The sequence below is a fragment of the Cavia porcellus genome, unplaced genomic scaffold (genome assembly GCF_034190915.1).
Source record: "Cavia porcellus strain 051 isolate PalLab524CR breed Dunkin Hartley unplaced genomic scaffold, mCavPor4.1 scaffold_17, whole genome shotgun sequence".
Taxonomy (NCBI): Eukaryota; Metazoa; Chordata; class Mammalia; order Rodentia; family Caviidae; genus Cavia; species Cavia porcellus.
Window position 1 is genome coordinate 16,282,458 of NW_026947500.1, and position 72,089 is coordinate 16,354,546.

Below are 72,089 nucleotides of genomic sequence, written 5' to 3' on the forward strand. Positions count from 1 at the left end.
AGAAAAACACGGCTTGAGTGAACAGACACTGTTAGTGAGAATGACAAAGCTCTAAAGGGAGTTGGGGAAATTTGATACACTTGAGTTGGTGGCTCGCTGATGACACAGAGCAGCTTTCAAAAGGGCAAAGAGGCCCTGCGAGAAATGTTGCTGGACGTCAAATAAAATCAGGGTGGGAAGCAATCCTTGGGGCCAGGCGTCTTGGGTATGGGCTGAGGCTTAGGCAGAAGTAATTTATTGTCAGCTGAGTGATAAAAATAGTGACTTTTTGGAGTTCCTTGAGTAATAAATGAAAAGTAAGTAACTAAAGGCACTTTGGGTGAGTACATACTGCAAGACAGTGGTATAGTGTGAGCAGAGAAATGAGGTATTGAGAAGCTGAGGGACTCAGAAAATTATTTTAGGGAAAATCAAAAACATGGCTACACTTACAACTGCATGTGGCCCTTTAGACAAATGAAAATTTACTTTGCTTTTTTTACCTTGAAGAATGAGGCTCCGGTATGAATATCACCAAATAAAATTTGGAGATAGTAGCTGGATTTTTAATTTTCCTCTTTCTTTATCTATTAGTCAAGCATTAGTCAGTTAGCTTGTCTGGGGAGAGACTGAAGAAGAAAGTCAGTGAGCCAAGCCAGCACACCCCTGGCGTTTGTTCACACTGTGTGCATTACCAACAAGTACTACACGCGTTTATGGCTTTCACCATAACACTCAGCAGTCTTATTTATTGCATTCAAATTCATTCACTGTCTTTGTTTCCTCCTACTAGAATATAAACCCCATGAGAAGGCAGAAGCTGGGACACATTGTTACAGGCAGCTGAGTGAATTAGAAATATTATAGGCAGTGAGACACGGCTGGGTCCTCAAAGGAGCCACTGCAGATACCTTACTACTCTGGGGAAGACAGACACCTCCTGCCGTGGGCCTCAAGACAAAAGATCAAACAAATGCATCCACGTCCTAAGGACTGATATTCTAAATAGGTCTCATCACCCTGAGGAAGTCAGGAGTCACCATCCCAACCCACTATGGGAAGAGTCTCTGCTCCCTAAGAATGCCCGCTTTCTACATGGCTCTCTTCCCTATTTGTCCCCAATTTAATCAGTCTTACCTGACCAGTTACTCTATTGGCTAACCATAGTTCTGTCTTACGTCATGCCCACCTTGGAATTCCCAGTTTTCCCCACCTTAAACCCATCTTACCCCATGATTTTACTCTATAAAAGTCCCTGTAAAGAAAGAGTCCTTGGCAACCTGCTCGGGACCCCTTCTGTCTCTCTCAGACAGAAATTTTCTTTCTCCCAATAAATGTATTCCACTCTTAACCCCCGTTGCTCCTAAAATTCATTCTTCTCTCTTAGAGAACATGGACTCCTACCGGATATATAGTAGGTGGGGAGTTTCATCCTCCATCTCCATGGTAGGCACACAGTAATAGTTGTCTGTTGAATGAGTGGATGGGCTGTGAGTGTCAGTGAACAAAAAAAAAGGATACCCAATCTTGGTGAGGTAGAGATGGAGTGGAGATGGAGAAGCCTGAGGAGACCTAGCCTGGCCCATCCAGGGGACAGGGAGGAGGCTTGGGCAACACCGCTCACAGCTCAGGTACTGCACTGAGAGCTGTTTATCAGGCAACCTTGTCTCCCAGAAGAGCAAGCCAGTGCTCCACACACTGGAGGAGTCCAGCATGGACACAGGGACCGATGGACCCACTGGTCCTGAGCGAGTGAAGGTGAAGGAGGGCATGGGGACCCTGACACGGGCCAAGATTGAGTTTCCAGGCCTCATGAGATGAGACGCTGAAATATAAATCCAACTGAGTAATTTATTAAGAATAAATTGTTTCACTTATTGCAGATCTGAGCGTGTAAGCTGAGATTTATGCTCACCACAAAAGCTAATTGCTGCTTATAATTGGCATGGAGGAGGCCAGCCACTGGCAATGGGAAAGAAAGGCTGATGGTCTTCAGTACTTTCCCAAGTGTGGCCTAGGAGGTGAGATCAGCCATGACAACCTGTCCCCATGGGTTAGGGTCACACAGCGGCTGGGGAAGAAAGGACAGAGCTGAAATAAGGGTCAAAGGAGCTCTCCTGAATTTTGAATATGTAAAAGCCACTCACATGGGTAACACTTATAATCTGAACAAGTACACAGGACATACCATACTTGGTCATTCTCCTCCCACCCATGTCCACCCTCTGGACACTCAGATCACACGTCCTTCATTGGAGATAGCTACCAAGTTTCTTGAACCTCAGGCGTCCTGTGCGAACACACACGCATGTGAATACATACATGGGGAAGCAAATATTTCTTTTATCTTTCTTTTATTATAAAGCTGCTAGTCAATATTTATATGCTCATTTTTAAAATAACTTTAAAATGTGGTACTAGTCCGTCCTTTGTAATTTTAATATTTTGTGATTACAAAGCACCACTGTAGTTATGTTTTGTAATTGTTTAATTGTGGGTTAGTTTTTTGTAATAAAAATTGCTTACATGTGTGCTTCTACTGTCTGTATAGAGCTTACACCATCTTCCACTTTTGCCAGCGATATGGCTGCCAACAGAGCAGGTTATTGACTCATTTAGTAAATATCGGTGGGAATAAACCCTGTTCTTGGCTCTTACGATATGGTTGCATCTGGGAATAAAATAGACAAAAGTCCCTGCTTCAGTGACTTTTCCACTGAACAGAACATACAGGAGACAGCTTCAACCTATCATGTCAATGACTTTCATAGCATCCTGGGAAGTGACACGGTTTAATATGAAAGAAAGAAGGTAGAGAAGGATAAAGCAACTGTGCTTTAGGAACAGTGTGAGAGCATTGGCCAGGACTTTAAATAGTTTGGTCCTGGTGGGGACAGGAGTGTGCACTGACCACTGAAGGCATTCTGGGCCTGGGGCCTGCATATCTGGGAAGGTCACCCAGACCACTGGGAAACCTAGATGGAATGCATATTCAAGGGAAAGCCAGTGGAATTTCCTGATGTGTTTGGTATATGACAGAAAGAGAAGGATCAATGATAACTCAGGGGGTCACAGGCAGAAGGGTTTCAAGATGTGGACTCACTCAGTGCACACTCTGGAAAGCTGGATGTCAACCAAAAGCTCTGTGTGGACAGGAAAGCAATAGAGGAAATGGAATCCTCCAGATCGGACAGCCGTGGCCCATATTTCTAACATCTGCTCGTAGTGGTGACATAAAACATCACAATAGAGACAAGTGATGAGCTCTGGAAAGGATCCTTCATCCCCGTTACACTGCTTTCCATTTCCCACAATTCCTTCGATTCTTTTTTCAGGGCTTCCTCTGTCTGCTTACATTATCCATCTTGTCTTGTTTGGTATCTACTTTTTCATTTGAACCTTATGATTTTAAACATAGTAAATTGAAAGACTGTCTCACATTTGAGTCTGGGTCTGACGATCAGTTCATCTCTTCATGTTATTGCCTTTTGTTTCGCTTTGTAATTTTTGTTGACAACTGAACATGTTGTACCATGAAACAGTGCTTGAATTAATACCACCAAAAACAGGCTCAAAAACTTAAAAATAGATCCACAGAAACTTTCCAGACTAAAATACAAAGGCAGAAAGAGGATTAAAAAACCAATAATTATGAAAGTTAAACAAGACATCTAAACCTTTTGAAGAAATTTCTACAGGTGTCTATACTCCGCAAAATTCTTCTTCAAAGTGACGGAGACGATAAGAACTTTCCCAGAACAATAGAACAGGGATCTCCCTGTGCACATCTTCCCTTCAGGAAATGTTAAAAACAACTTAGTACAGAGAAAAGGAAAAGTATACAGCTAAAATACTCAAATTGATCAAACGGAAAAAAGAGTTTCAGGCAATGAATAAATACAGGTGAAATCATGGCTTTTTATTTTTCTCATTGATCAAGTTACCTAAAATATGAAAACTCAGTTGAGTTACTGATAGTAAGGGTGAGATGGAGGAATCATAATACTGTGTCATAAGACATCACACCACGTATGCAGTACTGTAGTGCTGTTTGAGGGGGAATTTCAAATATAAAAAGCATACATTGTACATGTTAGGTAATACCACTCACTTTTTTAAAAAAAAGTATAATTGATACATAAAAGAGATGAAATTGAATTATATAAAATGTTCAATTAAAGTTGGAGAGGTAACGAGCAAATACAGCAAGCAGAGAGCAGTTACACCAGAGAGTGCATAGTAGACATTAATTCCACTATAACAGTAATCATTTAAATTGTCTCATTACACAACTGGAACATGCAGATGTTGTGAGAGGATAAAAATAACAAGCCCACCTCTATGTTGACTGCACGAAACCAACTGTAAGCATCCAGATTCAGATAGGTTAAAAAGTACGGAAAGATACTGCACTAAAATTGATCAGTGAAAATCGTGGTAATTACATTAAGTTAGATAAAGCAAACTTCAGGACAAAAAGACTGTCAGACACAAGGGCAGTTCCTGAAGGTAACAGAACCTTGGGGTTCCTGACAAAAGAACGTCAAAGCCATAGCGCACAACCGGACAGAACTCAGAGGAGCAGTAGACGAGGTCACTGTTCCTGTTGAGGGCATGAGTGTCCTCCTGTGGACGGAGCTGGCAGAAGTTCCATGAGCTGTGGATGAAAGCTAAAGTGCTATCATCTAATCTATTTATTCTAACTGACCAAGCACTCCCTCTGCCAAAAGCAGAGTATACATTCTCTTTGAGGCCATGTGAGACATTCACCCGAACTGACGATAGTCTGGACACGAGACTCAGATCCACAGTAAGTGAGTAAAAATCACACCTTAGCAATCGGTGTCTCTACAGAAGAGTCACTATGTTGAATCTAAAAGAGCAACAGAAGTGGCCCAGTGTGGTGGGAAGAGATCAGAAAACTCTGGCTTTATCACCATTGGTGAGATCACGCTTGGTGAGATCAGAAAACTGGCTTTATCACCATTCCCGCAGGGACCTTGCTGGAGGATGACTGTGAGAAGTGAGCACTTACACTGCACAGGGGCTCATGGGTCTTGGGGCTCCATCGGGAGCAGGGGGAGCTGAGCCTCACCCTCCTGCCCTGCCGAAGCTCACCATGTGGGTCTATGTGCTGCTAGTGAGCACAAAGCACATGCACCCACGAACCTTATGACTTCTACCTGTCCTCAGGGTGCCTAACTTGAGGCATCTTGACTTTTCACGGCAGAGGGTTGAGAGGATTAAGCAGGAAGATCTTCTCGCACTTCACACTAGGAAGCATCCATAAGCATTAGACCCAAACCAACGTCTCAAGCGCTGTTGTGTAAATAACATTATGGACAGAGCAGGCTGGAGCACAGAGGCGGCAAGACAGACAGATGGGTCATCCAGGGTCAGAGCCGCACACGGAGTCCGTGTCAAACCCTTGTCACTTACAGGTGTCTGGACCTTTATAACTTGCTTTATGGCTGTGCATTTTAATTTGATGACTGTCACCCGTGAGATAATAATAAGCTTGCTCGCTGGCAGAATCACATGAAAAGACAGAACTCTGTCTGGAATCTAAAGTAACCACACATAGCTGTGGAACACCGAGGAGAAGTCTGGTTTCTGTGTTTACTTTAGCTGTTCTCCTCCAAGTGCGACGTAGAGAAGAGCATTTCAGACCACGCCAGTGTGAGTCTCATGACGTCAGACTCTCATTTTAAGTACGGACTTCTGTCGCTGTCACAGATGCCATGGGTTTTAAGTCTAAAAGAAGATGACAGCGAACTTTCCTGATATTTTAAGATTTCCTGGGGGTGGATTTATGCAATGTAAAGGGAGAGCTGCTAAGGGTTGGCGGAATTACAGAGTCTCACTGGATTTCCTGTGCACTAAGACGGTAGCTCGGAGTACAGCTGCGTGGTGGGTGGTGCAGAGGAGGGGAAGAGTCTGCCCTGGGGGAACCCAGTTAGCATGTGGGTCTGAGATCAGCAGAAGGAGGACGCTCTCATACAAACCTGCACTTTAGTCACCTGATAAATGTTATTAACTCCTGACTGTGCCAGGCTCCCTGCAATGGGTTGCTAACACGACAAAACAGGTGTGATCTGGCCACCAGGAACAGAGCATGCTGGTTGGTTAGGAGGCCCATAGACAAGCTGTCACACACGTGCTAAGTGCTGATAAAAAGAGAAACCAAGCCAGATCCACAGTAAACACAGGACCATCTCACCTGCTTTGGAAACTGAGGAAGAGACTTCTAGGTGAGATGGACCTTGAGGACAGAAAATGAGATTGGGAGGTAAGCAGAGGCAAAGACAACCAGAAAGAATGTTTTAGGAAAAGAAAAGAATATGGGAAAAGGTCCTACGGTAGCAAACGGCTTGACTTATGTCTTAGTTGCTTTTTCTTGTTTCTGAGACAAAATCCCCACCACCCATATGTTCAGGGAGGAAAGGGTTATTTTGGCTCACAGTTTGTAGATTTCAGTCTATACCATGGCATGGCAGAGGGGCCACACAGAGGAGAAATAGTCCATGGCAAGCAAAAGGCAGGAAGGCAGCATACAGCGAGCACAAAGGACCAGCAGTAGCCCTCTTCCTGTCCCCTATATCATCTCCAGGCTGGGTGGGCCCTTAGGGTGTAGCGCTCACACCCAGAATGGGGCAGTGTTAATCTTAGCATGCACTGTGTTTTAATCCCAGCATCGGTTCTTGACCCCAGCAGCACACACCCTAGATCCAGCCACCTCCTAAAAGCCCCACCTACAAGCACCTGGGCTTTGAGGGGGAGGCAGATCCATAACAACCTGTTCTAGGAAACTGAAGGATACAACTTGGAAATGCAGAGGAACAAGGTCATTCAGGGCACTTGGTTTGTCCTCCATGGATTAAGGGGTGAAGGCATAGGAGAGGAAGTAGGAGCGGCCCTTCTACACCAGCTCAAAGATCAGCAGCTAAAAGACCAAGAAACCTCTCTTACCAACATGGCTTTTTCTCAGTGCACTGAAATCTGTTCCTGTGTTAACCTCTCCCCTCTTTACCACCTTGATGGTCTCCAGCTCCCAGGGCCAGAATTCCAGAAAAGGGAGCACACACACTACTCTCCAGGACTGGAGTGAAAGCGTGAGGAGCCATCCCACTCTATAGGGATCTGGAGGCTCCTGGGTAGGGTGCAAATCTGGGCTTTGTTACCGAACGCACGAGCCCTGCCAGCATCCCACTTGGGACATGTCAGCAAAGCGAGGGAATGCAGGGACCTAGGCGTACCTGGAAGCCACAGGCAGGAAGGTCAAAGGACCAAAGCCTGGGACAGGAAGCCCATGGGTGCTCGCCCATCTTTCCAGCTCTTTTTCCTGGAGCCTTAGCTCTGTGCTCCCTCCGTTCTTCTCTTCTGAAGCCCAAGGAAGCGTCTCCAGTGCTCCTTCCTGGAACCCTTCTGTGTCCCCTTCTCTCGGCCATTGCTCATTGGTCTCTAAACCCTAGTGTGAAAGTCTGATTTTGACCTGGGCATCTCTCACTGAACTGGAAGAAACACGTGATTTTTGTGTGAATATGTGCTCTTGTTCAAAGACCTTCAGAGCAAAGATTCCGTTCCACCACTGATTCCTTTTGTCTTCTAAGCCTTACAGATAAAGGGCGCTCCAAAGCAAATTTTTACATAAAAAGGTGCAAGAAAAAAAAGGGAGCACTTAGTGAAGATCCTTGAACAGAAGTGTTTGCAGTCTCACTGTCTGAATGTCCACTTTGTATGCTTCACTTTTGTAACTTGAACAACTATTTCTAAAAGGACAATGCAATTATCAACTAGCAATTTCTTACTGTTTATTTTTTAAATTATGTATTATTTCTACCCTTTTTGTTTTGATTTTTCTCTATAAATACAAATTTTTTAAAAAGAAAACTAAAGAAACTGAATCATGTGCTAATCCTGACTCTTTGCATGTGTTCACTGCAATGCTGCAGTTCAACATACGTAGGAAGGGATTTCTGCCTGAATTCAGTCTGATGCAACTCGTCTGGCCAGAGAAGTAAGGTCTTCCCTTTAATTCTTAAAAGAAAGGTTGTTTTTTTCTTGTTCTTGAGGTCCAGTGTAGCTCTCTGTAGACTGCAGGGCCAGGGGCGGCCGTAAGCCAAACCTACCTGCCTGCCTTCTCACACATCTCCCTAGTTCTTACAACCCCTAGACAGGGAACTTAAACCGCAACTTTATTGGGCTGCTGTTTGGAACCAAAGAATCACTAGGCTTTGCAGGACTGTGACACACTTTGTCCTGTGGTCACACAGCCAGACCTGGAAGCCTTTGTCTTTTCCTGCCATCAGAGCTCCACTGATTCTTGCTGGTCCTCAACCTATGGTCCACTTATTTCCATCTTAGTGATGCTCGGACATTTGTCTTCCTTGGAGATTCTCCTCTCTGTGTGCTCACACTGGCTATGGTGGTCACAGGAGGCATAATGATGCTAATAACATGGCTTTGTTACAATATTGATGAGGAATAGATGTGTTTATACCCTTCTAAATCTGGTAAGAAAAACTCTTTTGTAGGCCATTGTATTACAATAATAGTATTGTAATAGGATCTCTTGATAAAAATCATCCTTAGTACCTTAGTACCTTCAAAATCCAACAGATAATTCAGCAAACACCACAATATCTTTATGTATAATAACCTTTCACACTACACCACCTTAACCATCTACTCCCTCCAAAATGGTACAAAAACTTGTCATCATAGTGGTCACCTAATTGCCCTAAGAACCTCATTTTGCACAGTTCACTATCTGAACTCCACTCCCCACTCTCCAGGTCACACCAGTGCTCCTCCTCCACCAATGCTCAGAGCCACTCGGCTTTCAATTCATGTGAGTTCGAGCATTGTCATTGTAGGAGATCGGAGCTTTGTCACTGAGAGTGGCTGTGGTCCACTTTGGACGAGCTCTGGCCCTTACCTCAAGCATTGCTTCCTGGCTCTGGAGAGGAAGATGTGTGCTGTTTAATCTCCAGGAGAAGCTTGCCACATTGGCTTTCTGACATGCACTCCACTCCTCAGAAGAGCTTGGGACCTCATTGTCACTGAGGATGGCTGTGGTACTTTTGGGGGGAGCCCTGGCTCCAGTGCAGAGCCCTCAGTCTACTAGCACAGCTCCTTCACTCTACTGGCACAGACTTTCTACCTTCCACTGCTGACCTTTGGTCCTTGCCAGTGCAGATCCATAAAACAGACTTGCTGGAGTATTGTCATGGGCTCTAGACCTCCAGCTGGACTCGTGAGAGGCAATGGCATAGGTTCTGGGTCATTAGCTAGACTTGTGCAGGACATTGTTGAGGGATCCAGGTCCTTGGCTGGGTTTTCTAGGTCTTTTGTGTTGTGGACAGATTTCCTGCACTTTCTTGTGTTTAACTCTGGGTGACCATTGAAAATAATATTGTAAATTCTAAGTCCTGTACATAGCTGTTCTCCTTGCAAACCCTGACCACAATACAAGTAAATTTCTCAAATATAATAAAGACAACACTCTCAAAACATGCATGCAGTGTGATTCCATTTGTTTAAAGTCAAAAAGCAAGTAAGACATTCTAAAAGGTTTATTTGAAGTTACATGTCATATAAAACAACACAGCTGTGACAGAGTTAGGCTGTAAGATCGTGGTATACAGCACATGTGGAGGAAGTTGATGGATGTGAGCAGATCCTTCCAAGGACTGCAAAACCATTGGTCAACAGTTTGTTCCTTAGGCTGAAAGCTGAATACAGTGGTGTTTTTAATCACTTACTGAATTTTACAGAGTATTCCTGTGATAGCTGATTAACTGTGTCAACTTGAGTAAGAGAAGCCCAGCTAAATGGGCTCAGCAGTCCCACACCTGGGGTGTGGAGGGCCCACCCTAGGACAGTATGCTGTCTGGATGGTGTGAAGGGGAAATGAAGGACAGAGCTGCCGCTGTCTCTCCAGAGGAGTGCAGGAGCTTCAGGCTCCACCTTCACCTTGCACATCACCTCCTGGCTTCCAGTGCAGACCCATCCGCCTTCTGATCTGGACCTGCATGGGGCAGCGCAGAGAGCTCCAGACCTCTACTGAGTCCTTTGGTGTCCGGTGTGCAGACGGAGCCTCTGGGCCCCTCCACATCCGACTCTGTGAGAAGCCACTTTGAGTCCATCTTGGCAATCCTTAAAAATAACACATTATGGAGCACATGATCAATAAAGTCAATTGGAAAACGAAAGCATCTATAAGTACGGCATATATTTGAAAAGAACCAGAATTAAGGTGTGTGTACTTTTCAGTATGAATTCCATGCTGCTTTTGGAAGTGGTCCAGAGTAAACTGGACTCTCATGGACAAACAGAAGGCAGGAGGGCAAGGTGGGCACACATAGCTCTCTTTGTCCCAGTCAGAGGAGGACACCCTGCAGAAGGAGCGGTGGCTTTGGACATGGACCTGCACATCACAGAGCCAAGTGCTGCAAGAGCAGAGGATACAGATGTGTCCTGTGCCCATATGGGAGCTCAGCCTCCTCTCAGGCCACCAAATGCTGTCTCATCTCCACTCCCACAAGCACACAGTCCTTGTGTACCTGGCCTCTACCAGAACAGCATGAGGAAGGGAATTTTGGGACACAGCTTCTCATCTTCAGAGGTGACACAATACAAAGTCATCATTGTTGAGCCCCAGACTAAACTTGTCAGTGTAGATCATAAAGCACTTACACATCAAGAAATCTTGGCAAGGCCTTTTCCTTCCATGGGAAGGTAGATGCCTGAAGTCACAGAAACACAGAACAAAGGTGGTTAGCCCCTCTCATCTGGGATACAGGAGGAGCAGCTGAGCTCTCAGTTCACTGGCTGAATTCAAAGCTTTAGATCCACGTGGCTAACTGACTCAAGTGGCCTTGGGGGTCTGGTGTGTTGCTGTTAGAGGGGTGTGTGAGGTTAGGAACAAAGTCCTCGTTTCTTATCATGGGGTGTGTAGTTAGAAAGAGAGGACATGCGGTCTGGAGTGGACAGCTTTTAGTTCTTTTTCTGGAAAGCCAGCTGTGAGGTGGGGGAAGGCACACAGTCACCCTTTCCGGGAGCTCAGGATATTTATGGGGTAAGAGTGGGCAGTGAGTTGATAGCCAGGGCATTTAGACCTCAGTGGAGCCACTTCGGCCTTGTGCTGTGACAGCAAAGGCAAAGCTTGTTCATCACACCACAAAAGTGTCTTTCTTCTTAGAGGTCACAAATCGCAGGTCAGTTATGGTGGCAAATGAGATGGATTTTCCCAGGAGGAAAGAGCAGGTGGCCAAACCATGAGAAGTCTATCAGAGGAAAAACACTAATTTGCAAAGTAATAATCAGTTCATGCTGATTCTCACACTGAACATAAATTACTATCAGACTTCTGTGTACATGGTACTCTTGTGAGAACTTGTGTGAAAGCAATAATTACCTGAGAAAGAGCCACACTGAGTGGAGTACTTGAGATTGCCTTTAAATTAGCCACTCAGAGCACCCAGAACTGTAGAGAAATGTACATTATACAGAAAACGTAGCAATAATCATATTCTTCTCAATATAAGCTGGGATAAATCCCTATGTTTTTAGATCCTTGAAGGACTGAGCCCCAGGTATGCCAGGCTCCTCTGAGCACAGTAAAAATGCTCTTAATGGAGAAAGTAACCGAGCAAGCAGGGCAGCCCACTGTCACTGAGGCCAAATAATGGAAACATCTACCATGTGGACAGGCGATCCCACGAGATGAACAGCAAGCGCCCAGGGAAGAAAGTGCAGACACAGGCCACACACAGGGTCACCTCCTAAGCAGGCAGAGGGAGGAAGGAAGAGACTCCGCCCACCAAACAGCTCTGCACAGGGTGGAACAAGAGTTGCGAGTTTAGGATGTCACATTGCATGTGGACATCAAGTCCCCGATGATTCCTGCACAGGCCATCAGTTAGGTCAGAAGTGACAATGGGAAGAGATACGAGAAGCACAGGTGTCCATGCTCATGGGTGACTCAGCGCTCTAACAATTTGATCCTCAACGGGAAAAATGATAGCAGGCAAACTGACAAACTAATATGGGAAACTTAACTGGACAAATACATCACGCATGTGCTAGAATAAAGTCACGTACCACTCCGACATGCAAACACCGTGAAGGCGAAAATGCAAAAGTCAAAACGAAGTGAGGAACTAAACTCAAGGTATAGCATGGTAGCTTAAGCACCTGGTGGAAATACTAACGGGAGAGGTCCACCACGGAACGGGTGTTTGGAAAAGTGTCTCAGTGGCATGGTCACAAGAGAGAGGTAGTCCTAAGGGTAACGCCGGCTACAGCAACGACGGGAGCTGTGCCCACTCGGGAAGAGGTCCACAGAAGAATCGCCAGGAAGACAGACACATGCCCCTGCGATCAAATCACAAAGAAAAGTGGGTGTGTTGGCCATGACTTGTAACCAGCATTTTCATACTCTAAGGTGCCCCAAACACCGTACTCATCACCTAGAACATCCATGAATCAGACTGGGTGGCAGCTTTAAAGCTAAAAGGGCAGATATGAGCCGGTTAGGAGCTGCATGGGGGAATTTCCACGTAGTTTAAACCCATCTATAGAAAAAGGCATAGCTGAAGGTTTTGACGGCTACAAACAGGTACAAGAAACAGTGGCTCAAAGAACAAGGAGTTGAAATAAACAGATGGAAAATAGAACTGTGGAAGACTCCCTCCTTGCAATCAAAGAACTCCTATCACAGCTGAAATGCTTTCCCACAAGTGTCAGATAATACCAAAATGAAAGCTAGTGGGAGTGGGAGGGTACGGCTTCATAAATCCCAGGTGAGTCCAAAGACGGAGCAGATAGCAGCCCCCAACACAGCTGCAAAATAACAAGCGATAATTTCTTAGTACTTCACAAATATCTGAAAATAAAGACATTGAGGGCAGAGAGAACTTTCTGAAGTGACAAAGCACTACCTTGATCTGGATCACTCACCTTATTGTAAGTTGAGCAAAAAAGAATCCAAAATACACCCAGGCTGGTTAGTGGCATGACCCACCATCTTGACAATGGAGGACAGAATGTGGACCTTGGGACCACCTGCACAGATACGGTGGGGACCACACCAACAGTGGGCCCACACAGAGGACCGGACTATGAAACTTTTCAAGGATGTGAAGTGCTGACAGATTTATCTACAAAGAACAATGAGCAGCATCTACACCTTCAAGATGCTGACGGTGGACTTACTGAGCCAGGACCTTTGGAATAGGTGAAACAGAGCTGGAAAGTTATTGTCCTTTTCCGGATTGAGTACTGTGGCAGGTGTGGCAGGACTACAGAAACTGAAAAGATTCTTGGGGAAGTTAGAAAATTAGGATTTTTTAAAAGTATGTGGATAAGGCTAAATGAATTCAAATCTAGAATAAAGTATGGGAAATGGAGCGATTTCAGTGCAGGTTGAATGGCAGAGTCTCCAAGTACTTTACTATGGGGTCTAAAGTCCCTGTAAGTGACAGCCACCGCAGTTTCTCAGCACTGACAGCTTAGAGTAACCTAGCATCTGTCTCTGTAACACCTGCTGCGTGCGGGAGGCTGAGTCAGTGTCTTCACAGGAAACGAATCTACAGTGAACGTCCTAGGCTGACTCAATTGCATAACACCAGTCAGTGCCAGAGAGAGCGGCTCCAGGCCTAGAGCCACCCCCAGCTAGAGCGCTCATCACCCCACACAGGGGAGCCCAAGCATTGATAATGCTACATCGCATGGTCAACTGCAAGATTGGAAGCAGAGCTCACGCCTGGAGGCCATGGAGAGCCAGCCGCAGTGTGATGTGGCTCAGATGGTTCCCTGGGACAGAACTGAAGCCAGGTGACACGGGGCAGACTGGGACACAGCACAGCCCGGGCCTTCACAGACTCTCCCTCCAAATTGAGGTGCTGTGCTTTAAAAAAGATGTGTGTGCCTGTGAACATCCCTTCAGACTATGTGTGTGAGTTTTTATAAAACAAAGATGAATTTCGTGTTTAGACTTGGATTCTACCCTAGAGAAATCTCATTACATCCCCAAACCCAACAAAATTCAAAACCTAAAACAACTCTATTTTCAAGAATTTTGGATAAAAAATATGCAACTTGTTTTGTGATTATTTTTGTTATGCAATTTTTATCATATTTTGTATATTTTTTATCAGTACGTGCATATATACATATAAGTGCATGCTATATATTCAAAATATATGTTCATGTATGTAATGTTATACACAGATGTATGCATCTTTATACATGTCGATACATGATATATGTGCCAATGTAAATGCACAGCAAAGGATATTTTAACCTTTTCTTAAAAAAACCAACCTGTGTGTGTTAGCAGTCCCCATGCAAACCACTCTGATATCTCCTCAGCCTTGCCGCTTTGCCTGAGGTTTAGTTTTCAGACAGCCAAAGATATGTCCTATAGAGACACGGCCCACATGCTCTCACCTGAGATGTCAGCAGAACGGCCATGGTGGCAGGCTCTGCCACAGAAACGAGGGCAGAAAGGGACCCAGGGCATCGTAGGAGGGGTCCTGTCTCAGCTATGTCACTGTGAACCTTGTCTGACTTTCCTAGTTGAGGGTGATATGGATGGACACCTTTTAGAAGCTCTCTACAAAAATATGGACTTGACTGAGCTTTTACTAACATGAAAACTAAACGCAAAGAGAAATTATTGAAAAACATAAAATTAGCCAAACTACACACACATGCATACACACACACATATGCATAAACACATGCATGTACATCATACATATACATATATATATATATCCCTTAGCACATGTTTTTTGGAAGCGGCTCTATTATTCTGCCATCTGTGAAAAATGTAATAAACATGAAAGTTGGGTATCAAGCCATGTGATTGATGCTAATTGTCTTATATTTATAGAAGAGCAAAGATCTCTGAGTGGAGAAAGTGAACCTGTGACTTTTATTCATAGTCATCAAACTCCATAAGGCTGTCTAAAATCCTTTCAGGTTTGTAGCCAGCCAGAAAAACTCATTCTGCTGAAACAGCTTCCTATTGGAAGTTACAGGCTACAGAGAAAGAAAAGTCCAGGGTGTGAATCAAAGTAAGGCCATTAGAAAAGGCACGCTCATCAAAGATGGAACACAGTTTTGAAAGATGAAAGGAACCATCCATATGGCACAGCCAGCAAAGAAAGATAAAGGAGACACATGCAAAGAAACAGCACTGGAAGCTGTGAGCAGAGAGCGGGTGGTGAAGGTGGGACTTCCAGGTTGTGTGAGCCGTGCAAGACAGGCGCTGGGAATCCCTTGCCGGACCACACTGTCTCCATGTTGACCACTCCAGTGGGAGGCAATCTTCCATTGCCATCTACACCTGAATCAAGGCAGTGAGCAACACACAGTCACAATGCACCGTCTCTTGGGGGCTACAGAGACACAGCCCACATGCTGTCACCTGAGATGTCAGCAGAACGGCATGGTGGCAGGGTCTGCCATGGAAATGAAGGCAAAAAGAGACCCAAGGCATCGTAAGGGCTGGCGCAGGGGACGCCAGACATACAGGATGCTTAGCTGTGCAGGACGGAAACGAGATGCAGAGGGAGGACGTCCACCATAGCTGGAGTCCATTCTCACCATGGCCACTCGTGGGTAATGGTCCCGTGCTACGACCGCCCACTTTCTCAACACAAGCACCTGTCCTCAGGCTCTCAATGCCACACATAAAAAGTCCAGGCTGATTCTGCTACTAACTGAAAATTTCAGCCCGGGAGAAGGAAAGCGAAACCTACACTGCAGTCTGGAGGCAAGTGTCTCAGCTCACAGTACGCTGATCACTCAAATTATAAGTTGTTTGATATGAGGTTTGTACAGTATTGGACAAACTCACTTCACAGAGTGATACAGGGTAAGTCCCACAGCCGCCTTCACACAGGTTGTCTGAGTGTCAGTCTCATTGGACTCTTCCTTCCGGTCCAGTGATGACAGTCACAGGCTTGCCCTTCTCCAGTGCCACCCAGCTCAGATACAACCCCTGAGAGAGTTCTTCTCAGACCCTCTGCCCGTGGGCCATGCCAATGGATTGTGAGTAATATCTGAAACCCATTTTTTTAGAATCTACAGCACATGGGAGGATTGCCTAAAGTCTGCCTAGCATTTCCTGCTGTATTGAAACAGCCAAAGAACAAAATCATTTTGAGCTAAAGATGTTAGATTATTGGAGCAAATGGTTAGTCCACTTATTTCTCTTCAAAGTCTGCTCCTTCATTGCTTAACCTTGTCTCTGGGTCAGGTTTAGAACCAATAGCAAAGCAACATTCATGACCTTCTCTCTGCAAGAAGCCGGTTTCTTATTCACCCCTCTATAATTTTGCTTTCCCTCCTAATAGTGGGTTTGGGTAGATGCTACTGTACCACCAACACACAACACTGTTTCCTCCCCTTCTGTTAGAGACACATTTTCCCTCGTTTTACACCTCTGGTGCAATATTAAGCATTAACTCAATTCTATTAGATACCAGCGATCACCTTAGATTTTATTTACTTCTCTTAGTTACTGCATTGATTTGACTTTATTACTGGATACTCTGTAAATGGCAACTTGAGACCCAAAACCCAAATTAACTTGTTTGGCCCACATTCCTGTATTTACCTCCTGGTGTTTGCTGACAAGTTAAATGAAAAACTGAAAGAGAAAAGACTAATTGATAGCTTTGAGCAAGAGTTGCCTTGTGTTAACTTTCCCAAATGTCCCAGTGAGGGCCCCAGAGTGAGACCATAAATCTGGTGATGCCCAGGTTCTTCCCACTTCCGGGATGCACCGCACTCCCGCCGAGAGGCTGGGGTTCTAGGGTGGTGAACTGAGATCTGGAGCTGAAACCCCTTTGACAATCTGGTAGTTATGCTATCACTATCTACATCCTCCACTCCACTAATCTAGATACAAGGCTTCTAATTGTAAAAAAACAACAAAGCAATTGTTCATTTCTTAAAGAGATTTGAAAATTCCTAGAAATCATCCTTATCTTGTTATTATTGTGCTTATTCCCCCAAAACCCAGCAGGATGAGTGGCGATGAGTTTACATTATTTATCTGTGAGAATTTGGGGATTATTTTAAAGGAGACATTAAAAAGTATCATGTTGTTAGTGAAGAAATATGTCAGGCTTGTGAAGGAAAGGGGAATTGAAATTTACTCTCACTGAAGCATTCAAGAACCAAAGCTGGTACAGACGCCCTTGTTACACATGATTCTCCAATTATGGACAGAAACTTCAGACACTGTAGTTTAAAAACACGTTTTGTGTGGTAAAATAGAATGTGTTGGAATACACTCACTGTGGGGTGATTGTCTGTTACAGAGGCTCAGGATATGGGGTAAAGGCTTTGGAGAGTTTCTGTATAAGGACAAAACAAAACTAAACATGCAGTGAAAATGAAATCAGAAATGTGAACTCATATCCTCATAAAATCTCTCATTTCCAGTGTGGCTCTTAAATGAGTAGGAAGGGAAGTCAGAGTCAGGTACGAGCTTAATGGGAGTGGGCGGCACTTGGTTCCACAACTCTCTGGGAAGGGGTGGAGGCGTGTCAAACAGTCACCTTGAGAGGCACGTTCTATAAGAGGAGAATCAGGGTGATTGGGGAGATCCTAGAGAAGTGCTGGGACACAGAGTCATTTCAGCAGTGCATATTAATAATGCTAATGACAATAACAATTCCATGAAGCCCGTAATGAGAGCTGTGATACTAACTCCTGAGAGGTAACTTGCAGGACAGGTTTAGAAGGGTTTTCATTTGCAGAGATAGTGCTATTGATTGACCCAGACTGTGTATATATTGTATTAAGTTTTTAATGAATGGCTGGATCTACTGAGGTAAATCAACCTTTAAAGATTTGAATCCTGGCTTGGCATATGTGTGCCAGTTAGCACAGGTAACAAATAGTTCCCAAGAATCAGTACAAAAAGCATGTTTATTTTTGTTTGTTTGTTTTTTGTTTTGGGTAGCAGGGTTCAAACTCACAACTTCATGCTTTCCGGGCAGGCATTCATGCCACTGAGCTGTGACCTGCCTCAAAAGCGTGTTTCTTTCCTTGAGTTAGAGCCAGATGGAGTCCGGGACAGCGCTCTTCTACCTGGTCGTATGCGGAGCCAGGGCCTTTAGTAGAGCTCCCATCTCCGGATTCTCCTCCGGTCAGCCGCCAGGGAAACAGACTAAAGATGGATCGGAAATTCTGATCTGCTTGCTTTCCACTGGTTAGAATTTAGTCCCATGGTCACCACCACTGCCTTCCAGAGAAATTCGGAGTACCTGTATCCAGAGCAAAACAGAGATGAGCTTCGGAAGCCAGCGCCCCAGACAGGCCCCAATAAGAGTGGTGTCCTTGCAGCAGGGAAGCAGGCATGAGGTGGAGTGTGATAAAGCTTGCGCAAATGGTTTCCAAAGGGAAGATGGGAAAAACAAAAACAAAAAATGTGTGATGCGTTTTCTTGAGAGAAATGTTATTGTTAGACGTCTATCAACATAATTAAGGGTTCAATCTAATAAATGCCAGTGTAACTCAAAAGACTCTTGGATATTTTTATAACTCTGATGTTTGATTCCCAATTTTCAATTGATGACCACAGTATTTTCTCTTATCAGCTCCAGCAGCCTAGGAGCCAGGTCCGTCAATGCTGCGTCTGAACGGAGAGGCTGCTGGCTTGGCAGGAGCTTTCTGAACCATGGTCCGGCTTTCCTCAGGCTTCCTTTTAAGGTGTTGCCACAGTTTATTATATTTAAAAATACATTTTCTTAGAGTTACAAAAGCTACCTAAGTGATCAGGAAAAGCTTTAATGGTGATATTTTAAGTCCAGTGGGCATTTGATGTAGGTTTGCTTTGTAGTTTACGTTTCTAATTTCACAGTGAAAGTGAGATTTTAAGAGCATTTTTTTACCAGATTATAAAATCAACATTTATTTAAAATGGGAACATTCTATAATTTTAAAAAACTTTTTACCCAAAATTTAATGAATTGAGTATTAATTAAAAGATAAGTAAAATAATTATAATTTTCTCCTTATACATATTTCCATCAGACACAAAGGTTCCAGGTGGAACTTGTCACAAACCATCAACAGAACTCCCCACTACACACAGTGAGAATTCACTACTACACACAGGCACTGTAAAATTCTTAAGTTACAGAGGGAGATTCCAGCATCATCTCACTGCGTTGTAGCAGGTCTCGTGGCCCTGACAAGAGGGACTCAGTGTGCATGAACCCTCAGTCAGGTGGGAAAATCTGACACAGGACATCGCCAGCCTTGTCACGTCTGCCCTGGGCAACCCTGAGATAGAAGCACAACATGTCCGTCTTTGGCCTGCCTGGAGGCAATTGGGGAGCAAAGGACTTTTTCCCTTCTTGGAATACTTGGAGATCCAACCTTGAAACATCAGTCTTTCTTTTGATCTCTGAATACTGCTTAAGATTTTGGATTGTGCCCTCACTGAGCAGTGTGGCCTCTGGGCTGGGAGACCTCTTGCACCTGGAGTCCTCTGTTGCTGCAGCGGGAAGAGACTGCCTGCCGAATAGCTCCTAGGGACCTGGCTCTGCCATCAGCGCACAATGCCAGGCACCACGATTCGTGCTTTTCAGAAAGCCTGCACCAGTCTTCTCTACGAACTCCAGCACGGTGGACAGCTCAGCACTGGCCTGGCCTGTGCTTGAGAGGGGTGCAGGGCCTGCTCACCCTTGTCCTTCTGGCTCCCAAGAACCAGGAAGCAATCAAGGAGCTGTGCACAGGGCAAAGGAGCACTGGCTGGATTCTGGCCCCGGACTCTTCCCCAACATCCATCCCAGGGCTGCTCTAACCCTTTCCCCATGGTCAGCCTCTGGTCCTCCTTGCATTCTGTGAGCACCATCAGAAGACCAGCCATGCGAATGTGTAGCACTCATTGCTAGAAGACACTTGGAAACCAGCTAAGGAGAAGGTTGGCTCTGCTCTCAGTGGAGCTCTGGCAGCAGGCCTGTGCTGGCTGTCCAACTTCCCTCTAAAATATTTATGAAGGTGTAAGAGTTCAGATTTACAACACTGCAAACTAAGCCTGGCAGGAAGCATTTTGCCAGACTCTCCAGGTATTTCCTCTAAGACACCAGTATTTCTCGACTGTGACAGGTGGGAGCCTTTGGAGCTTTACTCAGCGTCCTCCCTGGCTGGCTCTGATCTGCTGCGGCTGGCAGTGGGCTGAGAAAGATAAGCACCACGCTGCTGCAGGTGTGGAAAGTAACACAGCACATCAGAAGCCCTTGGCAAGAAGGGTGGCTTGGTTCCCTTCCAGCAGAGCGGACTGTGGGACAGAAAGCCCGAACCCACACTGCTCACTTACGTGCTGCCCTGGGCAGCTGTCCTGCTCTTCTGATTGCTGCTACTAAATGCTCTCAGTGGTCATATGCCAACCGCACACAGCAGGACACGACAGGCATGGCAGGGAGGAACCCACGGTCTACACTGTGTCTCTCCCCAGGAGCAGGGCCAGCAGGGAAGCCTGCACTTGGTGGAGGAAGGACCGCCGCAGCTTCCATGCAGACCGTGGCCTGCCTTGTGCACAGGGCAGCAAAGGGAAGGGTAATACTCCTGCACGTTTCAGAATAGCTGTCCGCGGAGAAATGCTAGGAACTGGGCTGGACTGGAGCCTGGCTGGAGGCTTAAGGCCCAGAGGAACAGAAACTGGGCTGACTGGCTGTAGGAAGCACTTCGGAGCGCTGGGATCTCAGGCTTGCACTGGCATAACTCACTCAGATCGTTTCCCAGTGCCTAGGACTGAACTAGAGGCCTTCGTACTGAGCAGCATCCCCAGCCCTGTTCTTTTTTCTCTCTCTCTTTTTTTTAAAAAATCAGGATCTCACTGAATTGTCCAGGCTGGGCTTGAACATACAATCCTCCTGCCTCAGTCTCCCAGAGGGCTGGGGTTGCAGGTGTGAGGCACCACACCAGCCCCGGCTCAGATTTTCTGGTCTTGAGCAGTATTTACTATTCAGATCAACGACTGCTGTTCTATGGTCCAGGTCTGCAAGCGTGAAAAGGAAGAAGAAAGGTCACTGGCTCCCTTCAGTTTCTGTAAGTGACAGAAACAGTCTTAAATAACAACATGGTAAGAAAAAAAAAAGTGGCAGGAGGCAGGCAGAAGCAGCAGGGGGGCAGATTAGCACAGTAAGGAGGGTTTGCCCTGGAACCCCAGAGGGCAGGAGCTGGGGCCAGAAGTATCATGCTCCAGTCAGCCTGGGAACTGTGTCTCAAAGTAAGTTGAAAAAGGAATGGGAAGAAAACCGTAAGCTATCTGAGGAATAGTTCTTTAAAACTGGATCTGGACTCATGAAGTTGGGACAGGTTATTACATAGCAGGAGATGACAGGTCGTGGACACTCTAGGAGCATGGACGAGGTGACCTCCCAACTGCAAAGTTGCTGGACAAGGGGCAGAGCCAAGGTGCCGGCTCTGTCCAGGTCTCAGTCAGGGGTCCTGCACCACAGGGTATTTCAGATGCAAATGAAAACCGTTCAAACCAGGGTTCATCCAGCTACTCACCGTAGGCCTCCTCTTGCCTGCTTTCTGTTCTCAGGGACACAAAATGTCTGCAGAATCCCAGACTTTGCTTCAAACTGCAGAGAAGAAAGCCAGCACTGTGAGGAGCAGGGCCCCTCCCACCCCACACGCATGCATGCACGCACGCACACATGCACATAGGAGACCACTGGGAATAAGGGGTCTCTTCATACGTGGAGCACCACTGGATTGCAGAGTCCCGAACACTGGCTCTCCCCCTTCAGTGGGCAGAGAGCTTCGCAGTTTGCAGGGCAATGCCGGAGCTCTCGGGACTAGGAGCTAACCGAGGAAGGGACTCCTGCTGAAACAAAACCTGTGCGGGCAGCAAGACCACTTCCTTCAGCCTCAGAGCTGCACACAGCCCTCTCCCAAGACAGCCCGCCAGGCCTGTGGTGCTGGGTCGGGCCGCTGGACATCACTGATGGCCCTTTGAGTCCTGTCGGGCAGGTGAAAAGACATGAGTCTCGGGTCCTAGATAATGTTTGTTTGTTTTAGCTGTGGTTGCTCCAACTTTCTTTTACTTCTGTCCTCATTTAATGGACCTTAGAAATACAACAAAATAACATCAGCGGCACAAACGACGCCTGCAGTTAGGCTGGAAATCTAGACACCGACCTCCATCACCATCGGGGAAGCCGCTGGACCCCAGATTTCCCAGGGAGGAAAAGAGGAGCCTGGACTATCCATGAAGCTTCCACTTTCCCTCTGAGGGCCTCTCAGAGAGTGGCCCCTGAGCTGTGGCCCCTGAGCTGCAGTGCCACAGACCAGCACAGTTTGGGTGCCAGGTTGGGGGACCTTGACTTAGAACAAGGCCAAGGGGCATCAGTACCAGAGACGCTGCAGTACCACAAAGTGACACGAGGGGGAGGCAGCGATCAGCTGATGCAGGAAACAGCAGGGCCTCTTCCACCAGGAGGAGCAGACAGTGCCCAGAGAACGCGTGCACATGCCCAGAAAAGCTCCGGAGCCTCTCGCTGCGTTTGTGGTAGGTGTTCTTTCTATGAAGGCGGTCTTTACGCATTAAGACAGCTGTCTTTTTCAATACTCAAAACTCAACGAAAAATCACTGAGGGCAGAGGCATAGAAGATGACCAAAGAAACAAAATAAATTTCCAGAAATGGACCCTGAAGACCTGAAATCTATCAGACACCTGGCAAAGAATTAAAAATAGCTATTTTCAAGGTGGTCACTGGGTTGAAAGAGAACCCAGGCAGCTAACTTCAGTCAAGGAGAGGATGCATGAACAAAATGAGACTCACCACAGAGTTAAAAACCAGAGAATGTACAGACAGAAAGTCTGGAGGTGAAAAGTAAATTAACTGAATTGAAAAATGTCAAAGGAGGATGGACAGCTGACTTTGTGAGGCAGGAGCAGGAGAAAGAATCAGCAAACTTGACGCTGGCTTACTTGAAACTCTTCAGTCAGAGGCGCCAAAGGAAAAGACTGAGAAGTGAGATAGTTTAAAGGCACTGTGAGGCACCAGCAGGCAGGGCTGCAGACGGGTTGTGACATCCCCCAAAGGAGTGAGCATGGAAGAAGGAGGAAGCCTGTCTCCGCGACCACTGGCTAAGCCCATCAAGGGACGGTTGCACAGCCACGCTCCCGCAGCAGAGTTCACGGTAGCTGAGACGTGGACTCAGCCTCGGTGACCAGCCTCAGCGAAGTGGACAAAAGGTGGGTACGCAGGCACAGCTGGACGTGATTCAGCCGTGAAATAATGAGGTCCTGCTGTTGGCAGTGGAATGGATGGAACTGGAGATCATTGTGTTAAGTGAAATAATCCAGACAAAGAAAGGAAAACACCACAGGATCTCTGTCATACGAGGAAGCTAAAATATTGATCTGAAAGTGGGAGAGATTTGGATAGTGGCTGCAGAAGACTGGAAAAGGTTGGGTGAGTAAAAGTAGAGGAAACAGGTCCCAAACTACGGCCATGTGTGTGACAAGTTCCAGTATCCTACAGCACGGTGGGAGGACTACAGCTCACAGTAGCCCGTCACACATCTTGTGAATCACTAGGAGAGAAGAGTTCAGAGTTTCCAAGCACAGAGAAATGATGAGGAGATGGAAATATTGACTGCTGTGATTTGATTGCACACAGGTATTGAAATGCGACATTGTGTCATGTAAGTATGCACAATTATCACACACCAAGAAGCACAATAAAGCCTACAAAGGAAATAATGGCTAAATACCAAATTTGGGATAAAAATAGATATACAAATTCAAGTAACTCGATGAAGTATTGTTAAGTTAAACCCAAAGAAACCCAAAGACATAATAAGCTGCCCAAAACAACAACAACAATAATAATTAATCTCTTAAAAGCAACAAGAGAAAATCAGTTCTTTGTACACAAGGGAGCTCCTCAGAGATTATCAGCGAGTCTCTTGGCAGAAACTTCACAGAGCAGAAAAGCACTGGGTAAGACAGTTAATGAGTACAGAAAAAACCCCTGCCAAACAGGAATGTTGTATCCAGTAACAGTGGTGTTCAAAACTACAGGAGAGGGACTGGGGATTAGTTCAGTGACACAGCATCTGCCTGGCCAGCATGGGATCCTGAGATCAAGTCCCAGTACCCTCCCACCCCCAAAAAAGTAAAGGAAAACTTCAGATTTTCCTGAGTCAATACAAGCTGCTGTTTCTGTCCTAAAGGAATGCTAAAGGAGGTTCTTCAAGTTGAAATAGATAAAAACAAGATAGCAAGGTATACCACGTAAAAATGTAAAGTGCTGTGATTTTATAAATATGTAGAAGAGGTTAAAATTCTGTAATGTTGGTCTGTCAATTACCTTTAATTTTTGTAAAAATATTACAAGCCAAAGGCATAACAAGGACCATATTAAGTCTGCCTTAATGGGTGTGGTGGTGCAGTGTTCCAAGCAGTGACGTCAGTAACATAAAGGTGCAGAGTTGCAGAGGAGGAGAGTTTTGCTATGTGAAGGAAGGAAGATTGTTATCAATTTAAAACACTGTGACTTGAGAGTTTTTGTGTCATTCCCAGGATAACCTGGAGAAATGCCCGGAGATTCCCAAGAGAGGAATGTGAGAGGAAATGAAAGGGCAACAAAAAAAGGAGAGAAAGGAAAGCACGGGACTGGAAAAGGCACACAGACAGTCACACTCACACGGTCACGCTCACACACACACACAGAGAGGAACAGAGTCAGTAAAAAGGGAAAAAGCCACAAAATAGCTGCAGGGCAAACAGAAAAAACGATGAACAAAATGGCCACAGGAAGCTTCGGCCTGTGGGTGACCTCTGTAAATAAGATGGGTCAACCCCGAAACAGGGCAGGCGGTGGTGAGTGGGTTTAAGGAAACAACTCTGCGCTGCTTATTAAGACTCATTCTAGATCTAGGGACACACACAGGCGGAAAGCAAAGGAACAGAGAAAAGTATTCCTAGAAAACAAAAACCAAAAGCGAGCAGGGCTGCCCCTACTCAGACACAATAGGTTAAGTCATAAATTTGTAACAAGAGAAAAAAGATACTGTATAATGATCAAAGATTCAGTTCACCAATAATACAGGACAATTATTAACCCACATACGCCTGCCTAGCATTAGGGCCCTCAGATACACAAAGCAGTCATTAACAGATCTGCGAAGCATAACAACAGTAGACATTACTACTGTACTTTCCAGAACAGATATGATACCCAGAAAGATGACCAGTAAGAAAACAGGAACCTCAAACAGAACTGTGGACCAACTGGACCTAAGGAATTCTTACAGGATCCTCCACTCAGGAGCAGCAGAACACAGGTCCTCTCAAGGACCCAGGGACGTCCTCCAGGACTGACCGTAGCTCAGGCCAAGGTGATATTTGATAAACTGAAGAATATCAAAAACATTAAAAAATCTTTTCTAAGCCAGGCGTCATGGCACATGCCTATAACCCTAGAACTCAGGAGGTTGAGGCAGAAGGATCATTGCAAGTTTGAGGCCAGCCTGGGCTACAAAGTCAGTGCAAGTCCAGCCTGAATTGCACAACAAGACCTGTCTCAAAAACACACACACACACACAAATCTTTTCTAAGCATAGTGGTCAAAATTACAATGGCATTTTGAAGAAAAATTTATGAGGAATGTATGGTGATGAAAAATAAGTAAAATAATCTTGAAAGAGAACTAAGTTGGAGGAGCTATACCTCCTAATTTCAAAACTTATTACAAAGGCACAGTAATCAAAACAGTGTGGAACAGCGTTTAAGACAGACATACAGACCAATGGGATGGAGAGCCCAGGGTTCAGAGTCAGAGGATTAGATGATCTTTGGCAGTGACACCAAGCTGTAGAATGGGAGCTGGAGAGCCTGCTCATGAGGAGTGCTGGGAAAACTGGACATCCACATGCAAGAGAATGAATTTGGTGGCTCACCTTGTATGATATACAAAATTCCACTCAGGCAGTATTAAAGGACTGAAAGTGAGATCTAGAACTATTAAGTGCCTGCCGAAGAACAGGCACTAACTTGGATTTGGCAGTAATTTCTTGGATGTGATCCCCAACCAGAAAGAACAAAACCAGAAAATGGACAAATAGGGCCGCATCAAATTTAACTTCTCCTCACCAAAGGACCAAGCAAGAGAGTGAGAATTCAGCCTATAGGATGCGAAAAGGGGTGGAAACAACCTCACAACAACCCCTGACGGAGGAGGGAAGAAAATGTGGTGCATCCGTGGGATGGAATATTGCTGAGTCAAAACAGAAAGGAAATTAGCACAGGCTATGACAGGGATGAATCTTCGCAGGTGTTATGCTAAGAGGAATAAGCCAGTTGCAGACATTTTCTGATTCTACTTAAAGATCCCTAAAGTACTAGAACTTACCGGGGCAGAAAACATAGTAAGACTCCCAGGCCCTGGGAATTCTGTCTGGCAATAAGAAGTTGCAGGTTCAGTTTTGTGGGTTGAAAGCCTTCTAAAGGTCTCTTGCACAGCGAGGTGAGTCCACACAATCAGGCTGAACTTGACTGAGGTGTCCAATGTTAAACTCTCCCACCATAATGAAAAAATAAAATAAAGAAAATTTAGAAGTGTACACATACATGAAAAAATCAATGTAAGGAACCCATCTGGAGCCTCAGTGAAGCCGCCTGCTAGTTCTGGAAGCCTGGGAGTTTTACCCAGTCTCCACAATCACTCCAACCACAAGAGCATTTTAATTCCCTTGCTTCTTTTGCCTTTTCCTTAACGTGCTACTCTCGATGAAACCATTATTTCAAATTCTGTTTGATGCATTGACTTATTGGAGAATGTGTTCATTAGCTTCATAATATGCTCAGATTTTCCAGGGATTTTTCTGTTCTGTGTAGCAAATGTAATTCCACAGTAGCTGAGAGTGTGCGTTAGAGCAGGGGTCCCCAGCCCCCTGCCCACACGGGTACTGGATTGTGGCCTATTAGTTAGGAGGTGAGCAAAGCACCCTCTGTGCCTGCAGCTCCTCCTTGCTCCCCCGCTCTAAGATCCCTGTGGGCGACAGATTCCCACAGGAGCAGGACCGTTAGTGTGAGCTGCACCTGCATGAGGGACCCAGCTCATGCTGTCTTTGTGAGAATTTGATTCCTGATGATCTGAGGTGGGGCTGAATGCAGTTATTATGCATCAACAACCTATACAATAAAAAGGGAATCACACACACACACACACACACACACACACACACACACACACACACAGGGAAAAAATGCCTTTCAGGAAGCAGGTCCCTGGTGCCAAAAAGGCTGAGGACCCCTGCTGCAGGAAACTTGAATCTGTTTACTTATCAAGACCAGTGTAACAGTTCAAATGTGGTCCTTCTCAGTCTATTTCCAGTGTGCAATAGCAGGAGTGGGAGGCTCGCTCTTGCTGGCATCTTCTGCACATGGAAGCTGCAGCAAATCTGGCTGTGCTGCCGTCAGGTTCCCCAGGGTCTAACTGACTCCCTGTCTGCTTGTCTTATGCCGACTCCTTGTTTATCGTATGGTTCCTTTTCTTCTATGTTACTGAAATTCTTTTGCAGTTTTGTGTTTGGCCATTTCTTTTTGCAAAATAAAAAACAATTGATAAATAGGATTTCATTGAAAGTAAAAGCTACTGCTTTTTGAAAAATACCATTAAGGGAATAAAAAGACAAGACACAGACTGAGAAAAAAGTTAACAAAAATTTAACACATACATGTATTAAGATGGGTAGACTCTATGAACAGATGCTTTACCAAAAAAGATGACAAAAGGTGACAAAATAAAAGCATTTTTAACGTCAGTCTTCATTAAGGAATTCTAAGTTAGAAGCCCGGTGAGGGAAGACCCTGCACCTGTTGCAATGGCTGGGTAGAGATTCATCACTGCTTCCCTGAGCTGGGAAGAGAGGCGGGAACTGAATTCTCCCACGCAGCTGGTGGGACTGCAAAACAGTACAGTTGTTCTGGAAAATAGTCTGGCTGGGCCCTACAAGGTAAACCAGCATCTACCATATGCCCCAGCCGACTCGTGTTTACCATAGATGAGAGGAGATGTGCCTCTGCACATTTACCCTAGATGAGGGGAGTTGTATCTCTGCACAAACACACACACTCAGATTCCCACAGCCGCTCAGCTTGTGACTGCCAGGAAGTGAGTAGAAAGCAACAGAAATCATTACAGCACAAAGGGATGGAAAACGATGCCTCTTCAACATGCATGGGTCTCAGAACAGCTACACAGAGAGGAGAAAATGAGGCCAAATCACATGTGATTAAATAAAATTCACACATGAAATTCTAGTAAAGGCAAAATAACACAGTGGCAGTCAGGGGGGCAGCAGTGACAGCAGCGCTGCACCAAGGCGGGAAGACATTGGCTGGAGGGCTGGTGATGGTCTTCGTTATGCTGATTGATTATTGTGATGGTCTCCAGGTCTACACACAGGTCCAAGCTCGTCCAGGTATATTCCTTAAATATTCCTAAATGTGCACGCTTCATTGGACATCAGTTATATGCTGTGGGTAGCTGTTAGGAGCAATAGGGCGGTCTGCAGTGTCCTTCCTCTCCAGAACCCTGGGCAAGCTCCCACCGTGAAATAAAGCCTCTGCTTCGTGAATATGTGGTGTGCTAACCAGGTGGATTTCTACTGTGCAGAAACAAGGAAACCAGATAAACATACCTAGCCTTAGGCTTTTGCACAAAGATTTTTGAAGAGTGTGATGATTTACCTTATAAAAAGGACTTTTGCTCATTTTCATGATGCCTGCAGTGTCTAGGAGAGACAGAGAGATCAATGGCTTGTGAATGTGAGAAGTGAATAAAAACACCAGTAACAACAAATACCCAAAATCGATCTGATTAGACAGCACTGGCTGGATAGAGCAGAAACCAATCATTCCCTGGTGCCAAGTTTGTGCACGGTATGTAAGTTTTTAAAAGAAGTGGCTGGTAATCAATGGTGGCAGTTTAATTTTTGGCCTCCTAAGCCAGTGTATACATCTCCAAAAGTAAAAAGACCTCCTGTCAGATCTCTTCTGTCCAATTCCTTCATCCCTGCAGTGAGTACCTACATTTCTTAGGAACACACTGGCCCAACAGGGACGCATTAACATTCCTTCCCACCATGGGAGGGTGAGTCCAGAGAAGGAAGAGCAAGGGGTCAGGAGCAAGAGGAGCATTTTACCTTATGGCCAGTAAAGACTTATTCAGGAGGGCCGGCAGCTTCTGACACCACAGATGCCATGTGTATACAGAGTCCCTGTGCATGTGTATGTGTGTGGAGTGCACATGTGGGGGGGGGTGCACTGCATGGATCAGCCCTTGCGTGTGAGCACCTGGGACATTCTGACTAGACAAGGGAGTGCCATTTACTGGAAAGCAAGTTCCCTGAGGAAGTGAGGCAGTGCAGGAAGAAAGCCAAGCAAAGAGGAGCCAGCTACTGAAGAGCAGGAAGCAGAATGTGTCACCCGCAGGAGGTGAGATAGCTGTTATATCAGGCCACAAGCCCTGGAGCTCACAGCAACGTATAGGGCTCATGAAAATGTTTATATTTTGATCTCTCTGAAAAGAGAAAAGAATTGAATGCAATAATGAATGTGTAACCATGAATTTAAGCTTATTATCAGAGTCAGTATTTTTAATCTTGCCATGGTGGAAAGAATGCAGGAAGACAGCGGAGCCTCAGGCCCCTGGCAGTCATGCAGCGCTGCCTCAGGAAGAAAGCTGCTCAGGAGGCCCCACGTCTCCCTCAGTGGGAAGCCTGAGGCTTTGCACTTGGTCTGAGGGTTGCGACATGGACGGCCGTGTGCACCATGACGCGGTCATTCCAGGCTACCAAGCATTGGCACAGAAAGAATGCAGAGCTTTGTGTGGAATGGGGACCCGAGGAGAGGCCGTGGCTCCCTCCCCTGGCCAGGTGCACTGCTGCTGGGTTAGGTGAGAAGGGACAGAGGCTGTGCAAAGTGCCTGCACTAGCTTTCTGACTCCCCACTACCACGTGCTAAAAATGTGGAAGTCCCCTGACCATAAACTAAAGTCACAAAAAAGAAGCAGGAGGATGTCACGGTCTATCAGCTTATCTGACCTGCCTCACCCACAGGGGAAAGAATCAGAAGAGGACTTGGCCAGGATGAAATGGTAACCCAGTTTAAAAGCTATTCAAGGATGAAGAAAGGAAAGAAAAATGTCAGATGATTTTTACAAGAAAACTGTGTACATTTATTTCCACGTCAGGCATACTGTTATTCAGCTTGAGAGGATTTCCATGAACAATAGAAATCAGCAGTACAGACAAGTAATATTCTCACAGAAGCTCTAACCCTCTGACTTCATTCAACACTAAAGCACAGTGTGTGCACAGTCCACCCCCTGGATGCTCATAAAGAACCTCACTCCACTTTCCACATGAGTGAAGTGTGGGAGGACCATTCAACCCAGGAGGTCCCAGTGTGTGCAGAGCTGTCACTGGCTTGTTGATGGATTCCTAGTCACAAGTGGAGCCCTCTTCTACAAGCTTCTGCCAGCCAGATTCCATCCCTATGCAACACTGGAAATGGCTGCCTTGGCTTGTATGGAAAATTAATTTTCTTTTAAAAGAAAAGCTGAGCATACACTTCAGGGATGGCATGAAGACCCTGAAGTGATCATTCCACCTACCATGATGTCTGCATGCTGACAGCAAGCAGGGATGGGGACAGAGTGGCAAGGAGCAGAGCAAAGAGCTCTGCCTGCGCATCTCTTCATGCTTTGCTGTGGGCTGCTGGGCGTGCTGAGCACTTGCAGGCTTTGGCAGTCAACACGTGCATCTTACTGAGAGACACTGAAAGCTCAAGGTCCGCACTGCACACTGTGTCTGTGTCTTCTCCACGTGCCTTATTTGTTCTAATAATGTGTAGAATCAGGGTTTTAGTCTTTACTTAACTCCTTATCTTTCCTTAAAAAGATGGAAATGCTCTGCAGGTCCTTGGAAAGAAGAGATCTTTTAAAACACCACCCTGGGCTTTTGATGGTGTTCCTACTTTTCATTTCTGGAGAGGGGCTGAGGGTCCGATCCGTGCATGCAGGGCTTTCCACTGTCCAGCGCAAGGCTTGTGGAGGGCTGTCCAAGGACAGCTGTCCTTTGCTGCCCAGCTGGCTGAGTGGGTAACACGTTACAGATAGAGCTGTGTCTCAAAACATGCATATCGGGGGGTCTCAAAAGTATATTGATTTTAAATGCTTCTGTCTCACACCGGGCCAAGAGGGTTATATTAACTGAAAAACTGTGAATTTTACATTTTTATCTGATTCAGCTAAGACAGCTAAACTAAGGCGCCCCCCCCACACACACACACACCAGGTGCTTGATAGAGGAGGATTTGGGCAGAAGGCACCAAAGGAAAATAAAATTTTAACTTATTATTTGAGCTGATCTACTCTTTCTTATGTGTATAAATGTTTGTTAATTAAAGTGCCTCACTTACAAGTTACTCTGCATAATTTACCATAAAAAGGTTTTCTACTCGTGCATTCTGTTCTATTTGCCAATGGCATAATGACATGTTTTGCTGAAATTCTATGAAAATGAAATGGTAGGCTAATAAATGCTCCCTTAGACCACTGGCATATTATTTCTATATTAAGCCATTTGAAAACTAGTAGGTGATAAACCAAAATCATAGAGAGATTTGTATAAACTACATAAACTTTGAATTAAAAAAAAAAAAAGCAAGGGATGGGTTTGCTCCGGTCATTCTCTCTGTGGTACTTACATCTCTGTGAAGAGGAGAACTTCTGAGAGCTTTAAAGAGTCTGACCATAAAGGATAGTGCTTTGTTTCTATAAATATTTATGACTCCTACCGCCTGTTCCGGTAGTGATACCTCCAGTTCCAGTAATGTTAAAGCACAATCAATGATTCTTTTCTTTTATGATTTCCAGCCATTCTCATTGATGATTAGCCCTTGGAATTTACAAAGCATCCATTTACAAACTGTACCTTGTAATGACTTGGCAGTTGGCAATGAATGCTAATTCATGCGCACGCCAGTTGCCATAAAGGAAAGGGAATAGTAAACAACAGGGGCTGTTCAGTCAGACATGAAAGTATCCTAATGAAAGGACCCTGGCAGGTGCACTGAGCACATGAGGACACGGGGAAACTTGGCAGAAGCTTTCTGTAGGAGGAGGTGAAACTCTGAGCCAAACAGGAAGCTCCAGCTCTTTCCTGTTCCCACTTTTAAGCTGAGAGGGTGAGGGGAGAAGGTTTACTGTGGTGCTAGGGATGGGACCTGAAATGGCCCCTGTAGACACACGTGCTACAGGCTTGGCCCCCAGGTGGTAGAATCCTCAGGACGTGGCACCTAGTAGGAGGTCAGTGGAAGTGTGCAGTCACAGGGGTGCAGCCCCTTCCTGTTCCTCCCCTTGCCCATAGCCTCCTGGCCACCGTGCAGTGGACATCTCTCCTCTGCTACCCATCCCCACCAGGATGTACTGCATTGCCACCAGCCTCAGTCAGCAGCCCCAAGCAACCATAGACTGAAACCTCTGAATCCACGATTCAAAGATGCCCTTTAGATCAGGTCTCATCTCCCAGTAAGGGGAAGCTGGCTGCATTGGCAGATTTGGGTTGCCCAGCAACACTGTCAGGATCTGGTATTTTCATGATGTTACAATGGACAATTGCTTGCACTTTATGGGGTTTGGATTAGTTCTTCGCCAGCCATGCTTTTGGCATCTCTTTCCTCTACTGATTTAAGGGAAAGATCAAAACAAAAGATTAATTTTCCTGGGATTAACTATAAGTAAGGTCAAATATCTTTCCATCTGTTTGTAAATCTGTCTCTGTCTTATTATGTTTTAAATAGGTATTTTTAGGCTTTATTTATTCTGTGGGTTTAAACTTCTCAAGTTGACACAATGTATCAACCATTACACCTCTCTTTTAGCAAGTGTCAGGAAAACAGTCTGCTGCATACAAACAGGGTTCGGGTCAGACAACCAGCTCATCTCCATCCCATCTGCCATTGACCACAAATATCACACTTCCAAGGTGTGCTGAGTTTCACACCCACAAAGGACCTGGAAAGTGGCAAAGCAAACAGTTCCCTTTACATGAGTGGTCAACCTACTGTAAAGGACAATCAGTAACTCTGATGGAATTCACACCCTCCTATTAATCTGCTTTCGATATTTCTCCCTTCAAAATCAGATTTCAGATGCCTCCTTTCTCCATTGAAGCCTTTCTCCCTGGAAGCCCTATATGGGAAATGCACCAAGAGCCAACCTTTCTAATTAAGCAAGGCCTGAGTGATTCTCAAGCCCTGTGGAATGAACGGTGGCGGAGCCTTTCAGCGAATGAGGAGCCAGTCAAGGTTTGTACCTTCTCTCTGCTAAGAGTCACTGTGTTCTGCTGGGCAGGTCAGGCCACACAGAAAGCTTGGGTCACTCTTACAATGTGTTCATCGTCTATGCAGAGATTTTAACCCAGTATGTTGGTGCATAATGTTAATAACTCTAGAATAAATATTTCTTCTTAGTTAAAAAGTGTGTGTGTGTGTGTGTGTGTGTGTGTGTGTGTGTGTGTGTGTGCGTGTGTGTGTGTGCACGTGCACGCACGCGCGCGCACATGCACACACTCTGGGAATGGAACCCAGGGGCCTCCCTGAAGAAAATGCTCTGCCATTGAGCTATCCTCACAACTCCAAGAGAAAAGAATTTAAAACTAATTTAAAAAAGGAAAGTTTGATGATCTGAGAATGCAAGTCTAGGTCAATAAACTACATGTGTTTTAATCATGTTATTATTCAGAACTTTTTAAATAAAAACCTGCACTGCTGTGTAGTTCTGTTTACCATTGTGAGGATATCTAACACCATAACAGATGCAAATGACTGTAAACACCTACATATTTGCTGTGGCCTGATAAAGGAGACCCTGCACACACCAAGCCCTGTCTGTGAGCTTGCTGCCCTGGGTGGGAATCTTCCTCTGTTTGGTCAGGAGTTCTATATTAAAGGCCCCTTTGCATAGCTCCAGCTGATGAAAAAACCCCACCAGCACCAGGGAACCCTTCCTGTCACTGAGTTGTGTGATGGCTTACTGATTATGCAGGTGAATTGGGTCATTTTCCTGATTCATCAAAGGAATCATTTTCTAAATGTATATGGTATTCTTTGCTTTGAGTTTTATTTAGTATCTAAACAGCATTTTTAGTACCAACATTATATTTAAAGGATATCGCTCATTTTTCAAATTGTGCCAGAACAGGACCATTCCTGGTGTTTGCTGAGGTTCATATCCCCCCAACCACATCCAGGGGCCATGGTTTATGCTGTTTCAAAGTACATAAAAGTGCCACAGCATCTGCTTGGACCTTGTTCTGTCTTCTGCTCACAAAAGATTGAAAAAATACATCGTCTTTCCCCAGATACCTTTTGAAAGAGTTGCTGGCCCAGACCGGACACTTTAACCAGGAGAAGCCTCAGCCAAATTAAGGAGCTCCTGCCTCCCCCGCCCCTTAGAGATTTACCTGTAACCCTATACCCCCATCCCTAAGAACCTGCCTCTGGCGCCAAACGTGTGCCAATGGGCATCCCTGATGCCCTTTGGGGTCCACCTCAGACAGAGGCTACTTATGGACCTCACTCCACGTGTTCAAAAAAGAGTGTGTTCCAGAGAGAGACCACCGGCCCCGGGGTGGAGATGCTGCGCCCCGGGGGCCGGGGGGGGGGTCTCTCCCCGCATTCCCGAAATAAAGGTTACTTATATTTTATACTTCTTATCTTTGCAGCCACCGCCGCCCACTCCTTCCACGGCAGTCCACTCCACTCCACTCCACTCCACTCCTTCCTTCTCCATTCCTTCCTTCCTTCCTTCCCATCCTCCCCTTCTCAGACCTAACACCTTTCTGGTTCCCTGAAGGCAATCTTCAAAATGCTGGAAGCTAAAGTTTTTCTTTAGAGACAGGGTTTGCTAAATCCCTAACCTGCCCAGGCTGGGTATGAACTTGAAACCTACCCTGCCTCTGCATGCAGTGTTGGGATCACAAGCCAGCCTGGAAACAAGTCTTACTGAACATTCCCATCCTGAGCCGTAAACGGCTTTTTAAAAATCCTTCAGATGAAAGATTTGGGTTCAAATCATTCCTGCTGCCCACACCTGAAGCTGGTAGGCAGCCCACCCCACACGGACACTCACGCTACCCCTTCCCTCTACGCCCACCCACACCCACAGAAGCAGCAACTGAAGCTCTAGCGTCTCACCCAGACAGAAACCACTAAATAAAATCAGCATGACTTGAAAATAATGTCTAATAAATTAAAATGGAGACAAAGAAGAAAAAAAGAGTCAGGAAAGGATATTGCAAAGAGTGGGGAGCTTCAAATTAACTGTATTTAGTATTCTTAAGGGTGAAACGTGCAAGCAATGAATTAAAAGGTTGAAGACAAGGGTTTGGAAAGCAGGAGGAGAGAGGACTTGGCAGTGTGAGAGTGGCCAATACAGGATTCCTGTGACCTGTGGCCAAGCCAGAGGCCAGCAGAGTAGTCAGGCAAAGGCACAGAAGCCCTTGAAGGAATGTCCCCAAGAAGGAAGAGAAAAAGAAAACGGCAACTTGGTGCATTTACCTCTGTTCGAAGGAGCTTTCCAGTTTGCTCAAAGGGTGTAGGAATAATAGCCCACTGGAACTGGCAGACCCTTAGAGTTTCCTCTCCCCATTAATGTGCGCTGCAGCGCTGAGGGCTCTGAGTAGCAGTTCCTTGCCGTGTATCCAGGCTCTTCCCCTGTGTCCCGGACCTGCAGCACAAAAGCAGAATGTCAGACTCAGCAAGCATCCTGCCAAGCAAGGAGGTGGCATTCTCCACTCCCGACGGACACTCCAGCTGCACAAGTGATCTTGTAGGCACTAATCTGGGTGAGGGGAGAACACACAGCCCTTTCTCCTCTTCCCAAAATATGGGGAGAAAGACAAGTGGCTCCCTACTAGGAACACTGTCCTCCTCTCATCATGCCCCACCTCTCCCTCAGTCACCGATGAAATCAGGACGCAGGGAATCAGTAAGGATGGGGTGACGTGACAGCACTCTCACTCTGAGTGCCTGCCCCCCTGGAGCCCAGAGGTGCTAACTAAGGCTCCTTGCAAGCCGGGACCCTTGGTTCCCTCCCAGATATCCTGAGTCGGACACTTGGGTGCTGGGTGCTGGGCTTAGCAGCCATTTCCAAGAAGTCGTCAGGTTGTTGTGCTGGCACTGACCTGCTAAGGAGAGCTGCTTGGAATACTTGGGACTTCTCATGACACGAGGGCTGTAGGAAAGCATGCTTGGAACTACAGAAAACCATGTCACTGTCACATGGCCCAGTGTTGGTTCAAACAGACATCACTGATCATCAAGCAACTTCATTTCTTCTCATTCACTATTTAGCTACAAGACAAGTGGCAAAAAATTTACTGTTACTTTTGACAGATGGTAAAATTAAAGCCTAAGGAAGGAAATGTAAAAATAGTCTAACTTTTTCAGAAGAAAAATAGAAAGAAAGAAAGAAAGAAAGAAAGAAAGAAAGAAAGAAAGAACAGTCTTCAATCAATTAATCACAGCTCAATCCAAGTTTATCAAGTATTTGTGGAGGAATCACAACCAGCCACAGTGTATTAGCATCCCCTGAATGAAGGAATAGTGTTATTGGACACCATTGCTGACTTCACAGAAGCTAAAACATTCTCAGGATGTGTGTGTGCCCGTGTGTGTGTGTGAAAGGTGGCTCCAGTGACTTCCAAGAGAGGATATTAGCAAGAACTACAAACAGAAAGCTGAAGAGTGCAGGAAATGACACAGGTAGCAGAGATTAAACAGGTCTGCAAACAGGGAAAAGCAATGATAATTTCACACTGTGCTCAGTTAATTAATATGAATTTACTATGCAGGATCGATAGGGAGATGTGGAAGACAGCACAAGATTAAACTCAAAAAGGTATTAAGAAATCGACATTGGTCATCTAAGCCAAAGGAGATAAAAGCTTGCTAAGAATCTATGCTAGATCACAAGAACACTGGATGGTCTAATTAAGTAAATATATAATAACTAGAAAATTAATTTAACAGTGTGGACACTGATGGAGTTCATGTTCAGAGATGTTCCACTGAAAAAGACCTTTTCACTTAACTTCATTTTAAATATGATACTGTTCATGCTGCTGACTTATGCTATGGAGTTATATGCAGTATCCTCCTCTCCTGCTGGAAGTACCCTTGATTATTTTGTCCTCCAAGGCTTACCATGGCTTAATGACCATGGAAACTCATTTCTAGAGTCTGTGAAGATGTGATTATGAAAACAACGAGGGACTGGCTTTTCTTTCACCTAAATATCACAGCAATAAATGATCTTGAATGTGTTCTTTGAACATCCATCAGACAATCATGATCTATTTACACATTCACTGATGGAGATTAGAACAGAATATGACATAATTTTTCAGGCTTCAGTGGAGGTATAACAGATATAAAACGTCCAAATTTTGAGGCTTAAAATGGGATGTTGTGACATTTGGGGAATTTATACATAATGTACAGCAGTTCAGTGATATACTCCAAAAACTATGTGGTACCCTAATCCCTGAAAGTCATCAGTATACTCTTACCTGAAGATGAAATTCGGGTAAGGATCTCAAGATAAAATCATCCTAGATTATCTGAGTGGACCCTAAGTCCCTTATCCTTAAAAGAAACAAGAAGAGAAGACTTAGAAGAGGAAGGGGTTATGGAAGAATGGAACAGAAGTTGGATTCAGATGCTGCAAATCGAGGAACCCCTGGAACCCCCAGAACTTGCACAGGGTGGAGGGAGGCAGTGTCTTAGATACTGTTCTCTCCTTGCTGAGGCAAAACACCGGACACCCACATTAAAGACAGAAAGGCTTATTTAGCTCACAGTTTGTGGAAGTTTCAGTCCATAAGCAGCAGGCTCCAAGGCAGGGTGCGAGGAACAGGGGCGACAGTTCAAGGCGGGAGAAGACAGCAAAAAGCAACAAGAATGAAAGGTTGGGGGGAAGAACAAGCTTCTTTCCCTGCCTTGTACTGGAAGCAGGCTGCGCCCAAGGGGGAGCGCAGCACTCGCCCTGTCTCCCTGCCCTCCTCCTGGCACTGACTTCCTGCGGGAGAAGCTGCGTTAAGTGAGCGCAGCACTTGAGAGGGATCTTACACCTTCTGCTAGTGCTTTCCAGAACGCACAGGAAGCCGGCAATTTTCCACGCTCTATTTTCCCCTCTGTTTCCCAGGCCTGTGCTTGCTATCTGTTCCCTAAAAGCACTCAGGTTTTTTGTCGTATAAATCATAGAAAGGAGAAGATGAAGATCAGGCTTCTGAATTATTCCTTCCCTGAAGCAAATATTTTGTCATTAAATACAGAGGCAGCGGATTTACTGATAATCACCAGTAGGGTTTGAAAGGGTGTCTCTGCCCTTCCCAGTTGTCTTGGCTGCTTTTAAATAAAGTTCCTATACAGTTAAAAGGAGAATGTTTAGGACGAGAAACAAAGAAACAGGGCAAAAGATCCAGCAGGTAATTCTTACACATCGCCGCCCTGAAGAACCAATGTACACACATAATAACGACAGGAGTGAAAGGAAGACCAGGGTCCCCTGCCTGTGGTGCAGGGGCTCATCCTGGGGCACAGGGTTCCAGGGACACCACGGCGCCGCCCGCCAAGCGCGCTGTGCGTAACTCCTGCCTAGGCACTGCGCTCCAGAGACACAGTGACGCCCACTCAAGCGGCTCACAGGGGACAGTCACGCAGGGAGAGGACGGAGCCTCTCAGGTGCCTTCGCCCTGTGACATCTCCCCAGGGCACCCGCACCATTCGGCTTAGTGGCAAAGTTTCCAAAAATTTTAATTTCTAAAGGTCAAAGCAGTGCAACGCCCATGGCTCCTCTGCTGGCCTGACGTGGACTGAGGTGCCTGGATCCCTTGCATTAGATCCTGAGGCACCTTGGGGAGGGACGCTGCGGCTTCCAGGCCTCAGCAGATGAGCTCCGAGGGAAGGGGCCAAACCCAGGTTAAATATCTAACGGTTTCTCCCCCATGAGAACCTAAAGTATCAATAATTTATTTGTACCGGGGATAACTCACGACCTCGCGTATGGCGGGTAGGTGCTTACTTTAGCCGCTGAGCTAAATTGGCCTGCACAGTAGTAATTAAGCACAAAACAGAAGTCAAGGGAAGGGGACAGGCCGCTGTTCTGAGGGATTGGAAGGCATTGGGGCTGGGAGGCGGAGGGCGGGCGGCGGGGAGGGGAATGAATGACGGGTGTCCAGGTGTGCCTGGTGGAAGTACTTAGCACCTGCTGCAAGCATTAACACGAAAATAGGGAGCACCGAGCCCCCCATTGTCTCCGCTTACTGCAATTCCTCGGGCGCCACCTGCTGGCCACCAGTTTTTTTCTTTCGCTTTGTATCAGATGGATCCCTAATGCTTCTCTGGGTAGCCAGGGTGTGTCCGGGGTGTTTCACCGCTGCGCTTTTGGAAGCAAAGCCACTGCTCTAAAACAAGCGAGAACACGCGTGCGACAGGGCGACAGCGCAAGGGGCCTGCGCGGGAACAAGTGTCACCAGCGAGGGGCCCAGGCTGAGCCCATCCCGAAGAAACCGGAGAGTAGATCTAGAATCTTAAAATGCCCTGTAGTTCAGTTCTGGGGATTTAACCCAGAGCCTTCACAAAGAACTGCATTTTCAGTGGGTGCCCGCGCACCCGCATGCTAACACGCACACACAAGCGCATCTTTTAAACATAATTGAGATAAGGTCTCGCTAAATCTCTAATTTGCCCAAACTGGGCTCAAAATGATAATCCTGCCTCTACCACTCAGTCCTGGGATTACAGGCGTATGCTACCATATTTGGCTTAAAAACTTCGCTTCTTTTGACCAAATCAAATTCTGGGAATACATCTTTCAAAGGATTAGAGGTATGGGCAAATTTGTATGTGTCTGTCTGCTTACTTTAGCTGGTTTACAATAGTTTTGTCTATACTGTGTATAGAGATATAGATGAATATACAATGAACAATCATTACAAATTTAATTTAAAGTTTTAAAATGGAGAGAATTACAGACATTTTATCGCATGTTTTATAATGAACTAGAAAAGAGGATCCTGACCATTCCCAACAAAAAATAATAATAAATGCTTCAGGAAGTGGAAATGTTAATTACCCTGGTTTGATAACTTACACACAATATTCGTGTATCAAATTGTCACACTGTAACCCACAAATATGGAAATTAAATATTAAAATAAACAAGTATAAAGAGGGTTATGATACAATGGTGTGTATATCAGTAAGCTAAGCCGGGTTAGCTTGTGGGTGCCATGTAGACATTACCACTGATTCAGTTTCTCTGTCTGACTTTTGATATTTCTAGACTATATGGTAAATGCCTTTCACCTTTGTAACCAGGTAACTCATAATGAATTTAAGCAGACATTTTTATTCAAAATATTTAGCTGCTGTATGGGAAAAAAAAAATCCTATGCTTTACTTCCATCTAGTGGGTACGGGAGAAACTGCAATTCAAATCTAAAAGTTCTTAATAGTTTATTTTAAACTAAACCTAAGGAAAAGAGGAGACGTGAATAGCAGCAGAAGAGGAGAGGAAAAGAGAAGAGAAGAGAAGAGAAATAGGTAAGAGGATTACAGGGAACCCAGCTATGTAACCGCCGTACACAAAGCTCAGAAACATGATACTTTAGACAAAATGTATCACTAGGGTTTGCACAGATTACACAACCTGTTTTGATAATGACCCTTAATTTGGACTCCATAAATGATGCTGAATTCTCTGTCTTCATCCCCAGTTACCAGTACCTACCCCTGGCATCTGCACTCGCGATTCCCACCGGCCATACCTGCCCTGAGGACCTCCAAAGCCCTGCCTGGATGGACCCTTCCTGCTGGGGTACCCTCCTCTCACCTCTTCAGACACATTCTTCTCCTTGCCCCTTCAGCCTCTGGTCTTTAAAGACTGTAACATGCGTTCTTTTAAATTTAGAAATCCCACTTTAAATATCCTCAAGTGGGTTTTGTCATTGAAATCTAAATTCCTTATCGTGCTATGGAGGTCATGTGTGTGCTTCTATCTGCAGAGCCATCATCAGCCTCCCCACATTCTGAGGCTTTGGGCCTTACTGTGTGCCTTCCCAATTGTCTGCCAAGCTCTCAACCCCGAAAGGGGCTATTCACAGCTGCAGCCTTGTGGTGGTTGTATCTAGATATCCACCTAATGTCTCATGTGCCCATAGGTGGGGCTTTTGCTAGGTAACTGGATCGTGGCTATGTGACACTGGATTATTCCACTTATGGGTGTGATGCTGGGAGAGAAAGCCTGGGGAGAAGAGGTAGGTGGGTCCTTGTGGGTGTGACTGGGAGATAGATAGATGGATAGGTAGACAGATTTGTATATGCTTGTGCATAGAGATATAGATGCATATGTAATGCACAATCATTATAACATAAATTAAAATTTTGAAGTGGAGAGAATTGTACACAATTTATTGAGAAACATACCTTCAGAGCTCACTGCTGCCTGTCTGCCATGCCATGGACTGCTCTCCTCTGTGCTGCCCCTCTGGCACACTGCCCTGCCTTGGAGTCAGTCCACCTTGGACTGAAACCTCCACAAACTGTGAGCCAAAACACACCTTTCCTCTTTCATGTTATGGGTGTCAGCTGTTGTGTCTCAGCAATGTGAAAGTAACTAAAATAATCCTCTTCCATAAAGACCAGACATCTAGAAAAATAGAGATGTTCTTGTAATGGTAGCGCCCTAGGAAATGTTAGCTCCTATAACTAGTACTAAAGGAAATTTTATATGGAAAATCTTTACCTCAGTAAAATCTAGAATTAGCTGCAAATATATATTAATTTAACCAAACTTGAATTAAAATATATGCTGCTGAATCATTGGTTAGATATTTTTAGAAACTCATATTCTAATTCTGAAAAATAAATTTTTATTCTCTGTATCAGCAGGATTTTGCAGGTATGTGAGACATGAAAGCCAAAGGCAGAAATCGGAATTGTATGCACTGATGTAACAATGTAGGAAAAGTTTCAGAGGCGGAGGATGAGAAACAGCAGCCAAGGGAGAGACAGAACGAGGGGTGGCGAGTTTTAGTGTGACCCATGACAAAAACAAGGCCAGCAGCACACACAGGGAGGGATGCTGATGGCTGGTTGTGAGGACAGGGACCCTGAGGGAGGACACAAGCAGAGACAGAGGTGCAGCGTGGTCCACACAGCAGGGGAAACCAAAGCTGCAGATGTGACCTCAGACCCAGGAGAGGATGAAATGCAGCTTCACTCCCTTCCAGGTTGCCGCAACTGAAAAGGGCCGCCCTCTGTGGCCCCTGACCTCTTAGTCCGAGCCTCACTGAGATGCAGATGCCCAGATTGCCAGGTCCTCCCCAGGGGCAGGGGACAGCCAGTGCCGAGGACAAGGCCAGAGGAAGTGGGCGTACCTCTGCCCCCCGTGGCCCTGGCGGGCAAGGCCTCCCCTCTCTGCTGGACTCAGCATGGCCCGTGACTGTCTTGTGAGTGTAGAGGGACGAACAGGCCCTGCAGACGCACTCAGAGTGTGGCAAGAAATGCTGGCCGCCCCTGACTGCCTCCCCGCCCCAACCTCCCCGAGGACAGCGGTACTCACGGAGGAGGGATGTCTGCTTAGACAAGGTCAATGTTTCTTCAAACAAAGGATCAGGAACCACAAGACTATCTAGCAAGGTCAGTGAACAAACAGTTATTGATATAAAACTATGTATGAACAAAAAGTATGGAGCTTTATCAGCTATGACACACTCACAAAGAGATCTACGGAAGCAAGACTGGCCCAGCAAACGATGAAGAATTAAGACCTGGCCTTACTTAACTAGAGCACTATATCATACTCATGGATATAAAGACTCAAGAATAAGAGAGGACAGTGTCAGAAATCTAGGTCATCTAGATTCAACAACATCCACATTAAAATATCAGCAGGCCATTTTGGGGGGCTGAGGTACCAGGAATCAAACTCAGGACCTTGTGCTTGCCAGGCAAGTGCTGTGCCACTGAGCTGAAACTCCAGCCTCAGCAAGTGATTATTATAGATGTTACCAAGCTGATTCTAAAATACCACGAAAATATGGAAGAAGAGTAGCAAATTAGAACAGCACCTCTCAACTAGTAAGATACGTAATAAATCTATATTAATTAAGCAGTATGGAAATTGACACTGGGACAACGAGGTGAACAGTGAGAAAAGCCACAGGTATGGAAGGAGCACACGTGTGGACACGTGAAGATTCAATTTACTGTGAAGGTGAAACTCTGGGTGGGTGGAGGAGTAAGTTACAGCAACTTGGTCAAACTGCTGTCTGCATAGATTTTCAAAACAAGGACCACTAGCTCACTGACCAGTGAGAGGTGCTGTTCTAATAACTCATGACAAAAATGACAAAGATGCACAGTAACTCCCACAGTCTTTGGGTGCTGATCTAGTGGAGTCAGTTTAACCACTGTGGGAAGCAGGTAAAATTATCTGGAGAATCTGAAGAGCAAAGTGCCTTCAAATAGAGCGCTTCCCCTGTAACCCATACCCTAACGCTGACTGCAGAGCTGCACAGTGTCAGAAACACTGTCGGGGTTTACAAATCCTTACTCATGATTGCCAAGAATACCGCAGCTGTTACTCTTACCGGTCATGGAGCAGTTCTGCAGGTGGCTATGTCGCATTGGCAGTATCAAGAGGAGGGAGAGCAGCACTCTTACCTGTTACTTTCCGGGGGCCAAGCTGGAGCATCACCCTGCCCTCCTTCCATGTATGCAGTAATCACAGGGAGCGACTGTCATCCCCCAGGTCACAAGGGCAGACATTGTCCCTCCCCCAGGTCACCTCTGTCCATCCTGCTTGAAGCCCTGCAGCTGTACATACTGGGGTGTTTCTTGACCTCAGAGTGGAGCAGGTGGAAAGAGAGGAGAAGCTGGTGCCTGTGAAAGTGGCCCTTGAAGATGGGTGACAGGGCGAGTGGACGAACACTCCCATTTCCTTTTGCCTGGGTGGGTCACATTAGACCTCCCCAACAAGATTAAGCTAGCTACTCCCCCCCCCCACTTCTGTATCATTTTCTGCTCTTCTACAGGGCTCATCCGGTATCATATTCTGAATAAACCACTTGACTGGAATTCTGGCTTCCGAGTGTAGGTGGGAATCTGTGTTGGCCAGATTTCCATCACTATACCAAAATACCCGGGGGCTGGGGAGTTAGCTCAGCAGCATAAGCACCTGCCTTGCAAGCATGCGGTCATGAGTCCAATCCCTGGTACCGATAAAAAAAAAAAGAGAGAAAGAAAACAAAACAAAAAACTGGACAAAACAAGGTGGAATAGTGAATTTACAAGAAGAAAAGTCTTGTTTGTACTCAGAGGTTTTGAGTTATCAGCCTGCAACTCATTGACACACAGTTCCGGGCATGTGACACAGCTGCACACTGAGCCTGTAAGCAAGAGACAAAGAGAAAGGGCTGGGGTCCCATTGCCCTCTTCAAATTCCCACCCCAAATCCCACCCGAGATGTAGCCTACTTTTAACTTCCTTTTAGCTTCCACCACCCTCCCTCCGCCACTCCCGGGACCAAACCTCTAAGACACAGGCACTGGGGACCTCTAGGCCACGGCAGAACTCAACCCAGGAAAGTGACAGCTCCACTTAAAATTGCAGCTTTTCAGCGAAATTGCCACATTCAGTATTGGAAATGAAGGTGGGCAGCAGGCGCTGCTCATTGCCCCCTGGGGGAATGAGTCATGGACAAGCGACTTCCTACAAATCTGATCCAGAATCTGACTTGCCAACATGCTTGAAATTTCTACCATTAAATACATTATTTTGGCATTAATGGAGTAGTTCTCAGATTTTTTAAAAGCATAGATCTTTCAAAAAATAATCAAAACTTCAACAAGCAGTTCCCACACAAGCAAAGAGGCTTCCTTGATGAGAAGGAAGGACTGTCTTTGCACTTCCCAGGTCTCTTTGTGTCAGGACATAAAATCAGAGCACCTCTGCACTGTGGGGCTGCAGGGCCGAGGACCTGTTTTTGTAAAAATGTGGGCCCAAAGCTGGAGAAGCTTGATGATATAACACTATCTTGCATGCACAAGACCCAGGGCCAGAGCCTCACCACTGCAAAGTAATAAGGAGAATGAGAATAATAATGGTAAATTGATTAAAAATGTAAAATGATCCTGCTGGAAAAATTAGTATCTTCATCTGTTAAAATGTAAGTACAAAAGGGAGAGAGTGCGGGCCAGTGTGCTGATGGTGTGATAGCCAGGACCTTTGTTCTTTTCTTCTAAAACCTCTGTAGAATTAACATTATTAACCAGCTGCAGATAAGAAGCAAAGTCTAAATGGGGCCAAGAAATACACCTAGTGTTCAATGGAGGATGGTGATGGTGATGGTGATAGTGATGGTGATGGTGATGGTGATGGTGGTGGTGATGGTGATGGTGATGGTGGTGGTGATGGTGGTGGTGATGGTGATGGTGATGGTGGTGATTGGATGGTGATCAGATTCGACCCTATTCCTGGTGGTCTTGAAGCTCATATACATATATCACAAGAAAGCTAATTATAACAGAAACAGTAAAAAAGGGCACTGATGCCTCATTTGAGATTAGGGTGATGGTCAAAGGTGGAACCAAAGGAAAGTGATGCGGGAGGGATTTCCCGTGACAGACAGAGCTGGCGGGCAGGCGAGAGCATTGAGGGCAAGCTGCATCACATTCACAAGCTCTGCCAGCCATACCCTACCCAGTCTGCACAGCCTGGTGGCACCACTGAGCACTAACCCTCATCACCCCTCCCCTGGTTGTGTCTCATGAACAAACTGCTAAGGAGAGAAACAGAAAACAGAGACAAAGGGGAAGGTTCATGACAATAGTCCAGGCAAGAGGCACCATTGGCTTGGAGGCAGCTGTGATCAGAATGCGATGAACCTCTAAGCCCTGAGGTAAAGATGTCAGAAGGTAGAGCCCTTGGGAGATAATTAGGTCATGAGATAATTGTCAGGAATGGAACTAGTGCCCTGACAAAAGGAAGCCTCATGGAAACCAGTTTTTCTTCTGTGAAGACTGAGAAGAGGTCTTTTACAGACCAGAAGTGGATCCTCACTAGACACAAATTCTGCTAGTGCTTTGATCATAGAGCTCCCAGCCTGCAAATGTGAGAAAGAAGATCCTGTTGGTTATAAACTGCCTGGTCTGTGTGTTTCATTGTAGCAGCCCACATGGACTAAGACCCATGCAAGCAGTCCAAACATAGAGAAAGCAAACACTGACAGAGCGGAGAGAATGGGACATAATTGTTGTGATGAGATGAGGGTACAGTAGACACAGGAAAGACAAAGGATGTCAGTTTCTGGTTTGGTCCAAAAGCTATACCAAAGTACAGATGGGAAGGCTGGGTTAGAAAAGACAGGAAAGAAGAGAGTAAGAAAATTTGGAACTCAAGATTTCTATTGTATCCCAATGCCCCAAGACACACAAGTAGACACACCAGATAAACAGCCAGCAGATAAACAGCCAGCAGCAGCTGTAGAGGACAAAGGGCAACACGCTGTCCACCAGAGGGGAGGAAACCAAGATGTGGGAGAGAGATAGCTGCCTGACCAGGGCCTCAGTGAGCAGCTGAGGATGCCAAGTGACTAAAGTTCAGAAACAGAAATGCACTGGGCGCATCTCAGCCTTTGGAGTGAGCAGAGATGCATCCACCAGGGCAGGAAAGAAATGGGGAGACAGGTAGATACTACTGCAGCTAAGTTGGCGGATTGTGGGCTGGAAGTGCAGGGACTTTTATCTCACTCTTCAGATCCATGGTAGGTAAACAAAGCAAAGTCATCAGCCTGCAGAGGCAGGAAGCTGGGAAAGGCGATGCTGCATGACCGAGTAACAGAGAGGAGTGAAAATCCTGCTGGAGACCAGCATGGCTATGTTATACTTGCAGTAGGGTGATTTGGCAGTCTGAGAAGTCAGGTGAAATTTTAACTCAACTGGACAATACCACTGTGTTTTTCTTCCACAAGCCCAGGTAACTGGATGCATACTTGAAATAGCTGCACAGTTAACAAACCTGATAAGAGGAGAGTGAAGGGAGAGAGTCAAAGGCGCTTCCAGGCATGGTTAAGGACAGCAGCAGAATTTTTTGGGGAAGGAGGAGGTGACTCTTCTTGGTCTCCTGAACTGTTTCATGAACTCAGACCTTGTGCAGTCCCGCCATCTCCCTCGGGGTGGCTCCCTTGCCTCTCTTTTCCATCCGTACTAAATCTTAAGTAGTCAGTTGGAGCCAACTGTGCCCCAGGAAGGCCTCCAGCACTGCAGCTCCTTTGAAATTCCCCTTTCTGCACTGGCAGAGCCTCCACCTTCCCAGAGGCACAGCCTTTCTCAGCGCTCTGCCTGTGCCTCACTCTGACTCTGTGGACTCTGCACACTGGCTCAGGCCCACGTGTGTCCAGTTTGTTGGCCTTCCTTCATTCCTTCATCTTCTCTGACTCTGCCACCTGGTGTAGTCTTCCTGCTACATTGGTGCAAAGCCTCTTCCTGAGTATTCCTGAGGAACCCGCTGAGTCGGTCTCCCCAGGTCCTCACTCCTCAGCACTCACACGTATCTCTTGGTTCACCATCGGGCTGTTGCTGAGTGCGGCTGGCTCCATGCCCTCTCACCCACAGTTCCCTGGGATGCCAGCCTGAGACTCAGGCCTTCTTTCCTTTAGCCGTGGAAACCTGAACACTGGTTCCGTTTTCACAGGTCAGAGTTCTCCGTGTTCTTCAGTGCCCAGTTTAAACCCTGCTGACCACGAGGCCTGGCACTGGCTTAGCACTTTTGTGATGCCCGAATGCATATTTTGCACATGGCTCCTGTCTTACTTTCCTGTCAGTAGGACAAAATACTCAATACCTGCTATTTAAAGGAAGAGAGGGTTATTTTGGCTCTCAGTTGCAGGAGTCTTGGTGTTTGTGTGGTCAGCTGGCCCCTGATGGAAGTGGCATGGCAGAGGGAGATAATGGGGGAGAACAGCTGCTTATGTCATGCTGATCAGAAAGCAGAAAGACAGGGCAGGAGCCACGACACAGCCAGAGTGCACCTTTCCAGGTCAAGCCCTAGTGACCCTCCTCCCCTGACCCAACCCTGCCTCTTAACAGCTGTCTGTTAGTGCCTATGGTCCAGTCTTCTTCCCAAAGCCCCACCTTTGGGAGCATGAGCGTCCTGGGGTCATCTATACTAAACCACAGTGTCTCCCTTCTCCATAACTAGTTCTCAGTGCAGAAGGAACTCTGCCCAAGTTCAAGCCCGTCTATAGTGCATCTTTAAAAGACCTTACTGCTTTCAGAAAACTAGTCCTGAGCACCGAGCAAACATATGCCTTTGGTGGGTTGGCCATTGTTATCATAGGTCAGATTCACACCTGACTGGCCCCTGGCTACAGAGGAAGGCCACCGATCAAGGCCAAACAGTGGATAGACACAAGCTTAGTTCAATTTGGGGAGAAACATCTCTAATGTGGATCTCTGGAATTAGGTCAGAGGGAGAGAACTAGATTGTGAGTTGTTACATAATCACAAGCAAAGAGCAGCAGATCTCACAGATAAAGAGGGACGGATTTCACAAAGAAGGAGCCACAGGTTTCTAACCTGACAAAAATAGGAACCAATAACAAATATGCCAACTTTGATTTCCTGGGAAATATTGTTCCTTTAATTTGGTGTTTATTGTGTGCTCACAAATGCACGCCTGAAAATATAGGAAATTTTTGGAGTATTCTGAGCAATGTCAAACTGAATACATTCTATTTTTGAATTCCTACACCTAGCTGCAATAGGAAAAAGCTTTTACATTAATCAGCAGGGATGTTCCCGATACAAAAGCCATTCAATTTCTTTCTACGTGGACTGCTTTTTATAGTGCATGGCTTACTATTTACCTCGGCCAGCAGAACAGCCATCAGCACCAGCGCCCAGCCTCTCCACAGCAGATAGCCAGAGCTCATTTGGAGAAGCAGGGGCCTCAGGGTCGGTTCTGTTTATCCACTGGTGGAAGTTGGTCCCACAGGACCCTCTCACCTTGCTGTTCTTCTGCAAGTCACTCACTGGAATGGTGCTATTTGTCAAACTCAAATCCGGGGTATTTAGAACCCAAGAGGCCCAAGAGGTGAGCCCTCTCCTCTCCTGTGTGTGTGTGTGTGTGTGTGTGTGTGTGTGTGTGTGTGTGTGCATGTGTGTATGTGTGTTCTAAGCAACTCACAACAAAGGGACCAACATGTTCTCAGAATGGCACCTTAAGCCCCGCCTCTCATGGAGGGGAGGGGAAAGAGAAAAAGATGCAGAAGTATCGGGATGTGTGATGTTCATATACCAGCATCCCACAATGAGTGTAATCATTATGAATTACAAATGCCTATTAGTAAAAGTAAACTTTAAAATGGTTCTGCCCCTCATAGAACTGACAGGTCACACACACACACACACACACACACAACATGAAGTAAAGATAACATGCAAGGCTTCATGAATAAGAAGTGTAGTCGTTATGGAAAACAGGATAGAAGTCACTCAAAATCTAAAAGTGGAAATACTGCACAATCCAGGTCTCTCACTGCTGCTATTAGTGTGTGGTTTGTCTCCCAAAGGTTCCCGTGCTTGTAGGGAATGGGATCTGTAGACAATAAAATAGAATAGGGGCCTCACTAGGTCTTCTGGCTAAACTTGACTAGAAAGAGTTAAGCTTTATTGGAAAATTTCTCTGGGAGTAATGTTAAGCAGGGGATAAAAGCAGAGAAAAACCAGATAAAAAGCTAGCGCACATGGCAAAGGGACCGTACAGAGAGGAGGGGCACAGATAGCACACAGCAAGAGCCAGGCGCACAGAGACAAGCTGCCCCCACCTCCACAGACCACTGGGGCAGCGAGGCCAGGAGCAGCCAGCTTCGGGGAACGTGCTGATCCAGCCTGGGCTCTGCCTGTGCACACTCACTCCAGGGGCACTGTGCTTACCAGAGAATTGTAGACTGCGTGGATGTCCACAAGCCCCTCACCAGCTCTGAGCTAACCATGAATAAGGTACCAGCTTGCCTGCCTGCTGCCCACCCAAAGATAAGGCCCTGAAAAGCAGGTCAAGGACAAGTAAACAGACAGAAGGAGTCTGCAGGTAGCTCACTAGGAGAGCTGATGTAGACAGAGGTGCCCAGAAGCCAACTGGGTTACGGCAAGCCCTGGGGAAGGCAGTAAGTTCTCAGCCCCCTGTAAAAGCAGCCAGGAGCACAGGGTCGGGGTCCACTATCTTTCCAGACCCCCTTACTCCAGCTCTTATTGGGACAGTCATCTCTCTCTTCCTTCACCCTCTTTTCCAGTGAAGTCTTCCTTTCTAACAGGGGCTCCTCTATCCTTTCCAGGTGCAGAGCTTATGAGTCCTGGGAAGCTGCTTGCCCAGCTGAGCAACTGTGCTGGTTTCTGTCTTGCACACTCGGCCAGCCTGAGGCCATCCAGCACAGATGATGTGATCAAGGCACCACAGATGCAATGACCAGTTTTGGACATCCAATCTCCAAAACTGGAGCTAAGTAAATCTCTTTTCCTAATAAAGTACACTGTCTCAGGCATTTTGTTAAAGCAACAGAAAATGGACTAAGACACTATCCAAAGGAAGGAAAATGAGTATTTGAATAGCTGTCTGTTCTTTCATGTTTCTTGGCCCTCTATTCATAATGTATATATGTACACAATGGAGTAATATTGTTCAACTGCTTAAAAAAATCAGTCCTACCAAGGATATTGCTCAGTGGCACAGCACCTGCCTGGCAAGTGCAAGATTGTGAGTTCATTTCCCAGTACAAAACAAAACAAACAAAAACAAAAACAAACAAGACTACTGGCAGTCCTGCCCTTGTAGTGACATGGATGAATCTGGTCTGTTAAATGAAATAAGTCAGATGCAAAAAGACAAATCTTGCATGATTTCCAAATGTGTGGCCTCTAAAGCAGTTGGTCTCAGAAACTGAGGGCAGAAAAGGAGTACCAAAGACTGGAGAGAAGAAGAAAGAGGGAAGAGAGGAAAAGATTGGTCTACGGGCAGAAAGTTTTAATTAGGAGAAATATGTCCTGGTGTTCTAGCATGGTGACTACAGTTAATAATACTGCTGTGACTATTTTAAAATAACTAGAAAACAAGACTTTTAATGTTCTCACCACAAAGGATGCTAACTTTTAGAGATGAAGGATATGCTAATTATCTTGATTTGCATTACATAATGTATCCACATAGCCAAAAACCACACTATCACACATCAGTACATATACTATGTACTGCATATGTGACGAGAAAAATGCAAAATAAAAACCAAGACAGCGGCATAGGCAGGGTTCTGGGGCTGCGTTGTGCTAATTAGTCAGTAGAACATACTGGTGAATTTGTTGTTCAGTTATTATTGGTTTCTGCTATGCAGTTAGAATTTCATTTTGCAAATGCATCTTGGGTGTGAAGTCATAGTGCTTTCTCTACAGTGACACTAGATGTTTTACTGTTTTTCTCCTGTGCTCACCACTCAATTTGTGGAGTGAAAAATCCTTGCAGCACTAGGTTCAGCAGAAGAGGCATGGAAAGTTGAAATATAAGCAGAGAATAAGGAGCTCATGATGAGAACTTTGAAGGAAATTCTATTAATGATAACAATCAGGTCTAGAATTCAACCATGGGTCTGTTTATCATCTGAAGTGGCAGAAAAGAGTATTTCTAGGACCAGGTAGAGGCATGAGGAAGGAGTACAGACATAGGCTGTTTTGTTTATATAAGTATTGAAGTCACCATGACAAAAGTGAGGAGACACAGAAAGCCAGATGCTAAGCTCTCCAGTAGGCTTGTAATTAGTACAAACAGGGCCAAGAGGTCCACTCCTCTCATGGCATGGGCTCAACATCAAATGGATTTTGAAGAAAGAGTAATGATAGTTATGTAGGCATATTAAGAAACAAGAAGACACATTTTCCATTTCTGAGCTCACAAGTAAAAGAGAGTAGGGACGAAGGTTACCACTTGACACAGTGTTATGATTTGTGTATGGATACCCTCCCAAAGCATCACATAGTCAAGAAGAGGTGAGTTTTTCAGAAGCAGCTGAATCTATAGTTTATGAGGGTTCATTGTCTAGCACAGGGATTGGGGTGTGAGTACTTCACCCACCTAGGTTCAAGAGCCTTTGGGAATGGCTTACAGGAAGAACTGAAAATGCTCAGAGATGTCACCTAAAAGAGTAGAGCTGGAATGCCTTGGGCTGTTCTGTATGGGAGATCATGATCAGAACTCAGAAGAAGAAAAAATCAGTAAAAAACCAGGCTCAGGTCTTTCTGCTGAGAAGAAGGACTGCATTGACTGATGGACTCCAGATTATGTGCTAGAGTCCAAAATTTTCCAAATTTTTTGGGAAAAAAATTTGTTGCATTTTGCTCATGTCTAGAGACTTTGCCAGAGACTACGATTAAGGTTGCTGGGCTAACTAAAATGGCAAAAGAAATTTCAAGGCAATTAAACTTTGGGGCTGTATCATGACTGCTGTTGAGAGCTTTTAGCCAGGTCTATGTTGAGAATCAGGAATAAACAGCCTGGAAAAATTATATAAAATGTTATGAGTTTAGCCAGAAAGGAAACTCCATCAAAACTACAAAGAGAGCAGAGACCATGTTTGCTGACAAGAACAGGAGAATACAAAAGATAGCCTGAAGGCATCACAAAAAGTAGCAACTCTCCACTGTTGGCCACCTCAAAACTGCAAAGGCAAAAGACTTTGCTTTGAGGAGAAAGCCACAGAGCACCAAGTTCCAGAAGGTCAGCAGCATACAGACTTCATTCTTCAGCACTAAATTCAGAGGGCTTAGCAATATAAGCACTCAACTCCTACAGCCAACAGTAAAGGAAGCCTGCTCCAGCTGGCAACAGACTTGAGCAGCATCCATGCAGCACTGGTTTTAGGTGCATACAGAATTCTAGAGTTTTGGGGTTCAGAAGGTTTCCACGTTGATTTTATAAGGCCTGGAAGTCCAGGTAGTATGCCCTTCAGAGAGCAGTATGTCAAGATGTGATTGTGAAACCAAAGGTCCAGTGGTGACCCCAGCAGTTTGGAAAAGCCAGGAATGTGGCTTTTCTGAGGATACCTGCAAGGAGGCAGCAAAGTCAACCCAAGAGAAGCCATGGGAGTTACAACCACTGGAAGTGCTGTAGGGGTGGAGCCATCCAAGTCCTTTGTAGTTCACATCTTACCACAGATTGCCTCAGATGCTGCAGTTAGAACTACAGGACTTAATGTTTGCCCTGCTGGACTTTGGACTTGCTTTGGTCCCAGTCCTTTGTATTACCCTGTTTGTAAATTTTGGAATGAAAATGTGTATTTTGTGACATTGAATGTTGCAAATGTTTAACTTTTTATTTGTACGGGGGCTCCCAGCTAGGAGTTTGCCTTATATCTTGGAGGAGACTTGGGACTTGAATTTTTAGCAATGCTGAAACTGTTAAGACTCTGGTAATTCTTAGAAATGCACTAAATGCATTCTGCATAAGGGATATGCAGAATACACCAGGCATGATTGCTGGTCTTGCTAAAGTTCTTATGATTCTCTTAACTATGTAATATGAAGCCAAATTGATGCTCAGTGACTTTATCTTGTGATTTTCTTCATTCCCTAAAGATATAAATTCTTAACAAGACAGTGAGGCTGCTTAGGATTTGCTGAATTTATCTTTCTTCCATTGACTTCTCTATTCAAAGCCACATGTCAACCTTCTTGTTCTTTGGTCTCCCACAAATACCTTACAGTCTATATTTTTCAATGCTATCACTGGATTTAGGGTGGCATCATAAATTTGGTGAAAGTGTTAATAATTATCTTAAATGATGTCAACTGCATGATGTGTTAAAATTTCTCTTCAAACTGTCACTGTCTCTTAACATCATTTGACATCAACTGTAGTGGGTGTTATACCATGCATATGTGTACAGAAGTTTCTCTTGTTTTCTGCCTTTATTTTTTTTTTTATCGTCATGGGTTTCTCCTCCTCTTTCTCCTTTTCTTTTTAATCCTCTTCCTCTTTCTTCCACATTCACATGCATTCAAATTTAATGTCTCCAGAGTACATAAGAAATACATATATTGTGGATGGTTGTTATGGCATATATCTAGATGTCCCTCAAAGCCTCTACAGTTATAGATGGGGCTGGTTCTGGGGTGTATGCAGGTGGGATCAAAGATACAATTTTGGGATTGATTCATGATATGATACTAGGATCAAAAGGGTGAGTGCTTCCTGTCCCAGGGCAGGCTAGCCTAAATAAAATACGAGAGACTGCATTTGTTATGGCTGGTTGGTCATCACATGTTACTTGCTGATTCTGTTGCCTTCTGCCCACCACAATCTGTTTCTTCTCTGTGATTCCCTTCTGTCATACCACCCCTCCTTGGAGCCAGCTGGCTATGAACTGAAACCTCTACAAACTGTGAGCTAAACAAACCTTTTCTCTAACTTTGGGTGTCAGGTATTTTGTCTCAACAATGAGAAAAAAGTAACTGAGACAGTGATAGATGGTTGTACCATAAACCAAGCAGGTCTCTTTTTTATATTAAGATTCACAGGAAACAAGTTGGACAGAGCCACAGAAAAGCTATTTGCTTTCTGACATGCCAGGATCTGGGTAAGAAAGAGAGGACATCCTCAAAGAGTAATTAAAGAGAGTTTGATAAGGTGCTTTCAGCAAACGCACTCATGAGGTTTAGAGAAAGTGGTGCTGGCAGCCCAGCCTAAAGAGGCAACAGAGGGAGTAGTGACAATCAACAAGGGGGTGATTTGGAGGAGCCTCCCTGAGAGGGCATGTAGCCTTCAGGAGCAGCCAAACTGATGTGACCCAGCAGGAGGAACTAGGCTCCAGATGTAAGGTTCTTCGGGTGACTTCTGCTGGCCACTTGGCTAATATTCAGCAGACAAGGGGGCATCATGTGAGAGAGACAGAGAGAGAGAGAGAGAGAGAGAGAGAGAGAGAGAGAGAGAGAGACTGAGAAAGAGGCTACAGAGGCAAGTGTTGCAAGCTGTTTTCTATATTTAGGGAAATACTCTATAAAACTGATAAATTAATTGGTTACTTGCTATAGCACTCTATAATGGATCCAAAAGCATCATGTAGACTGGGGCGTTTACTCAGAATTAGCAATACAGATAACTCACCAGTAAAGCAGGTTTGACATTCTCTGCCATACTTAGGAGCGCAGATCTATGAGAGCAATAACAGGATGAAACTCCTGATAGCTACCTGAGCACATCAGCTCCTTGGCCAACCCTCCAGGATTCCCAAAGTCGGGACAGAAGTAGAATTTTCCAGTTGTGCCCCCCCCCCGCCCTCACAGGCTAGATGACAGTGCACAATACCACTCTGTCTGGCTGCGCAGTGAAACACTGTTAGAGGCTGTGACTGCTCCGTGAGAGACAGCTCACTGCAGGTGGCAGCCTGCCTGCAATGGCAAAAGAGATAGATGCTGAGGAGATTGGGAGGAGCTGGATGCAAGAGTGCAATTAATGAGAATGTGGAGAATAAGATGGAGGAAGGAAAGGAATGAAGAATATCATGAAAAGACTATTTAAGTAGGTTGTGCTATTTTCTACCAAACTAGGGACTAGAAAGAGAGAAGATCCAATAAATCAAAAGATTAAATAAGTTTTGGGCTTAGGTTTCTTTGCGAAAACCAAGTCATTATGTCCAGTAAGTAATCTGACTATAAAATATTCATCTGTGTCCAGGCCTTGGCTGAAGGTTAAATCTGACTGTGTACCATGACCACTGGAGGCACGGGCATGTACAGAGTCACAGCATCTGACATGAGCAGGAGGTGGCCTGGGCAGTGCTACTGGCATCTCAGAGGTCAAACACGATGCCCAGTAATCACTCTGTGGCTGGAAAAAAACACACACACTAACTGGGGTGGGGGGAGGCGGCCACATTGAATCACACCCTCCACCATAGCTCCATCCCACAGAAATGCTTGCCACATTTGATGGGAATGAAGCTATTTTTACTTCAGGAGAAACATAGGCCTAAAGAACAAGACTTTTCAAAATTTGTTTTCCAGGAGACCCATGCTGCATGGGTAGTCAACAGTTCTGTTTTGATTGCTTCCATTTCCTACAAATACAGGTCCCAGCTCAGGGACAATATTTCCTGAGTCAACCGGATGGAGCAGGTGTGTGCATGAGATGAGTCATGAGTCCCCGCCAGCACTGTGGCCCTGACTTGGAGGATCACAGTGAAATGAAAAGCAGCTTGGAAGAGGGCAGGTTTCTGGCGTCCTGGTGGTCTGGAATGCAGGGTTCTAGTAGGTTTGGCTCTGAAAGCATGGCACCATCCAGGGTTCCGAGAACTTCTACATTAACAGATGGCTATTTAATCAAACTTACAACCTTTGTTACTTCCTGTTTTATTTATAAGGCAGTAGTGCATTCACACTGATAGGTTATTCACACTTCTATTCCCACTGAAAATGCTCTCTTTATCAAAAGCATAAGTAGTTTTGTCCAAGGAAACTTTCTAATAAAAAACCAGTATGTTAAATAAATATAACATCATTAAAACCCTTTCACTTCCTTCAAAATAAATCTAGCCACAATTTAATTACTAAAATGATAGAAACACATGTAACATGCTGCCCTTGAAAATTTCCATCTGCAGCCATGTAAAGGAGCCTTAGAATACCTTTCGAGACGACAGCAGTTTCTCGGACCAAGTTTAAGAACTGAGGAACTGACCCCTGTTCCACATCTCAGAATTACCGAGGGATGCTTAGATAGGAATTCAGACAGTTCAGCCAGGTCTGGAAATAGAAAGGGCTCTGGACACCTTCCCCAAATGTCCACTGATGAGAACAGACTCACAAAGCAGGAAAGTAGGGTTGCATCCTGACTTAGGACACTAATATAAATCACCGCTGTGTCCAGATGTTGTCCCACACTGATGGAAGAAGAGGGAAGTGCTCTCCTTGGCTGCCAGGAGGGTAGTGGAAACCCAAACCGGAGGCACAGCTCGGCCTCGAGCAGGGCTGCAGAACACTGAGTCACACTTGTGGGAAGTAGGAATGTGGGTGCATATCCAGAGAGGCGCACAAATCCTCACTGCTCTGGCTCCCCTTCTCCTCAGCTCAGCAGGACTCCACCCCCATCCTCCTCCCTGGTTTTCCCATGGGGTCTGGCACAGGCACATGGCAGGGTGAGGCTGCAGCAGGGGCTCCCACGGGTCCCATCGGATGAGTAAGAGGCTGCAGGCTGTGTCAGGATGGACAAGTGCTCCTTCCTGGAAACAGCCCAGTCGACAGCATCTTCCAGGGTTTCTGCAGGGGAAGCCAGCAGCGACCCAGGCAGAGGCCAGCAGCCTCCCGGAGCTGAGATGACAGACGGCTTGCTTTGCCCACAGGTTCCTGTTATGAGCCTTAGTCATCTCAGTGAGCTAAGTGTGCAGAAAAGGACGGTAAGCACCCCACCCCCTTTTATCTCCAAGTCTCACTGTGTGCCAGTGGCTTTTACTGGTTCACTCTAGAGAATATTCTCGGAAAAATGGAGATTGGTGAAGCTCCCAGAAAATGGTGGAAGATATTAATATTTCAGTACTGCTAAGTCATGTTTATAAACCAGAAACTGCTGGAAGACAACATAGGAGAAACATTTGGCACATAAGCATAGGAGAAGACTCCAAAAGCACAAGAAATAACAGCAAGAGCCAACAGACGGGACCACGTAAAGTTATAATCTTCAGCTCAGCAGGGGAAAAAAGAGTGAAGGCATAAACAACCGAATGGGAGAAGACTTTGCTTACTTCTCTTCTGGTAGGAAATTGACATCTAGAATAAAGAACCTAAAAGTCAGCCTTCATAAATTAATGAACCAAATAGAAAGTGGGCACAGAATACTCATCAAAAGAAGTTCAAAGTAGCCAAAATACATGAAAAACTGTTCGACATCTCTAGCCCCCAAAGAAATGCCAGTTAGAGCTGCACCAAGATTCTGCCTTTCCCTGGTTAGAATGATTACCATGAAATAGTGGATGCTGACAAGGCTGCTGGGAGGAGAAGGAGCCTCCTGCACTGTCTGTAGGGGTGCAGACAGCCACAGCCACCATGAGGAAACCGCGTGGAGATTCCTCAAGAGAGCAGGTGTAGAAATACCAGATAACACAGCTTCTCCACTGCTGGAGGGAACTGGGGAGAATTAGGACGGCACAGGGCAGTGGTGCACAGGTAGCCGTGTTTATAGCAGCACAAGGCACGGTATCTAAGCTGTGGAACGGACCAAAAGCCCTGTGATAGATGCATGAATAAACATAAGTGTGAACTAGCAGAATACTATTCAGCTATAAAGAACAATCTGACTCATTTGTAGGAAAGGGTTTAACTACAGATTCCTATGCTAAGTGAAATTAGCCAGACTCAGAAAGTTAAAAAAAAACATGTTTTCTCTAAGAAACTAAAAAAAAAATGTCAATTTAAAAATAAGAAAAATAAAAGAGGAAGTACAATTGTAGACAAAGAGAAGGCGATCATTAGGAAAGACAGGGAAGGAAAAGGTGGGTGATGAGACTGAAATCAATTAAGACTGTTAAATAAGGCTACTAATTTCCCAAAATTAACCTCATCACCATGTAAGATTAACACACGCTAACAGCATGAAACAAACCATGTTTAAAATAATTAGGTCATCTGCTGTTCATGAGAAGTTGTTAACCAAATGGCTCTACAAACCCAGATGGAGGAGTGCACTGTAGTTCAGAAAATACTTTTTCCTGTTGCCTGACCTTCAACCTAACCCAGGAATGGACCTCACTGTCCAGTAAGCAGTGGCTGAGTGATTCCTTTTGGCTTACTGGAATTTGAGTAGATGTGGAAATGTCCCAGAGATGAGGCAGAAAGTGTGCTCACTCTGTGTTTATACTGCATGAGACCCATGTGCTCCAGACAGTGATTCCTCCTGCAGCCCAGAAATGCAGGAGAATCGAATCTCTGCCAACCAGTAGCATACAATAGAACTGTCCCAATCCACTTGCAAATGAGGGTGTGACAAATACCAGACGTGCTGATTGTGTCTTAGCACAGTGGATTGGGAGCCATTCTTACATAGTAAAAGCTCAGTAGTACACTTACCTCTGTCTTCAGCACATTTGTATCTGCTTTTTATTTTATGATCTGCAGTGGGCATCACAGTCCCATCCACTACCTGCCACCATAACAACACTGTCAGGGGGCCCCAGGTGTGTGTATCTTTAGGCAAATCCAGTGGTACTAAAGCTTACCTGTGCAAGCCAACACCTGTCCCGGCATCAATGAGTCAGTGAGTCTAATCTTCACTTGGAGGTAAAAGGAAGTACCAAATATATTTTAAACTAATGCAACTAAAGTGTCACTGGAGATTGGTTTTTCTTTTATATTCTGCTTTATCTTTCCAATTCTAGGGCAAAGGTAGTGTTCTAAAAACAAGTGCTTCCAAGCCTGTCTATTGCCTGTCTTCAAAAGATTTCTGCTATTGATCATTTGCATAAAGTGACCACATGTGACCCAGTTAACTGAGGATTTTCTACATTATACTTAATGTTTACTAAGCAGATGGAAGATTGTGAATTTAAAGGTATGGCATGAATCTTATCTCTTTATTCATTGCTGTCAAATATCACTTTGGCATCTCTTGTCATTTTCTGACATCTTATGAGTGGTTCCATCACCTGGCTGCCACTGTTTGTCCACTTGGGTATGATGAGCCATGTGTTTCTACTGAGAACTTTAAATGTGACCAGCCCGAACTGAGAAGCTTTCTTAGTGTAAAATACATGCTGGATTTGGAAGGTCTCATATAAAAACGTAAAATGTATCATTAATCTTATTCTGATTACACATTGTAATAAGATTGTGTGTACAGGATTAAATGAAATACATTACTAAAATTAAGGGTTAGGTTAGTAGCTCAGTGGTAGAGCTCCAGCCTGGCATGCATGAGGCTGTGGGTTCCACACTCAACACCACACACACGCGCACACACACACACACACACACACACACAACTCTACCTGCTGAAGTCAGGGAGACCGCCAAGCAGGGACACCTGAAAGTCTTCTCTTCCCATCCAAATGAAGTGATCACTGGGAAAAACTGTTACAACCAACATTTTCAGAACTGAAAGCTGACCAAATGTAATTATCTATGCAGTCATTTCAAGAAAAATGGACACATCCTGGCAGAACAGCCGCAGTAATTTTTCTGGCTTTTCTAGCCTTCTTTATCCACTTCTCCCCACCTAACAGCTTGCAATCATGTGAAAACCACCACCCGGCAGACGCTGAGGAGGCAGAATGGAGCTTGACCAGTGCTGCTCCTGAAGATTTTACCCTCAAGATCTCCCTTTATTTGACTAGACCAGAAACTTACCAAGTACCCACACATATCCTTTGCCCCACCAGGGTTTATGGAAAATAATCAGAGACAGTTGTTCAATATCATGGCTGCCTAACAGTTGGGGCAAGCAATAGGCTAAACAAAGAGTGTGAAAATAAAAACTAGGGATTAAGAGGTTCACATGGTGCTTTAAAAATCTCAGCTGAGAATCTAGGTCTCATGCACACACAAATTTGTGAGCACACTCTGGAAAGACTGGAAAAATGCCCCAAGCATTTACTTCAGGACCAGCGGAGCTCTGCCCCAATGGGAAGGGAAACCAAAGGTGGCCAATCCTCACAGCCCAGAGGAACACTGCAGAAGGCATGCCCCGGCATGCACACACAGAGAGCTCGCCACGGAGACTGGAAGGCTTCTTAGCTTTTCAGAGAATTTCTGCCCAATTATTAGTTGCTGAATAAACCAATAAAACAGACACTTCAGTGACCAAACATGACAGCGAAAACAGACCTTACAAATCAGCTCAGAAGAGTCATGAAGCAACCAAACAATAGCAACAAGAACAAAGAGAGGGAAGAATCTAACCTCTAGAGTTTTCACACAATATTACCTAAAAAGTGAAGTCTAAATTATAATAATAATAATAATAATAATAATAATAATAATAATACTGGCTGAAAAACAAGAAAGTACATTGGAGCACACCAGGCAGCTGTGTGTACATCGCCCCGTTTGATGCCAACAGTACAGGTAGGACTGACAACCCCCAGGCAGGGCGTGGGGTGCTGCAAACATACAGAACCTTCTAATCCCCAGGGGCACACTGACTGCCCACTCCCTTTGTCCAGAGCGAAGGCCTCTGGGAGAGCTACAGGACCATTTCTGTTTTAAACACTCTCTCACCAGGTCTTGGTTTGTAAACCAGCTCACATCCATGGAGCCATCAGCAGTCCTGACAGCTCAAAGAGGCATACTATGCCATCTCCTGAGAAGCTTCTAGCATCCCTGCGACTCCTGGTAACATTTAGAGGCCAGGGCCCAGCCAGACCAATGTAGAACTTCTCAGGTAGCTGTGACACACATGAAAGATGATTCTACAGCCTGGTATGTGTGTGATGCAGGGCATCCCTGGACGGCAGAATGGACCAATGTCCATTCTGGGTTCACAGGTCTGTGCCTCTGTAGGGAGAAGCAAGGACCAGAGAGCCCATGCAAGGGCTTTGCTTAGGATGGAGCTTTTAAATGGGAAGAATGTTCTCAGATTCCAATTCACACACTTAACAGGACAGACCGGAGGCCAGTGTACATTTCAACCCTAGAAAAAGATACGGAGTTTCAAAGACAAAGTCCCATCTACAGGAATTAATTGTTGAAAGATTACTAAGATCCCCAATCTGGGTCAAAATGTTAGCAGCTAGTACTGCTGTAATCAGTGCAATGAAAGAAAACGTTACACGGAAGGGAGCGTGCTTCACCACAACCACAGAGTGGATGTACGGTGCTCAGGACCACATGCAGAAAATGTGAAATTTTAGAAAATCAGAGGCGGAAACAGCTCCACATGCCCTGTGCAGGGGCGTGAGTCCTATCCAGCCCCCTGAAAATAGGGAGGCAGTGTCTGCTTTCGTTGCTCACACTGATGAGCAGGGAAGATTCCCGAGGGGCGTGGAAATCAGCTAAGCAAAGGCAAAATGACCAGCGGCAAAATGATGCGACTGGAGTTTAAAAAATCAAAAGGCAAATCGCAAATCTATGTTTTAAGTTTATCCACTTGTTCCATATTTCAGGTTGGTCACATACAATATGCTGTTAATTAAATATCCTCATTAAAAGTCCACTGAAGCCCTCAAAACAGAAAATTCTAATAGCAGCCCGAGGGAAAAGTAAAGGACACGGCTCATAAAACCCAAACTGAAGCAAGACTTCTCCCATAGGTCTGTATATATTCCTCTGTGTGTGTGTGATAACTATACTGCTAATCTCTCTTAGCTCATCAGGAACAGTTTTGTGCTTTCATTGTTCCACTGACCATTTTTCATGCCTGTATCTTGTACCCCTGAAGATAACAATCCGCAATATATTAACCAGTGTTAATCTCCTATTACTTTGTTTTGAAATTCTGTATCATCTTTTTTGTTCTTCAGATTAAAAACATAAAGGAAATTCTCCCATCCACCACTTTTAGCCTTGCATTTCAACCATGTTCAGACGCTGAACAACTTTAAACTCATGTCACCGGCAGACAAGTAGCAGCTCACTGACCTCTACCACGCCCTTCATCTACAAGTCTTCAAAGTGAGGATGCTCTAAAAACAAGGCCATTTGAGTGCCTGAGTATCCAGCTGAAGGATGATGCTTCTTGGATGGCCTATGGCTTCCATTACGGATGAGACAGACACTCAGAAAAGCTTCGGTGGAAAACAAATAGGTACCCATGAAGTAGAATAAAAGAACCAGTGCTGTGCACAGGAGAAAAATCAGTAACAAAGAGGTGGCACATCACTGGCCATGGCACAGGGCACTCACTCGCAGCTCAGGATGGAAACACAAGAGACCCTGGATGTCATCTCAGAGCCAGTGAGGGAGACTGCAGCCCTCAGGGCAAATATGAATGGGTCCTAGTTCTTCAACCCATAAACACACATTTTCAAAAATAAAAACATTTTATGACAGGTGAAAGATACATGAAATTCAAACTGTAGTATGCTTAAAGCTTCGTTAGACCTTTCTACCTGTTCATGGTGGGGTCTCGAGGGCTGCTTCAGACTCCTGGATGGGCCAGCAGCAGGGATGCCCCGCTGGAGATTCTGACCACCTGAGGCTCTTCAGGGAAAGGGCGCACTGACTCCTGCTCCAGACAGTGGCCTCTGTTGTGGTGGGCAGTGGGCTGGCCCTCAGTGCTTGCTGAAGAACTCATGCTTGGGTCTTTCAGAGAAGTTTAAGTTTAACTGGGAAGCGTTCCCAACTAATGGGCTGGAATACTGAGCCACAGGCTGCCATAAAGGAAAGTTCAAGCTTCCTGCCCGCCCCAGGCCTCCTCCCACACCTCCTTCTCCTCCAAGTCCTGAGTGTATCCCGCACCAGGCTCTGCTTTCCCAGGAAATGTACACACGCAGATATGTGCACCCTTGGGAGGTGTGCAGTGTGTGTGCACACATGCATGCACATGTAAGCACACAAGCACACGCACTTGCACATTGCACACACACCCTGTGATCTTTGGGCTGAAGAAAGCAGGAAAAAGATCACATTAAATAAAGGCCTACAGGCCTGACCTCACACTAAACATTTGTTCTCTAAGCAGAACCTCGGGTCCCTGGACCCTGAGGAAGCTACTGCTTTTTGACAAGATCCTGGTGTGAGACCCGGGTGATTTGAACGGCGCTGTCTGCACTCAGACCTCTAGGTGGCAGTGGTAGTTCACAGTTGAAATGTGTCGGGGGAGGGGTGCGGCACCCGTGCCAGGTGTGCCTGCTTGGTGTGATGTTGTTGTGTGCGATGGGATGTGTACCATGTGCGTGTTTCATGTGTTGTGTGACCTGCAGTTCATATGGTGTGTTACAGGTGTGTCTGTGTGTGCGTGCACACAGTGTGAAGCCCAGGTGTTTGAGGGGCAGGTCACTACGTGTAGAAGTGGCCCCCCAAGAAAAGGCAGAGGCAGCAGACTTCAGGGAGGTGCCCACTCAGCAGGCCGGGTGGGACACTCGCTGCACGGAGGGTGATGGCCACCAGGGGAGTGACCACCTGGCCTCCAACCCCATCTTCCCATCGCATGGCCTCCTCACAGTGGGCAGAAGGCTCTCTGCCATTTCCCTCTGAGCTCCTGCACTCTCTCATTCTCACCTGGCCTTCTCAGAAACTGTGTGTGTCTTGCCCATTAAATCTATTTTTACGGCTTCTCACTGTTTGCAGAAGGCAGTAGCTGACGCATGGCAGCGCTGGCTTGGAAATGCTGCCTGTGCAGAAGCGGCCTGAGGTGGCCTCTCTGCTGGAGGCCTGTCAGGGGCGATTATTGCTTTGCTGAGCTTCTTTTCAGAAAACAATGGAAAAATCTGGCCCTAATCCTTTTGCCTAGAGCATCTGATAAAATAGTCCTGGGAGGGGGTTGATAGTAAAGTTCTTCAGATTAAAATGCTCCTGGGTTAACAGACAGCGAGGAGGAGACGGAAGGCCCAGGCGTCCCAGATGGCCTGGTGAGGAGCTTCCCTGAGAAGAGGCCTCCTGCACAGCTTTGGGGGTCTCCGGAGCCCCTGTTTCTGTAAAATAGGGGCATGCCCTCCCACACCTATAGCTTTGGGGGAATTAAATACAGCACATGGTATGTCAGAGGGCTTTATAATCGAAAGCTTAGATGTGGTTTCTGATGCTGATGACCCCAGTGATGACCACTTCCTAGGAACCAGGGTTCTGAGCCCCCGCCACTTGCCCGGCTGATGCTGGCTCTTCTCTCCGAAGACCTCAGCCTGCTTCCGAAGCTCAGCAGGCACAATCACAACCTCCGTGCTGAGGGCCATTTCCTGTGTCTACACTTGCAGAAGAGCCCTGGGCTTTCAGAAGGTGACACAAGGTAAACCCCATCAGCTCCAACAGAGCCTAGGTGTCAGCACTTGCTGGGTTTGATGGGGACATGGAGAAATTTGCCCTGGGGTGGCCTCTTAGTCAGCCCATCTCTGGCATGCATTTGTTTGTTCCAAAACCCAGGAGACAGAGCTCCACTCACCCATAGTCCCAACAGGAGCACACTGTCCCAGAGGTGCCCTTTCACCTCGGAATATGCCTGCTTGTGCCAGGGTTCCCTCCGCCCAGCCCTGTGACACAGCCTGTCCCCATTTGCAGGCTGGACACAGTCAGAGTGGAGAGGGGTCACCTTGACAGCACAGTGCCCTTTGGCTGCCCCTGGTAAATTTGTCTTTTGTACTGAACTGTGTGTCATGGTCAGTACGTATTCAGATTCTTCTCAACTCAAGACGAGGCCACAGGTGAGAGCATCCTGTTTGGGTACATTTAACTCCAAAACAGTTTTCGACACACTCTGGGTTCTATTTTTAACTGAAGGGAATCTCATTCTGTCAGAAAGGCAGCTCTGATCTCCTGGCCATGCTCCCCGACTGTCAAGTGTGATTCAAGTCAGCTGTGAGGGTTTCTTTTTAAGACAAACACCTGTCTTGAGAAACTGTACTAACTCAAATTTCTCCACCCCTGGCAGCAGCCAAACAGCTGCCAGGTCTACAGGAACTCCAGGTTCAGATGAGGAGCCCTGGATGTAAGCTTGTTAAAGAGCTGTGGGGTTATACGCACTGCTGTATAAATTCCCATCTCCTTCAAGAGGTCTTCGGTGACAGACAACTAGGGAGAGAAGTGATCCACAGAAAGGCCCCAGGCCTGCAGGGTTGCACAGTAACTGCCAGCAAAAAATAAGATACAATATGTCCAGCCTTTGAGATGTACAGAAATGTGTGTTGGGGTGGAGGTAAAGGAGCAACTGGAAGGTACCCAGGCCATTTTGTAAATTGCATGGATGCTCTTCCAGTGACCCTTAATGATCTTGTTTGACTATTGAACAAAAAGTTGTTTCCTTTGCTCCCATTTGGTTATTTTTCTGCATTTATACCCATAATAATGTGGACTAAATAACCACAGTGCTCTCCAGCTGACCACCCCAGGCAGCAGGAAAATAGGACACAGGTGTGGCCCACCCAGAGGCTGAGCCTTCCGAAGCCCAGGGGTTCCCCAACACCATGACCCCTTAGGCCCTGTGTCATCTCACAGACATGGCCACTTGGTGCCCCACATGAACCCACGCACATCCAAGGGCTCTGAGAGCATGTGCAAAATTAGCTTGACTTGAAAGCATCCCCATTTGATGTCAAAGGCTGGATTTAAAAGGGAAGTCGATGTGCAGGGCACAGGACTCAGAACTTCAGAACTGCCATTAAAACTCAGCTTCAGAACTGCCATTAAAACAGAGGTGGGTGTCACTGCCCAGTTCCCCAAGACATTGCTAAAAACAGAACTCTCCTTCTGCAACAGTTCTAGACCAGTGTCCCCCCAAGAGGAAGGGGTGGGGAGGAGGGGCTAGAGCAGGAGCAGGTGTCAGCAGCACCTGCCAAGCTTGCAGCAGCCGGTTTGGTTTACTGGTCCCGGGCAGAGCGGAGCCACTCAGGGCTGCTAGCTTAGTAATTTGCAGATAATGAGCGCCTGGAGCAGGCCAGTGGGTTTGAGAGCATATGCTGTGACAGATGGGGTGGCCTCAGCCAGGGTGGGGGTGCACTTGGACCTGCCAATCACAGCTTCCAGCTCCTCAAAGAAAACTGAAGACCGGGTCCCTGGGGAAAGTACGCTTTGGCTTAGGTTGACCTTGACCCTCGGCGTTTCCCAGGGGAGATTCCCTTGTCTCCTGTGAGCCCATAGGGCTCCTCATTAGCCTTCAGATGACTGCCTAGATGTTTCATCCAGGAAAATTCTTCTGCTGGGTCTGCGATTCTCCAGGTGGGGTTCCTGGCTCAACAGCAGCATGGAATGAGCTTGGAACTGGAACTCCAGCCCCACCCACACCGGCTGAGTGAGACACTCTGGGGGGGGGGTCAGCACAACATGTGTGGCAATGAGCTTCTTCCAGGATCCTGAGATGCCCCAAAGCTTGAGAAGCACCGAATGAGCTCATTATCCCTCTCAGACCTCCTATAGGTGGGACCTGAAATAGCTCTGGAAGGTTCACATGGTAAAGGCTTGGAGGTCGGATTTTGACACAAGGTGATGGAACCTTTAATAGGGATGGTGAACCTAGTGGAGACAAAGTGCTCAAAGCATAACCCCAAACCCACTTATTTATCACAAAGAGCTAACATTAAATTAAACCCGAATGCTCAGCTGCCAAGTGACCGGAGCCGCGGGAGACAGAAGACCAAACTCGAGCAGGATCAGCTCTCAAACTTTATTGCGTACAGCGGACCGGACCTAACAAGGTCCGCCACCCTCAACGTTGGTCCTCTTCTGCCCGTTGGGGGCAGGAACAGCCTCTTATAAGGGGAAGCAGTATCCAATCACAGAGAAGCGCGTCTAACAAGCTGATAGGCTAGCGTCACGGGTAACTGGGCAGACATGACAATTTGGGCGGCTTGTTCAGGCCGGGAAGAACCCGGAAGCAGGAAATGGGCGCCATCATAGGCGGCTTCCCACAGCCAAGACATTGTGGCAGAGACCTCTGCATGCCCACTGCAGCACACAGGTCATAGCTTCACTGCCACTGGGAGATCAGGCCAAGCAGAAGGACTTCTGGGATGCTGGGACCCTGGCTACTCTCTCTCTCTCTCTGCCTTGGGGCCCCCTTGACCGCAGGCTCCTGCTGTGATGCATGGTGCTGCAACAGCCTTGATATCCAGCGGCATGGTGGCTGGTGATTCCTTCCAGGTTCTTCTGTCCTGTTCAAAGAAGTGGATGGTGCAACTGATGAGCATGGAAGTTTAAGATTTATTTAAAGGAAAAAAGGAAAGCAAAAGAAGAAGAAAAAAGAATTGTTATGATGAAAATACAAGAAGCACCCTGAAGGCAGGGCCAGCCACTACAAGAACGAGAGGGAGTGGCAGTGAAGTCAGGGGCCACCATCTTTATTTTTCTTCGATGTCAGGTCAGGGCCACTGAAGGCAGGTCTATGCAGGCATCCTGGCACCGATTTGACAGTTCTCGGTGACTGACAGATCAAGCCCATTTTCCAGCCTCCTTGTTGTGCCCAATCTCCTGTCTCAGGTTCAGAGCAACAGGGACCAATGACCCAGGACCAGAACTTCTGAAATGTGACCAAGATACATCTTTCCTTCATATAGCTAATTTCATCATAAAGCTCACAGACACAGGCCCAGGGAGGTGACCCTCTGCCCATCCTTTTGCTTAGCCCATTGCATTACTGACCACAGGGATGTGATCATAGCAGACATTTTTGGAAGGACTAGGGACTCTGGGATATGAGTTCAGCTGTTCTCCTCACATGGGGCTACAGGTGAGAAGCTGTTCCTACTCCTAGAATGAGGATGCCCTGTTAACAGCACAATCCTTTGGGATGGTCAGTGGACTGAACCTGGGCCCAGAAGGGCCAACTCCATAATGCAATGCAGGTCTGGTTTCAGTTCAGTCCTGAGTTGACTTCTCTTGGAACATCAAGATTCAGCTGCAATGTTATACACCCAACAACTAAAAAATAAAGCAGAGCAGAGCAAAGCAAAACAAAACCCAATCTAGACAGGCAGGGCAGAGAATACGCTCTGGGCCTGGTTAAGAATTCCTCTGACAGCACTGTGGGGACAGATGTGGAGCGGGGAGGATGCTGCCTTGAAGCCACCACCCTTGTTCCTACGGACCAGGGGCTCGATGGGTCACAGTCATTGCTACAAAGTCCATAGGAACAAGGGTGGTGGCTGTGACCCATTGAGATCCCTGACAGACCCAGACGCTTGGAGCTCCTGCCCGCCTCCATGTGGGGGACATGCCCAATCTTGCCACTGAAGTCAGAGAGACACCAACATGCCATGTGCTGAACTGGCCTTCCTTAGGCTTACAACTTGACCAGCTTTACCTTCACCTGTAAAATGGAGCTACTAATGGCATCCTCAAATACATTAAGCAGGTGTTAAACAAGCCGTGCCACCAGGGACATCCCACACACCATGAAGCCAGTGCTCTGGGCTGTGGCTCTCACTAGAAAGGAAACTCAGTGCATAAAGCCCAGATTCTAGATGAACTTGTGATGACTCTGCATGATTTACTGAGGATGTGAATTTATATCTTCACAAGTCAGATCCACTAGTAACTTTACTCTAGTTTTTTCTTTATCATCCTTAGTAAGGTTAGCTTTTCGTGACATTTTTGGTGCAAGTATTCTTCATACACAAACATATTTCTTCAAGTTGTAAGAAAAATTGGGAAAATATTGTATCAGGAGATCAGTGGATATTTGTTGCATTACTTTGTATTGGTTTATTCATAGTTTTGTTCCTCAGAAAAGCAGGGTGACCAACTTTGTCCCTCCAGCAGGAATATTAGTGGTGCACACAGCTGTAAGTGGGTGAGGGGTGCCTACTCCCCCAGCCTTGGCAGGGCCACTCATTCCTTCCTCTTCCCGGTGCAAGCGGCTGGCTCTCTGTCCCTGGGAAGGGAGACCGTGGGCCCACAGGGACCTCCCAAGAGGGAAGTGCCCCGAGGGCCCACAGGACTGTGGGGTCTTTAAGGCGAGGAGCTGGGACACCCAGGAGGGTGAAGAGCGTGCAGGGTGCCCTCCTGACACCACCTGCTGTGGTAGTTTGCTATTGTGGAAAAGACCCAGAACCTTAGAGGGTGTGTGTGTGTGTGTGTGTGTGTGTGTGTGTGTATGCATGTGTGTGTAAGGAAGACCCACGTGCACAGAAAGAGGTACATGTGGGGATAGTGGGGACCTCTCGGCCTAACCTGCACCTCCCTCATTGTTTAAAGAGAAGTCCCAGAGGGAGTGGCCCGCACAGAGTGAAAGGAAATGCCAGGCCATGTGATGGCCTGGGCTAGATGGCTCCTGGGCTGCAGGATCAAGACGCTGTCCAATTAACGGAAGCTCCTGTGTGGCCACCACTGGAGTGCTGCCCCTGGAGGATATGCACCCCCCCCCACAGCCCTGCACAGCTGGGCCACTGTGGGAAAAACTGAGGGGGACTCCAGGGCCAGCTGTTACAGCACAATGGCTGTCATTCCATTGAACAATGACCTTGACTCCAGGGAGCTGGAGCCAGCAAGATTTACCTCATGTAGCCCTCCCGAGTGGGCAGGCAACCATCAGCCTGTACAGGGAGCCCATGCTGGCCTTAGCATCACGACCCTGGCCCCAGGGGGCCCCTTGCTGCCCCTGAAGCGGCCAAACTACCTCAGTGGGATGGAAACTCCTCCTGGCAGAGGTGTAATCCCCAGGCCTCCTGCTGAATGAAGCTGGCTGCAGTGTGGCCTGAGGTACTGGGGGGACCTGCTCCCAGGGCTGTACCTGACCCGGCAGCTCCCCAGCTTGAGCGCAGGGCAGGGCAGGCGCGGCTGTCTTGAGATGGGTGGGGACCTGGGCATAAGACAGGGCAGGAGCACACTTTCTGGGGCTCCAGGTCCCTCCTCAGCCATTCCTACAGAAACCCTGAAGGAAGCAAGATATCTAGACAGGTAGGAAGCTGTCTCGTCTTCCTGTCTTCTCTTTTTTCCCAGGTGGTGTTTAACAGAAATCAGTTACTGTTCATCTCAAGACAAAGCTTCTAGCCCCAAAGCTTCCATTGCAAAGCCTCTCTGAGAAACATCTGAGGGGAAAAGAATGAACAAACCTTGAAAGATGTGAACATTTTGTTTTCATGGTCTGAATAAGAGTCACACTTTGTTTACTCACTGAACTGATTCTCACTGACACACTGAAGCGAGCTTGTGCATGTGTGTGGGGCACTGCCATAAGTGTGTTTGGCAATGTGTATCTTCCCTGAGCCTGCATGAGCCTGCCATTTCTTTGTGGTGAAAGCCTTGATACAGTTTTCTCTTCATGCTTTCTGAGATGCGCAGTACGGGGTCATTCCCTGCAGCCGCCCTCTGTGCACCAGCTCACCAGGGCACCCTGTTTCCACCTCACACCCACCCATCCGCCCCCATCTACCCCACCCTCACTTTCCTGCCTCTGGTTATCCTGGTTTTACTCTCAGCTCCTATGGGATCCACTGGTCCTATTCCATCATGTGAGTGAGATCATTCAGCTCATGTCCTGCTTGGCCTGGCTTGTTTCCCTTAAAATGATGATCTCCAGTTCTGTCCATTGTCACACATGACAGGGTTTCACTCTTGTTCACTGCCAAATAGTATTCTCTGCGGATCCTATCGGATTTCCTCTGGCCAAGCATGGTTGCTGGACATTTTCCTTGACTTCAGTTTTCTGGCGGTTGTGAATGGCGGTGTGTGTTTTCCCTATGTCAGCCCATCAAAGTGTATAGTAGCTCCATTGGCAGGAAATCAATGTAAGCTTTGAGGTGGGATATAAGAGAAGCAGGAAAGTGCTTCGAAGGCTGAGGAGCACTGACACCGTGCTGAATTCCTGAAAGTCTGCTATTGAAACCCTGTAGCGTTGATATCCAACCCCTTCTTTTCCAGACACGTGAACCTGAATTGTTCTGTGGACACGAAGGACTCCTCGTTATCAGCTCACCCACTCAGAAATACGAATGAAACCCCTTCCTGCCTGGAATCCAGCAGCATTTCCTTAGGGCTCTGACAGCTTTACAACCACCACTGTGTGTCACCACTGCCTGAACGGCTGTGTAAAAACTGCAGTGCTTGGATAACCCCATATGCACACATGTTTGAGAACAGAAACTAGAAGAGATGTTTATAAAGCCACATCCGCAATAGCAAAGTAAAAGTCACCCACGTGTTCCTTGATACACAAAAGCAGAGCTGTGGGGCGCTCGTGCAATGGGATAACCGATGGCCTTGAAAAGGAAGGAAATTCAGACTCATGCTCCAACTTGAGTGCAGGAATGACCCAAGGACTTTACGTGAAATGACACAGGTCAGGTCTAGGTGCCAAACACTACATTAACCCACCGCCTGAGCCTCAGGGTCCAGGTTCCTGGTCACAGGAAGTCCACTGGAGGTTGG

General features: G+C 46.1%; 2 long non-coding RNA genes across 4 annotated transcripts; one reads left to right on the forward strand and one right to left on the reverse strand.

The window, feature by feature from the left end:
- Positions 1-9,498: 9,498 nt before the first annotated feature.
- On the reverse strand, positions 9,499-38,055 carry LOC101789143 (uncharacterized). 3 transcript variants are annotated; one of them, XR_010040034.1, is made up of 5 exons: positions 37,909-38,055; positions 36,234-36,402; positions 35,608-35,776; positions 21,532-21,605; positions 17,917-18,272 (listed from the first exon to the last, which is right to left on the reverse strand). It is a non-coding gene; the product is annotated as an uncharacterized LOC101789143 (long non-coding RNA). The 3 variants fall into 3 exon arrangements; XR_010040035.1 differs by lacking the exons at positions 36,234-36,402; positions 37,909-38,055 and adding an exon at positions 9,499-10,137 and having other exon boundaries at positions 18,097-18,272; positions 35,608-36,021; XR_216107.4 differs by lacking the exons at positions 36,234-36,402; positions 37,909-38,055 and having other exon boundaries at positions 35,608-36,018.
- A 1,410-nt stretch (positions 38,056-39,465) lies between these two features.
- Positions 39,466-41,511, forward strand: LOC134471179 (uncharacterized). The gene is made up of 3 exons (XR_010040489.1): positions 39,466-39,939; positions 40,591-40,656; positions 40,830-41,511. It is a non-coding gene; the product is annotated as an uncharacterized LOC134471179 (long non-coding RNA).
- Positions 41,512-72,089: the final 30,578 nt, after the last annotated feature.